The 72,089-nt window shown below is 42.6% G+C and overlaps 2 protein-coding genes across 2 annotated transcripts; both read left to right on the top strand.

The window, feature by feature from the left end:
• Nucleotides 1–29,956: 29,956 nt before the first annotated feature.
• On the top strand, nt 29,957–31,321 carry gsx2 (GS homeobox 2). Its single transcript, XM_062396008.1, has 2 exons — nt 29,957–30,357; nt 30,572–31,321. The coding sequence occupies exons 1-2, from the start codon at nt 29,982–29,984 to the stop codon at nt 30,910–30,912; spliced, it is 717 nt and encodes a 238-aa protein (XP_062251992.1). The 5' UTR covers nt 29,957–29,981; the 3' UTR covers nt 30,913–31,321.
• Nucleotides 31,322–35,812: 4,491 nt separating this feature from the next.
• On the top strand, nt 35,813–53,373 carry pdgfra (platelet-derived growth factor receptor, alpha polypeptide). The gene is made up of 29 exons (XM_062395672.1): nt 35,813–35,972; nt 38,182–38,257; nt 38,349–38,639; nt 39,105–39,365; nt 39,856–39,995; nt 40,879–41,041; nt 41,489–41,681; nt 42,363–42,478; nt 42,560–42,856; nt 42,945–43,211; nt 43,363–43,493; nt 43,628–43,796; nt 43,928–44,117; nt 44,279–44,394; nt 44,523–44,649; nt 44,875–45,071; nt 45,607–45,701; nt 46,053–46,185; nt 46,512–46,616; nt 46,807–46,917; nt 47,330–47,483; nt 48,161–48,312; nt 48,645–48,760; nt 49,306–49,428; nt 49,521–49,632; nt 49,981–50,080; nt 50,294–50,399; nt 51,152–51,387; nt 51,482–53,373. The coding sequence occupies exons 2-29, from the start codon at nt 38,200–38,202 to the stop codon at nt 51,627–51,629; spliced, it is 4,407 nt and encodes a 1,468-aa protein (XP_062251656.1). The 5' UTR covers nt 35,813–35,972; nt 38,182–38,199; the 3' UTR covers nt 51,630–53,373.
• The last annotated feature ends 18,716 nt before the right edge of the window (nt 53,374–72,089 follow it).

The raw sequence follows: 72,089 nt of genomic DNA, 5'->3' as shown, positions 1-72,089 counted from the left end.
CCAGCACTAATTATACTTTATAAACAGGCTACGTCATTTGTAGTCTTTCTGGATAAATAGACAAAAGATTTTTGCTAAGAAGCATTTTTCTTTTTTTTCTCTGTATAAACCCACGTTTTTGACAGTTTGAACAAATAACCAACAGGTGACTAAGATGCCCCAAAAGTTTCTTTTTCAATCACTTTCTTCTCCCCTTTTCACCAAATTATTTGTGTTCTGTCTATTCCTTGCTGGTGTTTTTGAACCCAAAGCCCGATCCTCTGAGCTTTCCATTAGACTAATATTTGTCTTTCCACCTCCTCCCTCTCTGCGAACATCTGGACTGGAGCTTTGCAGCAACACAAAGTTCCCCTGGCGAGCCTTGGTATCTTTTGATGCTTGCATACATGACCATCAACAGTTTACCATGACCATAAACATACCCGTCTGGCCACCAGCACACTGCCGCGCAGCTGACTGGTGACTTTTGTCAATGAGGATTATTTATCAAAGGAAGGGTTGGCCTTTGTAAGCAGTCCTCATGTTGTGGTAGAGCAGTGGTCCATGTATTTATAGTGGAACGTTTCACAGGTTGAAACAAAGTTAAATAATCTGAAGCCAAAATTCTGGGATAAACTCTTTTATCCATTTGAGCGGTGAAAGGTCTGATCACATTCACTCACTCTAATTATCAGGTCATTGAGTGGCTCCACTGAACGGCTCTGTTGAAAGTGCATCTTTAAAAGTTTTTTTTGTTGCTGATGGAAGCTTTATCCCTTCATTTTGAGGATGTCCTGCAGGGGGTTGATGTGTCTGTATCCCTCGGGAATAATTGGATTGGTCTGAGCGCTGCGGAGGAAATGAAAAACACACCAAGCCTTTAGTTTGTAGCATCTCTTTCGTGCCATCCTGCTTCTATGGCTGAGTTGATAAGAGAAATGAAGAGGCAGAGCAGAGCGAACGTGAGCTGCTTGCAAACGGGGCTTGAAAGAACTTGTGTGTGTGTGTGTGTGTGTGTGTGTGTGTGATAGTCCATGCATATCTGCCTGAATGTCTGTGCCACCTTGTGTATTTCCACATGTCACAGAGTCAAACAGACCTCGGTTTGGTCCAATTTCTTCCGTGTGATGGAAGTCATTACAGCTCTGGCTCACCGCCTCTGATTGAAGTCCTTCAGTCACAATGGACCTGCATGACTTTGGTCAGCTCAGTGATCAGGGATTCAGGAAGGAAGATGTGTCCAATCAGGCGCATTCCAGCTCCACTCAGCAGGTCATGAGACCGGGAATGTTATGAGCGGCTCCATGTATGAATGCTGATGTCAATCACATCCAGTAAACTATACCGTGTGCATGCACATATACACGCTGAGGCGATCCAAATATTCAGACACTGCTGACCTGAATATCCTGGGGGGGGGGGGGGGGGGGGGGGTTGCAATCTCATGCATCTCCAAGCTTAAACTTCTGCAGGAGATCAACGGATTACAATTCGACCAGAACAGTCACATGTACTTAAAAGGCTATTATAGGTATAATATTTATAAATTAATAAGACTGCTCAAACTTTTCAATAGAGTTAAAAAATTGTTATAGTGTTAATTGTGAGATAAAAACATGTTCTGGTGCATTGGTTAAAGGGTCAGTTTGTAGATTTAGGTGAAAGGGCTCTATTGGCAGAAATTGAATATAAAATAATGCTAGTGAATCATTACAGCCCTAATAGAGAATCACTACAGCCCTAATACATGTACCTAAATGTTGATTGGGTCTGACAGAGAACACACACTCTCATGGCGGAGGTAACTATTAAACTGATGAGCTTCATTCATTTATAGGATATGGAAGTTTAGACATTGCAACACCAGAAATAAACATGACACATCACTATGTTTAATTTGTTAAATACGTCTAAACTTTGAATCCCTGTTGTCCAGCACTGTTACAGAGTGATGCTTTTTTTACCTCAACATTTAATTTGACTTCAATATTAAAGACACCTACTGCAGAGATCACGCAACCCTGACAACAGGCATGTCTCAGTTATTTCCTTGAGTTCAGTCAATGGGACGATAAACTTTTCATTTATTTAAGTTTAAGTAAGTCTTAATCACTTGGGAGCCTGCCTGAGCTGAACTTGTGTTACATGTTGTACAATGTCAACAGGCATGAAGTGTGATGCTGGAAAAAGCTGTTTGTCTCCATAGATGGCAGTGTTGCACATATTTCCTGCAGCTCTCTCTCTCTCTGTCTCTCTCTCTCTCTCTCTCTCTCTCTCTCTCTCTCTCTATCTCTCTCTCTCTCTCTCTCTCTCTCTCTGCCGTGTGTATATGAGTGTCCTTATTCAATCCCCTGATAATCAAGATAAATCCCTTGTAATGGAAAAATTCCATGTATTCCTGGAATGGCAGCAGTCTATCTTACCATATATAACTCACTTTTCCATAAATATACAAATGCAGGATGCTCATACAAATAAATCACTTCGCCTGATTAGATTTCTGTCCGTGCAAACTGAGTTAGTTGAGAGCTCTGACACAAACACAGCAGAAATACGGGATCATTTGTACGTGTGTTTTAGGAGACGACTGATGGAAACCGCAGATTCCTCCTCATCTGCTTCATGAGGCTGACAGGAAAACAAGCCAGCTCTTTGAGCAAGAATAAACCGAGTCCTGCATTCATTTGCATTCATGTTTCCAGTAAATATATTCCTCTGTGATGCACAGACAGAGAGATCAGTGTGAAGAAGTAGGCTATGTTCAAGAGTGGCCACAAACAGAGAGGGGGGGGGTTCAGGAAGATACGCCATATGGGATAAAGGAGCAGATTAGGACCGAATTGGCAACGGAAACAGTAAATTTAGCAGATATTGATAAGGGAGCTGGGGTTAGATGTGAGGAGTGCTGCCAGGAAGGACGTTGACATATTCCATGGTGTTGTGAAGGGAGAGGAGGAAAGAGAGGAATGAGTCTATGTTGAAAGAAGGAGACGGATGTGACCCAGTGGTTAGTCAGGTCCCCTGTGGGGTCGTCGGGGGCCAGCCGCGTCTCTTGCTTTCGTTCTCGGTCTCTCTCTCTCTCTCTGTCAGGCCTCTTGCACTCTCGTCCTCTGCTCCCCTTCCACATCTGTTTAGCATCATGACCACTGGAGCCCCCGCCATGACACCCCTCGCAAAAATGCCTATAAGACCAGGTCTTCTCCGGAGGCTGAGGGGAATCAACAGTCCGACGAGAATAAGCGAGTGCAACTGTTTTGATGCAGCGGTGTGTTGCATTTAAAGCCGCTCTATTCCTGTGGTTTCACACTGCATTCATCTTCATTTGTCCTCACTGGGATTTCTCTATTGCTCAATACTGATCACATTCCTGCACGTCAGCGGTCCCCTCAGCTCCAACCTCAAACTGCTACATCGTGTTTGACTAAATGCTTTGGCATTTACATAGGAAGGGAATCTGTTGTGCTAATGAAAAACACTGCCAGTCAGGTATGCATCACTGTCAGTTTGTTTTGATAACGGCTGGTCAATTAAGCGTGTTGGTTTGTTTCTGGTCTCCTTTGCTGGCTGTCGACATTATGCAAGAGTCATGTCTACTTTGAAGCTTTTACACAGACCACACAGTGTTTGTAGGTATACATGCATATGTATGTGTTCAATGTTTACTCACTATGTCAGTTTGGTCACACATACCACCTCCTACCATTTTCCTCCTGTGGCTAAAGGATTACAAATGAGCAAACGCCTCTGTAAAAGGCTGCATGACTGATTTTCGCGCTGGTCAGTGAGCGGATGAGCACACCATTCATTCTCTCTTGTCAGGGGGACGACCTCTGTGTCCACCAGCCCACCCCATTCTGGCTCTTGGGAAAACAGCGAGGTAGACCAGGGGTCTGGGCTTCGTGTTCTGGTCAACAGCTCAGAGATGCTGTAAAAATCAGGGGGCGACAGGGCTTTTGGATTGTGGGGCGCTGACAACTGTAAAATGTATTATTGAGATCATATGAGGCATACGTGTGCCATGTGTGTGTGCCGAGATGCCTGATGCGTTATGGTTCAAGTCGAGGTGCATACTGTGTCAGCTTATGCAATGTGAAGAATGGATGTGTAGAGTGTGTTAGATTAGGGTTTTTGTCCGTGCAGCTGCAGTGTAAGTGTGTGTGTGTGTGTGTGTGTGTGCGTGTGTCTGCACACTTTGTTTGAGTTCTGGCTGCGGGGGGCCACATGGGAGAGGGCGGGAGTTCCTGAGCACCAGGCCTTCAACAGTAAAACATTTCAGAGGCTGTCCATCAAAAAAAACTAATGACTTCAGCAGACAGAGCCTGGATTTGGGGCTTTTTCCCACCACCAACACCAACAGTCGTAAAACACTGCATGTTTGGAATGCAGAACATGAATCCTGCGGACGCGAGCGGCAACATGGAGCTCACACACAAAAAACAGAAATCACTGCGGCTAACACAACAAAGTGCTCAGAGCTATTTTAATATAAGAATCGTTCGTATTTTGAGCAGTAGACTGTGGTATTTGTTTGCATGTACCCACATTATATAAGTTGTGTCAGGATGAATCCGGCAGATGGTCAGGGTACTGAATGATTCATAGAGTGTTTACAGGAGGTCATACCAACAGACCAGTGCCCCTGACCTTTAACCCCTAACCTAGAGAGGCTAAAGAACCGGTTTGTTTACCAAATCGGGAGACAGAGAACGAGGCATGGACTGAGCATCAGCGACACCAAATTGATCGAAGATGATGTTAATGAGTTTGGGTGAAAAGAAGAGGCTGAAAAATAAGAGAAAGAAACTTAAAATTTAGAGAGTGAAAACAAGAGGATCACAAAGATTAGGTTTCTATGAATTAAGAGCGGCTGAGCGCAGGCAGGAAATGCAATGTTTGGGAATCATGTCAGCCCTTCAACAAACCATGTCAAATTCCCCAGCATGTGTCCATTAAAGTCCCTTATCCACCTCCACCCTGTGTCCCTGTGTGCAGGGTGGAGGTGGAGTCATGTTACTGCGCTGACCTCCCACACGGCACCAGCACACAGAAGAGCTGGTGCCGCGGATGTGTTTCACTGTAAGAGATGTTACATGTTAATCCCTGGATCTTCACCTACAAAGCTTGAGGTTATATTTTAGAATCTGAAAAACTCTACTGACAGAAAAGGTCTCACGCTTCTCTAGCGAAGTCATCAGCAGCCGGAGAGGAGGACTTCTGTGAGAGTGATGGTTTTAATCTCACAGCAGCGAGTGACAGGTCCGGCCGATCAAATTCCCACAGTGCTCCCTGTTATTTGTACCTGGTCCCCGTCCACTGGAATAGGTCACCTAGCCAACACAGCTGCACTGTGTTACTATAGAAACCAGGGAGCCTGAAGTTGGATCTGTGACATGATGTGCTGTCAAGTCTGAAATGAATACAGTGTTATGTAGAGTTTGACTCATTAGAAACCAGTCGTGGGAGAAGCTGTCGAGAGAACCAGTGCCACAATGTAAAAGTACTTAATGACAAGTCTTAGTCCTTCATTTAAAATATTCAGGAAAAGGACCACAGTAGGCTATTATAATCTAAATGTACTTTCAAGTATTAAAACTAAAGGGGCGTTTGCTCTGTGAATGATCATTTAATAGATTGATAATTCTGGTGAATCAGCGTGTAATTAGCTGAAGTGCCACTTATGCAATAAAGTTCAGTAACTAACCAGCAGGGTCATCGCAAAGGTTATGAGATGATTTATACTGAAGTACTGTCCACACTCAAGAGGCGAAAAGAGACACAGCCACAAAAGTTTGAAGTTTAAAAGCTAATTTGTTACAAACCAAATCAAAAGAGTTCCGGTCCAAACAAGATTTGTTCCAATACTCAGAGACAGACAGAGAGTTCAGGGTGTCTGAGTGAGGCAAACCAACTGAGAAGTAGCAGGTAAATCAGTTTATTAGGTAGATGACATGTAGGTAGAGAATGAACCTTTCCAACAGAACAGAGCTCTAACAAAGTGACCACATTGTATGTTATGATCAGGAAGCAACAGAATACCAGCTTGAGTGTGAATGGTCATAACAGTCAGAAACAAGTAAAGACAAAGTTCTGGCACACACTTATATTCTTATTGATAGTTTCTGCTTATAGAGAATTTACATAGTTCGTGACAACTTATTTAATACAAGCGTCTCAAGAGTTGAGAGATAAAATGTCTCATCAGGAACTAATTTACAACAATTTACAACCCTAAAACAATTGAAGGCACAGGGTATTATATTTTACAAATTAATAACATAACGTGTATCTAAACATTTAGCCTGTCAAATAATGTGTTAACAAGCAGTCACATTAATGCAGTGGAGTAGAAAGTAAAATATTTTTCTGTAATAATTCAGTAAAGTGTTGAAAGAGGTAGAAAATGGCAAAGTGGAATACAGCAAAACTCCAGTTGGATGTTACCACAAGGTTTTATACAGTGAGCTGAATATGTGGAATTTTTTTATTGTTTTAAAAATATTATGATCCATAAACCTGCTCATGTCAAATAATCCATAAATGTCTTTATGAAAGTGTCACTGTTCACGGTTTCTGGCTCATAACTGTATATTGGTATAAGGTTTGAATCCTTCATTAGACCTGTCAAAACTTGAAAACGGTAAAAAAAAACACTTACCTTTGCTTGAACATAATGTTATAATTCATATTGAGTCTAGGACGATGTTTCTAAATTATCATTAACATGGGAAAAACTATTACTTACTTTATTCTATCTTTATTTTTTACTTTAAGCAACATAACAACATCCTCAATCAAATCCTGGCTCTAATACCCTTCCTCTCATTTGCCTCGTGGGCATGTCAAATGTTTTGTTTCCAGAAGAACTCGGGTTGTTTTGCTAACAAAAACCTCACTATTAAATCAGAGTGAGAAAAAGCATTACTGTGCTGACTCGCAGATCGGCCTGATAGTGTCACAATGGTTGTTTTCTCAGCGGGACTCTGTGAATGAAGGGCCCCCAAGGTACACCCCAGGTTAAAAAAAGACATCGCATTGTCATTGGACTGGTAGATGAAATTCTATTGGTTCCCAAAAAACACAATTTACCGACTCAGTGACCTCACTCCTCACTGAATCAACCAAAGTGCAGCAGCCCGAATTTGTCAGCTGTAAACAAGTGAGGGGGACATGCCATGCTAAACTCTGTTACAACACAACTATACTATGATCCAAGGCTAAATGCGTGATAACTGCTCTTCTCGGGCCACAGGCAACAGTTTGGGAGGAACACATCGTTTTTAGATCCAGCAAATGAAGATGCCTCTTGTTCCTGTGTTTCCACATGAAGGAGATAGAGGGCAGTGTTTGCCTTTTCATGTGGAGCAGAGTATCATGGGAGCAAAGATGAGCTCCTAACAGATAAACAGGGATACGGATGAGTGATCTTTACAGCATCAGATGAATAAAAAGTTCATATTAAAAAAATTCCAGAAATTGCACCTGCTTTCACAAAGAAGAGCCGGAAAAAGGAGAAACTAAAAACTATGATATGGTCCAAACCTACCCCTCTTCTCCTCTCCCTCCTGCCCACTGCTGGGTGGTGTATCTAATTATCCTCTTACTGTGAGTTGTATTGCTACAGTACTTTGTTGATCCTGAGAATGATTACTTAGCATAATGACCGCTCTCGTACTTTTGTCTCTTTTGAAGAGACACATCTCGAACGTCTTAAGAACGGTCTCGAGTGCATCTGCCTCTCGAGGAGTTAAGAGTGTTGTGGTCTTTGAATGCTGCCTCATTTGCCCTGAGACTGTGTGTGTGTGTGTGTGTGTGTGTGTGGTCCAGGTATTACTCATGTTGTAGGGACCTAAAACACAGACACATTAAATTCCCATAACGTAAATCATTGAACTTTAAGGGGACGACAAGTTAAAGTAAGGTTTGGGCTCAATTCAGATTCAGGTCAAGGTTATGTTAAGTTAGGGAAAGGGTTTGGGCTCAGCAAGTAGTTACGATTGATGTAGTTAGTCTCCAGGAAACGAATGCAAGTCAATGTATTGTCCTGAAGTCATGAAGATGTGTGTGTGTGTGTGTGTGTGTGTTTGAGAGAGTGTGAGTGCTTTAATAACAGAAGTCATCCCCCCCCCACACACACACAAACACAGACAGAATGCTGATTGGTGAGACTGTCACTGTCAACATGTTCTGTATCTTGTGTGGCTCTGATCTTACAACACTGCTGTTTGTCATTTTTCTCTGACATTATGTGTTGCTCAAACATGGACAATTAAAACCGTATGTCATATATTTGTAATGGATGAGTTTACACTATTGTTGTTCTGTTCTAAATCCATCTTCTGACTTCAATGAAGTGTAACGATAGTTCAGTCAACGCACAATGACTTTCACCTCAACGTGACCTTAACTGACATCCAAATCCTCTCACTGCATCCCTATGAACAGATTAGCAATCGAATCCCCCTCTGTGTGTCATCCTGCCTCTTTCTCTGACAAGACAAATGTGTGACCGTGACGGCCGTTGACATAATAGGGATTATGTCAGTGTGTGTGTGTGTGTGTGTGTGTGGTGTTTGTGCGCACTCCTGCTTTCCTGCTGTAGGTGGATAAGCTTGCGTCTTGATTGGATATCCAGCCTTTTGATGTGTCAGCCAGACGTCCAGAGGAGCTCCGCTGTGTGATTTATGAAGGTGCTGGCACACACTTACACACTTTAAAGCACATACAGTATACACACACACTGATTGCCTCCCCACACAGAGGCACAGCAGTAGACAGGACACAGGCCCGGCCCTGCGTTGCCGAATGGCGCAGACTAAACAGTAAACAGACACATCACAGGGCAGCGTTTACAGAGTGGCTCTGATGATTTGCCCGAGACTCACAGAAAACAGCTGAAACAAACAAAATCTCACATTTTCCACATGCAACATGATCACAATCCTTCATATTCTTCAAGAAACATGGAAAATCCCCTGCGAAATGTTTTCTCAATGTTATTTATGAGCCTTGTGTGTTTGGATTGTATCTGCAATTACACAGAAATGTGTTATACAAGAGTGAAATCGTAAAACGAGTGGCGCACAGACAGAACCTCACAGTATTCTGCGTATCTGTGGGATTCTTGGGTCGCAGTCTTTGTCATGGAGTCTGTGTAATAGTAGGATCTGGCTTTATAATGGGACCCCTCTCTACGGGCCCTGGCCCACTGCCAGCAACCCCAAATGCCTCTCACTGGCTGTTGGTTTAGCCGTTGATCCCTGGAAGTGGCAGTGGAAGATCATGGCTGTATCTGTGCTCTTATAAATCACAGGATATCGTTGGGTTTCACTGTGGTTGATCTCTTCTTTTTTTTTTAACGTCTCCATAATTGGCTCCGTCGCCCTAACAAAGCTGAGATGCTTTTTCTACCCATGCTTAAAATAGTCCTCTGTCTTCAGCAGAGCCTGTAAACCAGCAGGCCGCGACATAGATCTACATCTTCAATGTTTCTTTAGCCTCTTTAATGTTCGTTATAGTCTCAGTCTCACAGCAGATACAACGGCGGCTCCCTAAACAAAGTCCCCGCTAGTGTCCCTCTTATCCATTCATGTGCTAACCTCCTCCACACAGTCTCAGGCAGACAGACAGGCGGGCACAGACACAGAGGAGCTGAGATTATAGCTGCCGGGCCTCATGCTCTCTAATCAGAAGCAGAAGTAAAGACGTCTGCTGCATCTTGAAGGAACGCTGTATGTCACACTGGCTGGTACATAAATCACGGGAAAGGATTTTTGGTCATAGATTGTTTTATAGACTTTATTTCGGGGTTGTACACGTTGACATGCAACATGTAGACAGATCCTATTCTTGAGATAAATTAGTTCTCACGGCCAAACTCTCTGAGGCATGTGTGGTAGAAGAGTCTCATGTAACCACTGAAAGGATTATACCAAGGTCAGGTTTGACCTCTGACCTTTGACTCTTTAACAGTAATTGCCCTGCCTACACCATCTATTTCATAGAGCTAAGACTTGGGCTTCATCCATACGACTATGTTTAGTTAGAAAAGTGCCTTTTCTGACCAAATCGTCCACGCCTGATAACTAATATCATGAAACCACTAGTGCACACTGGGCATGCACGTGCGAGTGCCATTGCTCGAATAATAGCTTGTCTCTACACATATTAACAGTTGTGTCATTGTAAATTGTTTAACTGCACAAAAGCTGTAAGCATATGCAACAAAACGCTTGTAATTGATTATATATGTTGTGTTCTACACACACAGGATATTCAGAGGGCTATACATTGTGACAGAAAATACCCAATCAGCAAGAGGTTGAGTGTCTATGTTCCCGTTTCCAAACATCTCTGTTTCTGAACATCCAAAAATAATTATAATTAAAGCTACAGCAAGACAACAGCTGAATTGACAGATTTACTGATATCTGAGCACCAATTGCACAAGCATGTTAGGGCTCTGAACACTGCTTCTTTTAATTTTAACCACGTGTGTGTTTAAGTGTTTATTTTCTTTCTTGCTGTAAAAAAGCAAACGTGCTTTTACCTCACAGACAAACTTCCAAAGAGGAAGCGATCCTGTGAATGTCGATGACATGACGGAGATAAGCAGCTGAAACACCTTTGAATATCAGTCACTCACATACAGTGAAAAACAAAAAAACATAAACGTAGAAGTTCAACTTGGGCCATTGACTGAAGATACGCGGCCCCGCCCCCACTGCCTCGTACAGAGTTTGTGTTTATTCAATCTCTATTGATTGTAAAATCCTTAATTGAACATATCTCACCAAATATGAAGCCGCACTTCCGCAGGTAATTTACATGTAATATGTGTGAAGTCCATAAGATCAACGGTTACGGACATGTGAGTCCCACTTACAGAGAGGCATTTGTGGTATTAGGTAGATTAGTTAATAACAGAATTGTAAGTACACCTAATGGTTCTACTGGGCTACTCAGGGATACATTAATAGGGACCTAATTAGTAAGGGAAGGCAGTCAGAGTTTTATTATAAATTGGTGGGGATGTCAATTTCATTTAAGAATCATCTATACATTATCATTTTGTCATGACCAGAGACAACAGGTTGGACCGTCACAGGGTATGGGACAGCAGGTATGAATGTGTGTCTGTGTGTGTTTGTGTATACGTGTTTTATTCTGTTTGGAATAAATAAAAAGTATAACGAAAAACACAAACACCCAATCTGAGACTTCCTTGCTTTAAAATAAGTATATGTATATATTTGTGTCAATATATTTTAGAAAGAATTATAAATCCATTGTTCTGCACTCTGTGTCCTCAAGACCTAAATTTCCTGGGAAAAAAACATTTAATAGATCTCAAACGAACATTCAGAAATGTTGTTGAATGTCCCCAGATGAAACAGGAGCTATCCTCCCATCTCCTCTCATCAGGCCCACAGCTTATCCTGCTTGCAGAGCTGTTTCGCTGTGTGGGGGCGGCAGATACGCCACCCAAGGCCCCCCCCCTGCTGTAATGAAAAGTGTTATGAATGTATGTGTCTTAATTCTCTTCTAGTAATGTCTGTGGGTGGCAAAATTAGGGTGGGCTGTGCCGGGGCCACTTAAATAGAAAACCGTGTCCAGTTTAACCGAGCTGCTCTAAGCCGATTTTTTAAGGTCACATTGGCACCAATGGGGGATTAGTTTGGTTCAGATCAATGTCTGATTGGGATCTTTCTCTCCACCATTGCCTCCCTCTGTCCTGTGAGAATGCAGCCAAAGTCTTGCGATTTGTACTTGGGGAGAAGAAAGCCTCTCCCCTCCCATGGAGGACAAAGACACACATTAGCTCAGTTTTGCTGTTTTTTTCTCCACCAGCGGTAAAGCTCGCAGCCTAAAGGATCAAACGTATGAAGACATGACCAGTGATGGCACCCCACTGCAGCTGCTCAAGCTACTGTTGCAAACACGACATGTCAAACGTGTGTGTGTGTGTTTGTGTGTGTGTGTGTGTATGTGTGAGTGTGTCTGTGTGTGTTCTGAGGACAAACAGGTGGCGTCAACAGCAAGTGTTCTCATATGTTGCCAGTAAACATTTTTCGTTTGGAAAGTTTGTCTCCTGAACAAGTGGCGTCCACATTAGTGGAATGTTTTTCATGTTTTCCACAGGACTTCAACTAATATCTATTCATCTATTATCTAACAGATAGATTCATACGGATAAGGAGGGGACTCCTGACATTTGAGAAAGGGGGTTCTGCCAAAAAAAAAGGAAAAAAAAGGTTAATTAATTATAGACAATTATAATAGACTTTTACATTTATTTACTTTAGGGTGATTATTTACAATTAGCTCCACTTATAACACAGTTATATAGATTTTACAGAATGTACTATCACAAAGATATAATGTAAGGGTTTTAGCTGATGGTAAAAATACAGCCAGAGGTGAATAGAATAAACAAAGTGTTCTTTATGAAAATAAAACTTCAAGAAGAAATACAAATCCCATGAGTAAGAGCATTAATTATACAGGAAACTATTCAGATTCATACTAATTTCAATGCATAATCACAAGTATTGTATTGGCACTGTGATTTGGCCGCAAAATCAGTAAATTGAATAAGCCTGGACATATATTTTCTATAGCTTCTATTTCATGCTTTTTCCTTTACTTTATTGTCTTAATTTATGCTTCTGAAGGCTTCCTCCACACAAAATGTAATTGTACCTACATCGACAATAAAGAGCACTTACCTATCTAACCTAATCCTATATTCAAGATAAAGTCAGAATATAGAAGAACCTCTTTCAAGTTTGTTAACGAAAGAACAGATCTTTGAAAGAATACAAAATAGATGAATAACAAATGAAAAGTATCATCTATCCAAGTGAATCAGAGTAATGTGTCTCTTTTCATTAAATATACTCAAGTGAGAATATAAATATTTTCTGCTTCTTTTTAACAACTTAAAAAAGTACAATTTACTCACAAATGAACTGACACAACAGTTTTCTTTGTTTGGGTTTTCTTACTTATAATTGCTTCCACAATTGTTTGAGCTGAAGCACAGGTAAAGAATACTGAATAGGTTCCTCTCTGTTTCTAAAGGATTGAAGTAGGTTGTATGTTGGTAATGAGGATTCCGAGCTCCCAGGAAAGGTCGTGCTTGGGGGAAAAAAAGGAAAGATGGAACATGTTGAAACTCATAATGTGTGATTGGAGCTGAGCAACCATCACTATGTTTTTCTCAAAGGTCTCTGAACCCACATTTGTTCAGAAGAAAGGTTACATATCATCCGGGCACATAAAGCAAGGAGAGATAATTGCTGGTGTACGTGAGGAGTGAAATGCTTCTTTGTTCATCTGTATCTCTGGTCACAGCTCAGCGTGTCATTATCCAATCAAAGAGGAGACCAGCTATACAAATACGCCAGACCATAATGACAGCAGAGCAGCACAGTAATCTGCAATTCCATCCCACATCATTATTATTATTTAAATTAAAAATGTACAAATCATAAATGTGTCAGGTGATTTGTCTTTGCCTTCTCCCTGTTCACACAATATATGATTTATACCGGCACATCAGGCCGGGCATAAATAAGTTCACAGAGAGAAGTTCCCAGCAACGACTAAATAAACACAGGAGGACGTGCAAACACAGACACTGAGTAAATTCTATAAGACAACAACAATGTTCTTCTTGACATCGCAATCATCCTCAAATGATGGTTTCATCAAAACAACATTACCAGTCGTCACTTGAAACTCTGTGAATCTCTGTTGTCGAAGTTGTATTATTGTTATCGGCTGATGCCCCAGACTCAAGAGACTTCCTACGAGTGTCCTAAAGAGTCTTGAGCATACTTCCACTTCAATAATGGACTCTCCTCCCCTTTAGTCAAAGGCCATTGAGAGCCTCAGCTACTGGGAGTGTTTGTCTCCCGGTAGTTGCGGTGAGGGTTAGTTAAATTAGGGTCACAGGTCAGAGGTCAACCTCAGGCCTGATGAAGAATGGGTTTAATTCTCACCAAGCCAGGGAACTCAGGCAGGCACCTGTGACATTAGTCTTATGAAGGCCAAAGAATACACGACAAACACTTTCTTCTCAGGTTTTTTTCTGCTGAATGCAAAGCTAACAGTCAGCCTTTTGTTCTGATACTTTTATCTACCTGATAGCTGATTACCTGGTGACTTTGGCAGGCAGTAAGTAGGGGATTTGTGTCGGGGATGAGGGGGGACACAGTCCTCTTAAAACCAAAAGAACCAAAAATTCAGATTAGCTACGCCTCTCAGCCAACCCCCCCCTCCTTTGAGTATTCCCTAACTCAAAGGAGTCTTAGTTTATTGTGGCTGGGTTTCTGTGGAGGTCTTTCAGTTGTTTCGTCTTTACCTGCTCGCTCTGATTGAATCAATTGATCAATTCCCCTCTTGTTAGTGATTACTTTCAAAAATCTAAAAAAACAACAATGTAGTCAAAGTGTAGAAAGTGGAAAGTAAATAAATTGAATCAATTTCAGTGAAGTGCAGACACATACAACATTTAAAAGTACATTAAAGAAGTAAATATACTTTATTACTTTCACTACTTTGTGGGGAAGTTAGAAAACAAACCCAAATGAGTCATGTCCATTATCTCAAGTCACTTAGCTGAGACAGCAAAGCTAATTCTGGCAATTTAGTCGGATACATCCATAAGATGTAGTCGACATTTTTCTCACAGAAATTGGTGAGAAGGAAACATTTGGTTTACAGTCACCTCAGTGCTTCTGTGTTTTATCTGTGCTCCTGTTCTGTGCAGCTGCTGTAGTCAATTCACTGTTCTGTCCAGTCTGGCCACTGACCCCTGCTAATTGGTCATTGCTCAGTTGCTCAGTGGTCCATCGTGTGGTCCTTGTGGTCCACTGAATTGGCTTCAAACACCACCACCTGATGAATCTAAGACTTACCTTCACTCCTTTCGTGGGTCTTGTCTCCAAAAAAAAAGGCTGCACATTGTTTTATCTTTGGTACCAGTTGTTGTGTCATCATTTTGCTCACAATGGGCTGGAGTTAAAGATGCTTTAAAGCCTTGTCGAGCTGAAATAAAACTGCAGAGTCACTATAAGCGACTCCTTTGCAAATACAAGTCATTTGGTCCATTCATAATATTGCTTATATTTCCACTGGTTTACATTTGTTTTCATTTACATAAACTCTAGCAGAGATTTTAATATCAGAACTTTGTATGACAGGTCCTTTTTCAAATATGTTAAAAAGAAAAAAGACCAACAGGACAGATATAGATGGGATGTGATTGGGGTTAAATGTTGTAGTTTCCTGCAGTAACTGGGCCCGTAATGTTGCACTGAGCCTGAGCAAATGAAACAGCTGCGAGAGGTCAGAGCTTTTCCTAGAAATGCTCTGCTAGAGGCACATCTCAGATTGACTAAATATGTCAAACCCCAGTATATGCCCATTGAACCAAACAATTACAGTCTATGTCTAAATCCAACTTCCACCTGGAATGTTCCATCAGTATTAGTTCTCTATTTCTGTGATGCTGTGAGTACAGATGCTCAACCAGAGCTGTTTTTGCTACTATGACCACACTGCTTAAAGAGGTGAGAGCATAAGATCCAACAACTTTGTGTTAAGCTGGAGGCAGTTAAAAGTCCCATACTGTAAAAAGCAAGATGTATTATTTGATTAAAGAGCAGGTCCAGGTTTTGTGTAAATACTGTCAGTCAATGGAGAAATGCACACAGTCCATATTCAGAAACTGAGCATTAAAATGAGCTGTCAGGACTTTCTTAACTTTGTGCTGCACAGTTTCCACAAGTCAAACAGTGTTTTCTGTGAATCTACAATATTTAATGTGATATAGAGCATATTCAATGCGAAAGTATGATAGAAGATAAATGACTTCAAGGCGACTGAGAAGCCTAGTGTATCTAACCACTGAGGTTGTTTGACGACCTGTCAGAGTCTTGGTGCTTATACACAGTTGAAGCTGTGGTGTTGATGGATGAGTGCAGTACAGGTGGACAGGTGGCCACGCCCCCACCGGCTGGACACAGTGACAAAACCGGGGGCGAACAAGGCACAGGAGGAGAAAACACTCAGCAGCAGATCTAATCCTGACATCCAGGACAAATCACGAAAGCGTTTTCTGATCTGAGAACATAAATCATGAAGAGTTTTATCATTATCAAAAATGGAAATGATTTATAGGGTTTAATATGGGGCGTGGATATAAGCATCATTCAACTTTTTATTAAAAAATTTAAAAGAAATTGAATCCTTTTCTTGATTGATCAAAAATCAAATGAACCATGCCCCTTAACCCAGATTTGTACTGAACCTTGTGTATGGCAAATTTTTTCACACCTAATTTACTGTGCATGCTGCTCGACACCTTTCTTCTCACTGAGGGAAAACTGTGTTTGTTTTACTCATGGCTGAGTTTTTAGCTATGAATAGAAAAGACTGACAGTGCACCTGTGGGCTGCCAATGAAGGACTGACCCTGATAAAGAGGCGGTGGGAGGGGGGGGGGGGGGGGGGGGCTGCCCAAGAGGTTCCTCAGCTCCGCAAACCACTTCAGCTCTCACTTGAGTGCCTCTCTTTGGGCCTTCACCCACACGCACCCCCACCTTACCGCTTCAGATTGAAATTCCTCCACTCTGCAATACCCTGCGCTCCCCTCCTCCCCCAGCGCTCGGCACACACCAAGGGGCATTCAAGACGCATTAATGGGAAACAGTGAAAAAAAACTAAAAAAAAAGAAAAAACATCTCCTTAGCAACATAATCTAGACGGCCTGACGAGCGGAGTGAAAAGAAAAGGAAAAAGAGAGGGGTGGCGGTGCCGTTTAGAGAGGGAAGAAGAATTGGACACAAAGGCAGGGTGCAGAGAAAGCAACAAAATTGAAAATTAACACAGAAGAAACTGTTCCTTTTTTTCATGGCAGCACAATCAGCTACATTAAGCCAGAGCCAGGCCCCGCCTCCTCGTCAGGGCCCTCCCTCGCCTCTGTGGGCGGAGGCTCCATCATGATTCTGCCCCGTTTCAGAGAACTGTGGAAGGTAGTAACAACAAAAAAAGAAAGATCAAGGTTTTCTATAAAGTTTCAGATGCAGAGTAGTGAACTTATTGCAATTGAAACTGTTTAAGATTGAATTAAATTTCTCCAAAAGATGCACAATTTTCGTTTCCTCCTTTGCATTTCGCCCTCGGCCCTGAAGGGGATGTTTGCAGCAGCCTCTGTTTGTTTGTTAATTTCTTGGTTAGCTGCTCTACACAAAAACTAGTGGACAGATTATTACCGAACTTGGTGGAAGGATGCTGCGGGTCACAAAAGAAGAATTAGGGGGCGGATGCAGTAGGTTCTCCTTTTCACCTTCTTTAACATTGAGAGATACAGTGTGTTTATATGCATTTTCACAGATTTCCCAGTAATAATTTATGGATCTTGATGAATAGAATAAAAAAATCATATTAATCCATCAGTGTGTGCAATTTGGTACAGCTTGATTAATCTAACGAGGACTGTTGTGCCTTAGAGGAGGTAACATTATTTTTTACAGCTATTCCATGAAGTGGCTCCTGCATCAAGCCTTCTTACAACTACTACAAAATAAAGCTTGTTGCCTGTGAAGCCTCCTGTAGATGCCGTGTGTTTGCAGACCTTATCTGCTTGTCCACAAACACTTGTTGGGGATTAAGGTTGTCTTGTCTGGCCTTTAGACAAACACTCCGTCTGGCTCAATGAACTCAGGCTCTGTGTCTACAGCAGGACAATGCAAAAGTCCCAGAGAGAGGCCGACAGTCTCAAGTGAAAAAACTCTCTCTCGTGCTCATTCAACGAGGAAGCACATATACCACTGAGTTTACCTGGCAGAAATATCACATCGTGTTAATATGTGTATATTGGAGAGCAATTAGCATGGAGCAGGAACTCTGGCCACCAGCAGCCCTGTAAATGACCTCTGACCCCTGCTACATGATCAGCCCATTGAGAGGAGGGCCTGCTTTAATTAGGAGGTCATTAAGAGCCAACCTTAACACACCATGGGAGCACATAAAGCCAGCGCTCACTCCCACCTGCAGTCACGAGATCTGCAGTCCACTTCTCATTCAAAACACTGACAGCTCCAGAAAACTACTCACAGTACGCCTGCTGCTTTTAGAAGTACTGGATTCAAGTTCATCTTAGGCATGCGATCACCGGAGTTTAATTAGTCTGTGATGTATTCAAAACAACATGGCTGACTTTATCAGAAGTAAATCTATTTTTCAGTCCAAAGATCTAAATGGGACATTTCAGCAAAATTGGAAAAGTAAACAGTAGTGAACAGTTTCCTGCCTTCTCTATGTTTCCTCACTACGGGGACTGTGATTGGCTGAAAGGTAAGAAGAAAGGGTTAGGGTTAGGGTTAGTCATTGGATGAGAAATCAAGGAAATGAATTTTTTCAAAAACAGCTATTGAATGTTGGTGAGTCTAAAGCGGTGAAACGTCGACGTCAGATTGAGCATAAAGGTGGAGAAAATAGATGACAAGGGAAAGAGAGATTCCAGGGACCTTTTATTCAGGCCTCTGATTTCACACTTGCACAAAGAGCTTTGGGGACGTTTCATCCTTTTCACATTTCTTCTGCATTTACTCAGTGTTATTCTGCAGTGCAGTGTCTCCTATATGGGAGAGGGAGCGCTGCCCGGTGAGGAGTCAGCTCCATTCACAGCTTTATAAATCACCTCAGCATGTGCAGACCGTGGCCAATCGGCCAATTACGCCCCCCTGACACACCGGGCCTGATAAAGAAGGCCCAGGACAATGGGATCACAGGCCAGATAAACGACCCTTTAATGAAGTCGCCCACAAAACAGGCCAAAACCGCGCGCCCCACTTACGTATTCCATCATGCCGTTGCCCTCACATTTCCTCTTGCTCAGCCGCCACGGCAGGCACAGCTGGGGAGAGGGAGATGCAGAGAAAGAGAGGCAGAGTGGGAGAAAAAGGAGAGAAAAATGACTCTGCGCTCTGACACTGCTAAGCCCCCCACCCAAGGCCCCTTTCAGACTTTTGGCCGAACAAAAGCATCTGTTGCCATACTGTGCCGCTCAGACCCCCCTTCACACACACATACTCCAGTCGGGTAAGGAGCCTCGCAGGAGCTAAAAAAGGCAGCACTGGGCCGTATGCAGCTGAGGCTGCTCACCTTGTGGCACAAGCTATTGTGCGCCCCATTCCAGGAGCTTCTCCATCCATCTTTGTGTCTCAGGGACAAATAGAGAAAGAGGGAGAGAGACAGAGACCGAGAGAGAGAGAGAAACTTTGTGAGTAAGAGGGAGAGAGAGAGGGGCACAGGACTGCAGCTGCAGGATGAATAGGAGTGGGAATGAAGGGATGAGGTGGGAGCGAGAAACAGAGAGCGAGAGAGAGAGAGAGAGAGAGAGAGAGAGAGAGAGAGAGAGAGAGAGAGAGAGAGAGAGAGAGAGAGAGAGAGAGAGAAGGGGGTAGCTGCAGGGTGGTCCCACCCCTCCATCCGTCCACCTCCACAGTTGTTTGGCTTCGCTCAGGATTAAGAACACAAACATCTTAGTCGTCGAGATATGAGCTGCAAGATCAGACTGTAGAAAAACACAGAGCACAGAGAGGGCGAGATGTGTAAATAATCTATGACGCAGAGATATCCTCAGTTATTAATCCCATGACAACCCTTCAATTCCTCTTTCCCTGCACATAATCATACAGCACACTGTGTGATCTCTATCAGCTTTTTGAAGAGCTCTCCGATGCAGCTACGTGTTGTTTATCCTCCGTGAAATATTCAAACCACTGAGTGTTCAGAGCCACTCCACCAAGTGGAAATGTTCTGGATGTCATGTGCATCCTTTCACAAACATTTCGCCCTAGTTCTGTGTTTTGTTTGGTGTCTTTGGAGATTTGGGGAAAAGTTGTAAGAAATAATATATTGTGTGAATCTGAACAGTATTTGGCTGCACAGCTTGTGTCTGTAATGACCGACCTGCTTGAGGCTGCTGCTTTTTCCAGTCGGAACATGAATGTGCTGGGAAAAAAATAAAAGCAAAGGCTGCACCTTACAAACAAAAGAAAAAAAAATGATGCAATGTTAATTCAACATTCAGAGCTACAGTTAAGTATTACAGCCACTCATACAGTCAAGAAAAGTTTGAAAGGAATTCAGATTTTGTGGTATTTCATTTGCTATGGATGCAGATCTTTAACTGCAGAATGTTTGATTGGGTCTAATGATGAGAGGAGTGACTTCTGACTCCTGGACGCTAATGAAATAATGAAAATGTTATTTTTGGTGCATGGAGCTCATAGTTGCCTGCTTCATGTCCTTATCATTGTTTAATGTGTTTATTACCTTTTTTATATTTGTATTTTAAAGACATTTTTCAGGATCTTTAAAAAAAAAAACTAAAGATTCTGTCTCTTTACCTTGGTCAACTTATACAAACTATATATCTAAATCTATATATATTTATATGGATACTATTCTTAGTTGCCAGTGTATTGGCTACACTTTGATCATATATATATATATATATATATATATATAATCTCAGTTTCAACAAATATTGAGCATAATAAGATATAAAATAAAATATAATATTGAAGCACTGTGGATTTTTAGACTGATACTGATTGTTTTAGATGTGAACATGCCCAGACATTCAAGAAGGGACTTTACCTAGTAAATATTAGTGTATTTTGCATTCGTACTTTTCACTTTCACTCAATAAACATCTTCTGTGTTTTTCTAAATTAACACAATTATTATATGTGAAGTCAGGTTCTTGTACGAAAAATACACAAATGTCTCCCAATGTCTCAAACCCAAACCAAAATAAAACTGGGTCAAACGAAACACGTTTGCTTCAACATTCAGAGGAGAGGGTGAAAAAAGAACACTTGGGATTTAGAACAAAAGAAAAATACAAGAGCTGTTTTTTTTCTCAGAATTCTGACATAATCTCATGGTTACAGAAAAACAGAGCAGAAGTAGTTTTTTTCTCAAGTGGATATATTATCTCTCCTCAGAATGTTGTACTTCTAATGCTAAAAAGTTGAAAACAAGGAAATATATGGTTGTCATGAAACTGAAAAAAAAAATCACTACATCCAGCATATTAGGGCTGTTTTTGAACTAGTTCAGGGCATTAGTTGCCTCCTTTGAAAAAAAAAATAGACCCCATAAAAAGAGAGTTATAGAGGTGTGGTGGGATAATAAGCTGGTGGTTTGCAGAGCTGCAGGTGCAGAGAGGGTGTCACCAAGTTCAAATCCTTCCTCCCATCCCCCCCCCACTCACAGCGGTCGCCTCCCGGAGCAGAGCTGTGGTGTCCAGCGCTCGTCCGCTCTGTTATTGGACAACGGAGGCCGAACCTACAGCTTCCTCACCTAGACCCACTCCTTTGTACTTTGTATATGTAACCTTGCTCCTGAGGAGAACTTACTATGGATTACATGTTAAATAGAACCTCTTATTGCAAGATACTTCTTTCGGGATAAAGCACCTTTGTCTTAAATCCTCTCCCATATAATGAGGCTTAAAGTTTTTTGTTAGAAAGATCCTCCATTGGGGTTTGTGTGTTTTTCTGATTTATATGTAGATCAGGTCCCATCCACAGATGCTCCTACAGTGCTCATCACTGTAGAGATATCTTTTCTCCATCCACACAAACATTTCTCACCCACACTTAAAACAAATTTACTCTCTCGAGCATTGTCGTGCTTTCAGAATGAGACTTTTAAGAGTGTATTTAGCATTCAGGTTTGGTCATTCATTCCCCCTGTCCCGGCCAAGAAATCTTTGTGTGGCTGCTCCTCTTCAAACCGTGGAGGCGCAGGAGGGGCGGGGGGATCGATTTGATTCTAATCGGACCATGAAAAGAACATGATCTAACTACTTTCAGACCGGAGTATATTTAGGCGCACTCCTCTTTACACTCTCCCGCTCTCCGTCCCCCCCACTTTAGTGAGGGCACAATGAAGCTGGCCAATTTAAAAAGCTTTGAATGTGTCTTCAATGACTTTGTGAATGCAGGGGAGAGAGATCTGGAGAGGAAAAGAGGGAGAGAGGGAGTGAAAAAGTGGGGAAAAAAGGGGGAAACGGGAAAAAAAAAGGGCCAGGGAGCAGGCATAAAAATTCCAAGAGTTGTTTAAGCGTGGGTGGGTTCATTTGCATGACAGCGCCATGTGAATAAGAGTGACCTCTTGGACCGCCCCAGTGCTAGGCCGAGCTGCAGCCTGACGTGCAGGCTTTGACCCAGCTCATTGACTCTGAATGGATACTCTGTCAAAGGGAGGGACCTTCAAGCTCTCAGCCGGACAGGCATCTGCAGACCTCCTGTTTGACACCCAGCTACCTCTATTTCTATCCCTACTGCGAACACAGAGAGGCGTGCACACACATACAAACACACACACACAGACACAGCTACACACACATACATGGACACATTTACCAAACCATTAGGCAGATCTCCAAAACTCTCTTATCGCCGACCCCCAGGCCTGCATGAAGAATCACACCGGCAGAAGAATAAATATCCATAGAAACAGATACATTTACAAAGACTTATTCATTACACACACACACACACACACTCACACACACACACACACACACACACACGCACACACACAGAGTCATGACAGGTGCAGTAAAGCTCTTGCACGTGCAGCCCCATCAACACGCTTCACTTGATAGGTCTATGATTTACTGCAGCAGGCAGGTGAGAGGACATAGAGTGGACCAGGGGGGCGGCAGAGCGATGTAGTCTGCATACAAATCTCACTAGCTGCCCCGAGCTCCCCCTCGACCCCATACAAAGTTGTGACTCTGTGCAAACACAAAGCTCAGACAGCTCACAAACACTCTCTCCATTTATCTGGCTGGCACAGAGCTGGGACGATGCAGACAGGAGCTCTTGGCCCTGACCTCCACCGTCTCGATGCGCTGAAAAGGAAGCCTACTGCACTTGGAAATGCAAACAGTGTGAAGGAAAACACTCATCAAGTTTCTATGAAATTCATTTACTTCCAGGGAAAAAGAGACAAGTATGCTGCAGATAATGATACAGTGAGTCCTTTAACAGAACTCCGAGGGTTACATACAAAGTACACAACTCTAAATCACAACCTTGGTTCTTCTCAAAGCAACGACACCCTAAACCAGCACCTTTACATACAAGTTTTATTCCAAGTAAAAATCTAACTCATCAGCATGTATTTCTAATCACAACGATCATGATTTTATGGATTCAGCACCACAGCACAGCTGCTTGTGACTTCAGTGCATACTAGTTAAAAAGCCTGTGTGGCTGTTAAACTGCTGTGCAGGTGGCTGAGGCTGTGAGCAAGGTCACACTGTAGAAATCTGGTCCTGGTAAATAATTGAGGATTGATTTCCTATTATTTGATGTCATCATCATCTTTTAAACCTATATTGTGAAATAATGTTTTGCTTTGTCCTGTTAATTCATCTTCACTAAATGATTTACATTGTAAACCTGAAGGTACAGTTACAGGTCCTCATGTAAAGTAGTTGAAATGTAATAACATGTTTATTTTCTGAAATCCCAACATTGTTCTAAATATCTACTGAAGCATGTTGAAGCCATAGTTTATTTTAAATATGCACATTAAATAGAAAATAAAATTAAACTACAGCAAAAAAAAATATTCAGAATATACAAAAAAATGCTTGTTGTTCACCTCTTGCAAACTATTTTTTAATTACCTAGCTCGACTTCTGCTTGAACCATTTTGGATCTTTTTTTCCAATCTACAGTTAAACTGCACTGATAACATGATGTAATAGATGATATTAGAATTTAATTAAATTGCTATTGTATTAGAAACAATATATCAAGCAGATGCTTCTTTTTAGATTTGATTTATATTAATTTATCTAATATTTCATTTGATTTCATATATTTACAGATTGATCATTAATTTACATATTTTCTCTTCTTGAAAGAGAAAACTGAAATCTGCAAACATGCAGCTGCCCATTCATTCTGAAACAGTTTGAAGTGAAGGATTCTGATCTAATCATTGTAACAGTTGATGATTATCAACTGATGATCAATTTTAAAGATTTAATATAACTGATGTTCTGTGAGTCAATTTGGCAGTACTACTCGGCGTCACACGATTTTATTTTGCATGTTCAACAAAAATAAGACGAAAATTCCAAAATATTTGAAATACTTTGAAAGCGGGCTGTCATTACCAAAACCTGTAAATATCAGAAAACGCCGAGCAGACCTCTGGGCTCATGTTCCTGTGGAGGGCGCCTGATGATGACTCACAGAGCTGCAGCTGCCGCCCACCAGAGTCCAGCCAGTTCATGTGATGCCCCAAACTACCCACCACACAATTAGCTGCCTGTTGTGTAACAAGCTCTGCAGGGCTTCAAACACTCCTGCAGTTTCTCTCTCTACTGTCAAACCTTGTGAAGCCCTCGATAAATTCAAACTGGATGTTAAACATTCAAAAAACAGATGTAATAATATTGCCCTTGTGTAAAGTTGTCTTGCCTCTGCTAGTCTGAATTATTGACACTATTGACCGTATACAGGTCTGAGAAAGATTGGACAACACTTGTGGCTTTTACAGACAGATACATATTTTTCTATAAAATCACATCTAAAAAAAAATTAGATCATGCATTATCTTATGTAAATCCCTTAATTGTGATCAGAACCTTCAATTTCCTTTAGTTTCAAATGATTCCATCTGATATGATCTTGACTTTAACAGGATCTTTGACACGGTAGCACATTTTCACTGCATGTTTTCTAAAGCTTAAGTCCGAACTTGATATCTTAGATTCATACAAAGTGTAGTTTTCCTTTGTGTAAATACAGTTAATGACTGTCTCTGGCGTCCTACTGCCTGTTGACATACAGTATATAATGATTATGTTACTATAGATATAGATATAGTAGATAATGCTCTGTAAGGAACCAAAAAAGGAGTCATATGCCCTGACAAGAGAGGACTGTGTAAAATATCAGGATTTCAGTAATATTGGCCTTAGTTTGCAGAACAGAGGAATGATTATAAATGAAAAATGAAATGCCAGCAGCTGCAACAATGATGGATGAAAATCAGATCGATGTGTTCTTCATTGTCCAAATGAGCAGAACGAGGCTCAGAGTGCAGCTTGGTTTGACACAGTCCCCACCTTCTTTCAAACTTCTCCACATCTTCCAATGTTCGCATAATAGACGGGAAAATGTGGACATCATCTCAATTAAGAAGTGAACTCGCCTATTTGTGTGAAAAAGCCTCTGGGAGAAGCTGGGACGTGGCCGGAGCTGCCTGAGAGAGACACTAACAGGCTGCAATGAAAATCAACATAATGACAGAGACGACTCAGGCTGACACTTTTCTGAATCAAAATTGAATCTCTGGACAGAACAGAAAAATAATTCGGATATATGCTCCGTTTTAAAAATGAAGTCCCTCTTTATTCAGTGTGCATCTAAATCCTTGATTTGTCCTCTGCCGCTAAATTCAGCTAGAATTCAAGAGCAGCACTGAACACGAGGCTGATTCGACCTGTGAAGATGCAGGTTCTTTGATTGAAAAACATTTCATTTGAAGGAAGTGACTATCAGGCAAGTTGAAAATTCCAAACCCAACGAGAAGAAGAGTGATATAGGTGCAAGGTGCAAGGAACATGTCCATGAAACGTTTTTTGGTGTGTTTGCTTCTTCACAGTCTGGTAAACAGAGGACAGAGAGATCGTGGCCCACGTCTATTCACGGCCCCGGTTGGCGACAAAAGACACGGCCCGGACACACATTCCAGTCTGCTTCCGCTCCAGCACACAATCTCAATCCAAGGGATCCCCCCCCCCCCCCCTTTCAGAAAGGAAAGAAAAAGAGGCTACAATATCACCTCTTTTAGATTGAGGGAGAGAGCAGTCAGGGTAACCAGGGTGGAGGGACTCCTGTCATTCACTCTTTGAAACATTTCCTGATTTCAGTTTTCACACGAAGTCCGGAGCTGTGTGTTGTGAGCACAGGAGGCCGGAGAACCTCTCAGGAACCTCTCTGAAACCTTTGGGGTTGCCATCCAAAACCCCAGCTGTTTTTAATCCGAGTAGGAACTTTCGAAATTTCCTGTTTCCTCTGAGCTGCGTGGTTTCCAGACAGAGCCTAAAGGCATCAGGGTGAACCCAGATAATTTTGCTAAAAGGCCACTCATCAATGGAGATAAAACAGCATCTTGAACTCTCTGGAAACCAGTGAGGAGAACAGTAATGAGTCCTTACAGCTGATCACTCCTGCAGCGTGGCCATGCACTACAAAGTGACCAACAATGGAGCTGCTCCCTATTACAATAAGGCCTGCAATTCAGGACTATTTGGGAACTCAAGCAAGAAAAGATTGAAATAAGGACTGTTCTGTTGCTGCCTCTGTAATGGCATCTGCTTAGTCTGTTGGAAACAACCGAGGAGGCAGAGGGACCAATCAGGGCCGGGACAATGAGCTCCGATAAAGACATTTCTCTGGGAAGTTAACCGTGATCAGCGTCACTATCAGTCGGTGTTTATCTCATTTTCGAGACTCGTTAATTGTGTGCGCCACAGAATGCAGACACATACACACATGCTGCGTTGAGTGTGGACATGCAGACGCACTCATTGGCGCAGGGGCACACTTCAGTCTGGAGTGTCTGGTCTGAGCGGCTCTGTGAGACCGAGAAGCGTCTCCCTAATTAGAGGGAGCCTGGTGCAGGACATCTCTATAGGCCATCAACAGGGCCCTCGCTGGCTTTGTTCAGCAGCCTCCTCTTACACTGAGCCTGTCACTTTACTTTTCTATGGCACTGAGGGCCGTGCTCCTTCACAGTGTTGTCTGTTCCCAAATCACAGAAACAGATATATTCAGGGATCTACAGTAGGTGCAACACACCGCGTCTCTTTCGCTGAAAGAGGAGTCGTGCTAAAACGCAACGTGGTTTATTGATCATAACCGTTGAATTGGAAAAAGCTGCCCAAACTCCTGGTGAGACACGAAAGAGGGCTGCTTCCCTTTGTTTTTGTGGCTAAGTTGTCACGCTGCTTTAAGATGTAATTATTTCCAACTCATTTTTGCATAGAAACCTAATTATTCACTGAGATATAAATTAGATTCCACATTCATGGGGACCATGGAACCCCCTAAACTCCTGCAGGATACCATTCACTGGCAAAAGCCTCTTTCTCTCCCTGGCTCCCCTTTTTCTCTGCAAACCCATGAGATGGAGAGTAGCCACTGCAGCTGCTATTCACATCAAGCAGATAATTGTTAATGAAAAGTCATTGCGTGGCATTATGTTGTTCACAGCATCATTGTTCATTTTCCCCCCATCGCCATTGAGATCTATATGGAGGACCAGAGTGTTTCCTTTGAGTTTTGGTATTCAGGATCTGTTGCCTGGTAACTAATAAAGGGGCAAATCATCCACTGTATTGGCCAAGATGGGCCGCAGACTGGGCCCAGCACAACAATGCAAGGTTTGTAAAAAGGCGTTGATACAAGTTAATGACGCTTGTTCAACAAAACATTAATGGACTTCTTCACGGTATAATATGGCATGGGATGCGCTGTGAATGAGAGGGGGAAACTTCAGCAGTGCACTTTAACAAGTGTGTGTGTGTTTTACTACTGGGAGGAGCTGGGGTGCACGCACACACACACACACACACACACAGACACACACACACACAAACACACACGCATGCAAGCGTGCACACGCACGCACACACACACTACATTTTGCTTTCCTCTGAAGAGAATAATCTTCTATTGACCAATCTCTGCCGATATTGAACCTTTTTTTAAATCCCTATATGAATATAATTTTCATGTTATTGAATAGACCAATGATTAATTGCCACTCAACATGATTTGAAAAGGGTTTGAACAGTCGAGGGTAACTGCTGCACTATAAAGTGGAGAAAGAAGAAGAGGCATGTGAGAGGAGCAGGGGCCCTGGAGGGATTTTAACATTTCTCAGATTATTTTATGTAAACATATATAGATACACACACTCACACACATACATTCAAACACAAAAACACACACACACACACACACACATTTGAACGTTTTAAATGGGAGTGATAATGCACCAGGCTCCATTTGTTGCACCGGCTTCTTAAGCGAAGCGGACCAAAAAACTGCAGCCCTGTCACCTCGAGCAGAATAAATGGAATCAAAAGGATTTTTTCCCTTAAATGGACTAATTTTCTCCTTGAATTATGAAAGTAATGGCTAGGTAACAGCCTGTGCTCAGTACCCGACCGCTTAATGCTTCCTAAATCCTTCCACGTGGCTCCACTAGTCCCGGCAATTAGGCCTCATTATAGCCTCATAAAGGATCTCATTTGTGGGATTACTTAATAGACAATGAATTTTTATCGTGCAGAATTATGGAAAAATAATGTTGGAGCTCGCATGGTGTGATGAGGGCGCGCGCCACGCATCATTCCGCTTGGTTAGCTGTCTCTCTCTCTCTCTCTCTCTCTCTCTCTCTCTCTCTCTCTCTCTCTCTCTCTCTCTCTCTCTCTCTGTCTGTCTCTCTCTCTGTACCATAACAGATCTCTGTGCGTAAAACGCTGAATTCACGTTGTTATAGCAATTACTGTCTGCGTGACAGACATGTTTGTTTCTACCTTTATCATGGTTGGATTTTAAAGACCTTCTAATTCCTCCAGAGACGCAGTTGATCTTCAATTAGTCCAGTAAGAGAGTTACTGGCTTTGGTTTCACTCGTGTATAAGTTCAAGGTTCATAAAGGTTTTATTTTTTTATTTTTAAGAGTAAACGAGTCAAAAGACCTGGATTCACAGCAGGCCAGTTGCGCTTGTGTTTGTGCGCTTACATGTGATTCCTCTGAGGTCAGAGGAGAAACTAACACATGTTGTGTTGGACCTGAACCGTCTGCGCCATAAACCCACTGCCGGCTCGCCTCTGTCTCAACGTCCGAGGCGTTACTTGGCAGATGAAAGCAGCAGCTAAACCTGCCGGTGACCCGACCGGGGATCAAACTCGCTAATTATCGTCACAAGATGAGGGATTAACGCATTTCTGAAATAGCTGCCTGTTTACCCCCGCACAGACCCGCCATTATAAACACTTTCTAATTGAATCCTAATCGCCATCGAATAACCGCGGCCCAGACTCGTCATCAGTTCATAATTCTTTAATTGCTGGAAGTGAAACCCGGACCAACCGGATTCACATCTGATCAGAGGCTGCGCAGCAATTAGTGCTCACAGTCGCGTGCACAATTCCTCAAATCGCATTTGCAAGAAGTAAATCGAGCGTTTAATAAAAGGTCTGAAAAAAATACATCATATAGCTTTGATTTACATGCCAGACTTATATGCAATCGTTTGAAGGAATAACCCAATTCAGTTGGAAACTTGGAAAAGAGCAAACAAGTCCAACAGTTTGTGTCTATTTCAGTTTCCACTGCGGCTCCACTACGAGATTCTCTTATGAGAAGTATTGAATGCATGTCAAATAAATAGTCACATGGGGATCATAATAGCAGCGATTTGCAAATCACATTTTTGCATAATTTCAGATGGACGTAAAAACACTTGCTATAATTAAATTTCCGAACTAACATGTGAAAAACAAGATAAATTAAGTGCATGAACTTCTTAAAGCGTTCTCATAGATGAGATGAGTGAATAGATACTGGAATAAAAACAGTGGCTGTTTTTATTTTTCTAGAGTCCAAGACTTTTTCCAAATTCGGGGATAAAAAGAGTAAAAATGTGCACGCTGTGATTGGAGGCCCGTGGAGACGTCACGTGGTTTGGGTCGCTGACAGTATAAACCCTTACCGCCGGGTGCGCACGTGGGTGACGCTGCAGGGCCAACCCTCCTCGGGGTCCCTTTTGTTGAACCATCAAACATAAGCACCTTTGGAGATCCCGAGGGGCTCAGATGAGAAAGTGCTATCATCCCGCGCACGAATCGGTCACTTCTCAGCTGCGCAGTCATGTCGAGGTCTTTTTACGTCGATTCTTTAATCATCAAGGATACGGTGCGACCGGGACCTGCTGAGCACCCGGGACAGGACTTCTACATCCCCATCAGCATGCACTCACCGGGCGTCATGACGGTCACGGCTCCGGTGTGTCCATCCAGGAAGAACGGCACTTTCTGTGTTTGTCCGATGTGCGTCACGTCCCACATCCACTCGTCCCGCAGCGGCATTCCCATGCTGAAGAGTCATTTCCCAGGAGCGGAGGCGCAATACTGTCACAGGATAGCGCATCAGCAGTCGCAGGCACTCGCGCACCCGGGACACACACCTGTCTGCACGCCCACATTCAGCGTCACAGACCCAAGAAGATACCACTGTCTTTCTATTGGTAAGCACCTGTTGGCTGCACTCTCGGCACCTGTTTGATTGCTCTGTACATTTCATCCTGCACTTTAAGGATATCACAGGAGTGCCACCGCTCGGCTTTTACGCACAGTGATTTTACGCACGACGCTCTCTGTCATTTGCATCTTTGAATGGGTTTAGACTTCCAGTGATGATAGGAAATTTCATGTCTGACGTATGTTTGTCTCTCCCCACAGGCGCCTCTGAGAGCAGCCACATACAGAATGGCAAGAGGATGCGCACGGCGTTCACCAGCACGCAACTCCTGGAGCTTGAACGGGAGTTTTCCACGAACATGTATCTTTCGAGACTCAGAAGAATCGAAATCGCCACGTATTTGAACCTGTCCGAGAAACAGGTGAAAATCTGGTTTCAGAACCGCAGGGTGAAGCACAAGAAGGAGGGCAAAGCCACTCAGAGGAGCGCGCACAGCGGTTGCAAGTGCACAAGCGGCCACACAGACTATTCGAGGTCAGAGGACGAGGAGTCCCTGTCTCCTGCCTCTGCCACGGAAGAGAAAGAGGTGTCAACCATCTGAGTGAACTCGACTCCCCAACTCCCCACTGCCGGCACTTGCTCTGGCCGCTACACGCATGGGTTATTGTGGCATCACGCAACATCTGAGCCGAAATAAATCTCCTGCATGACGTCTGACAAGAGTTAAAAATGACACTTCACGTTCATCCCGCTGTTCAAATGAAAGTTAGTTATGTGAATTTATGTTTTTGAAATATTTGGAAACCTGCTGTACAGACTGATCCCCGCAGGGTTCTCACCATGTATCCCAGTCTAGTCAAATGTCCCCAGTGAAAGTTTTCAATTACCGTCCGATATCCCATAATACTCTCAGTGAGGTTGTAAAGACAGCCCGAGAAAAAGTCTAATCCTAACCTGTGTGGAACCTGTACGCAACTATTTGTACACTATGTATATCTGTATTTATTGTAATAAACATGACGAGTTGACCTAAATTTGGTTTTGACTATGATCAATGATGTGTTGAGTTGCAACAGTAAGGAGCCAAATACTGAAAACGTTTTACAACTGAAAAAAAGAAAGAAAATGAATATATAAATAAGGAAATAACAGCAAAATAATGGAATAAATAGTAAAAAAAATAACAAGTTGAGACAACTGTGCCTCAATTTAAACTAATCCAGATAAATACACTCCCTTAATGTTTGAATTTCCAAAAGCTGACAAAGACTTATTTACATTCCATTTCACTTTATATATTTTAAAGGATGCAGTGATCTTATAGTTGGAGTAATTAGAGGGAAATAGTATTCTTGGGGAAAAATGTTAAATACAATATTTTCCAAACCAGAGACTTCCATATGTAATTTCACCTACTATATTAGCAGCATTGATTACATTTTTTTAAGAAAACCTTGTTGGATGGATTTTTTCAATAAAATATTTATATAATTTGAAAACTATTATCAGTATTACTGCGATGATTATTGAGCTGACATCACTACACTCTTTTTTTAAACCATAAGGTATCGGAGCTCCATTGACATGCTACAAGCTGTGTAATTCCAAATGGATGGAGTGAGTTTAAATATAAAAGTGTAGCTGTAATTTCTTCTTAGATCTGGCCACAAAAGGGTACCCGATAACGCCCCCGGGGAGCAGCCAATAGTCCATTAATGGTCGCTTTTGAAAAGATTTTTTTCTTGTCCAAAGCGAGTTTAATTGCGTTTTCGGTCTCACGTCAGTTGATTATGCTGCCATTGCTCGAAAGCTCAGAACAAGGATATATAGAAGTGGGCAAAGGCTTTGACAGGTTAGATTGTCCTGCCTTGGGACTCGCATTTAGCCCGAGACCCCCGACGGCTGTGCGCTCACAGAGCTTTGAGAGACAGCTACAGGGTTCCTCCGAGGGAGCGAGGACGATTTAGTCACTGTTTCATTAGGCACTATTTGAACCTTTCAACTTATGGTGAATTAAAGGGGGCATGCTCAATTGGAGAAAGACTCTAAGGAGGGATTACGTAGGAGGGGCCACTGGAAATTAGGTGACGCCTAATTTAACTCGTTTCTGTCAGAGTTTGGGATACATTCCTAATTGAGAGGGGAAGCAGGTGAAGTCTCGGTCCCACACAGGCCCATTCAGAGCGCGAATAAATGATCCCCTTTCACATCCCGCTGGTGATCATATATTATTGGGGGAAAGCCATCTAATGAATATATATTGAAGTTCCTATTAATCGAATTAGAGTTCCCTCGCAGGTGTGAGAGACAAACGCAGCATTTAAAGCGATTAATAACAGAACAAACCGCAGTTTTGAGAAGGACCCCCACCCTGATCCCCCTCAGACTTTTAGGTCATGTTGAGAGTAGATGTGTTTGTTCAGGTAGATTGCCTATCTCTTCCAAAACCATTACCCCCATTAAAGTATATTATCACATTGCTTAACCCCCGAAAAGCTATAAAAAACAACAAAAATGCAAAAGGCACAGAGAGGGTTGTAAATATGAGAAGAACAGCAATGGATCTACGAATGCAGAGAAGAAAAAGAAGAGCACTCCAACGACGTCAGGCCTCGGCCACTATTGAAAACGAGGCAATTACGCATGACAAAAGACAATTAATAAGAGGGCTTTTCAGCCGGCTGCAGCTGCTGTCTCATGCGGAGAGATAGAGAGTAGGAGAAGCTGAAGTGCCCGTGTGGAAAAGAGGGGAGCAGCGCTGTCTTCTCCTGAGCAGACGCGCACTTATGAATCAGCGGTGCGATATTCATCCTCCACACATGTGCCCTATAGGGTCTCATCTATATCTGAGTGTGGGGAGTCGTGGAGGAGGAAGGTGGCGTCGTTGTGTACAGTTACAGGAGCATCTTAAACTGATGATGACCTCCTATTATTTAAACACTGGTTTCTCTAAGGGGACAATGTCTCTCCCTCTCTCTCTCCCGCCCTCTCTGTGTGCGTGAGTAAGGGAAAGGGGGACATTTCAGGAAATACAAAGTCAAGTGGGTTAATCTATCTGTGCATTAACAGGGTCAGGAACATTCACACACAGAAGGAGTCAGGGCCACAGGAACTCAAGAGACTTGGTGTATTTGTGTTATTATTGAAAATCAATTAACATTTGTTTTGCTTTGATGAGCCAAGTAATCGCCTCAGGCAGTAAAATGTCTTAGATATTACAGCGGTGAATTGATTTGTGGAAGCTTAAAATATGTTGTTAAAATGTTAGTATTTTACAATTGTTTTTGTTCTACTTAAAAAAAGTATGTTGTTCGGCAAAATAAAATGACCGCCTCAAAGATAGATAGATAAATAGATAGATAGATAGACGGACAGTGGGTCTTGGCAGTGGGGAGATTTCAGCACGCTGGACAGCTCCCCCCGCCTGAAGGCCACCGGCAATGTGAAGTCATCTTCAAACACTTCTCACGTCACACGACACACAACACGTGACATGTCTCTACATCAGCGGCGTAGATGGTCTCAGTCATAGAGGAAGGACCTGAGCTTACTGACAACGTCTGGAAAGCACAAACTTGATCACAAACAGCCAACAGTCAGTTCATTAATCCATAAAGTATTACTTCATATTTGTGCATATAGTAAATAACGTGTCCGGTTTTACACGTTATGCTTGTCAGGGTGTTGTCACTTTCAGGATTTAGGCCACTAGTGTCTTATGGGCACATGGAGGAGGGATGGAATATGTCGAAATGATATGCTACACTCGTGTGTTTGTGTTTCCAAGGAAACGTATAACAATTCCAATTGGTTATGTTTCATTTCCATTGATGCTATAGCCTTTATTCTTGTTTTATAACGGTTTCCATTTTTTTCACAGCCCCCTGGTGGACAGTTGAAACCGTGACAGGAAAGGTTCAGCCGAAAGAAGATCGCTGGCAGAGGCAGCCTCCATTGACCAGAGGATCTGCAAACATCCTCCATGTGCTATTCATTTCATAAGGCCGCTGCAAAGATATTCACATCATCCTGCGCCGTCTGGAGCCCAGTTGTGTGCATCTGTATTCTATAGGTAAACTATCTCAGAGGAGCTTCAGCCTCTTATATTTTCACTTAAACACATTTTGGACTCAAGAACGAATTACATTTAGATGCCATGGAAAACGGGAGTGTTGACGGAGAAAAGTTTAATTAATTACTTATCACTTTTTTTTAAATTACTTTTTAATTAGCATGTCAAGTTTTGGTGAAATTGAATGACTCCTTTATAGGATTTATATGTTAAGTTTATTAAACACTACACCTACAGAAGCCAATGACACACACACACAAAACAAAATTACGATAGCTTTGCTTTGTCAGGACCTGTATCTACATTTTATAGGTAAATACAAGAAAATCCCATAACATGGAGAAGCTCAACCCGCTCTGAGGTATAAACTTGGTCTTACGGGGTTGAGACCCTTTGTTTGGAGAACAAGGAAACTGTTCTTTTCGGCAACATGTGGAAGTAATTGCACCAAGCTACTGCACAGAGCTGAGAGAGGAGGGGAGGGGGGAGGGGGTCGGTGTGCATCAGGCCCCCGGGGCTCTGCTCCTTCCATGAGGAGACACCGGTCTGATGCCCCTCTTCAGTGCGCAGAGGTAGTTGATTTGTAGGCACCCATTATTCTCCTGATGCCCGCCAGGAGGGCCCCGGGGTAAACGGGGGCTGATGGGGTGCAGCAGGAGCCGCTGAGCAGCTGACGCATGTGCGCGACGAAACAGGGATCGTTTTCTTTCTATGTGACAGCAAATAAAAAGCTCTGTCCTGATGGTGTGTGTGTATGTGTGAGAGAGAGAGAGAGAGAGCGAAAGAGAGAGACAGACAGACAGAGAAAGAGGGAGACAGACAGAGAGAGAGATAGAGAGACAGACAGAGAGAGAGAGATGTGGCTTGCGTTATGATGGTGTTGGAGCGCCCTCTATGAGCTCGTCGCACCACTGTCCACACTTTGCTCCACAGTTTTGTGAATGATGCACAAGAAGTCCGTCCATTCACAACTGAACTGCATCTTGTAGGGAAACAAAGAACATGCTTTGTTATAATCTGACTGAGGGGAATCGCCAACAGTTTCATCCACAAAGCAGCAGAATCTGTGAGGACTTGTGTGAGTAAAACACCGTCAGATTAAACTCAAGTCCCTCAAAGTTTATCCACTTTAATTTCGTCCAAAAAACTTCTCCAATCCGGATAAAACCTATCTGAGATTACCCTTTACCCGCTCGTGCCCGCTCGCGTTTTCATCTGCACGTTCACCCCAAAACGGACTCTTACTTTGAAAAGGGGTTCGGCGCTAGAAGGGAGGGGGGGGGGGTCATTTCCTGAGAGTTATTTACTTGGAGCCAGATGATTACTTTTTTTTCCTGAGGGAGGGGGGCGGAGGAGATGAGGAGGGTGGACTGTAACATAGAATCAGTTACAGGTCGCTGTAGCCGGAGCGCAGTTGCGAGGGCGGTCGTGGATGTGGACAGAGGGTCCGAGGCGCATATGCTCTCACAGCGCAGGATCTCTGAGGATTACAGCCGCCGCTGAAAGGACCCTCACTGCGCCTTTCGGAGCCTCCAATTCACTGTGGATATACTGACACGAGAGGAATATAAAGAGGGGATTACTTCAAGGTAATTGAAAAGGTTGTGTTGGAATCCAAAAGGATGACTGAAACAATTTTCCGTCAGTCGTTTTTTTTTTTTTTTTTTATCGGGGGGGGGGGCTTTGTATAAACGCGGGGAATCTGATGAGATTGTTTCCAATATGGTCTAATGGGAGCTATATTGCAGCCCTAATTAGTTGAATCAATTATCAGAGTATCCTCCACCCTTTTAATTTTACATACAGGTCTGGAAAAGTTTGCTCAAAAGTTGCATTCACCAAAATAGTTGTGGCCCCCTGTGAGTTGTATGCAGCTTTACCAAGAGGGCGATGCATGACTTCTTTCTTTTAGATAAGATTTCCGTCCCCCGTGCACCATATGGTGTCCCCGCTGGACGCCGAGCGGAGACGCGTCCCATGGCTCTGCTGGAATAAAAGCGCTGATTTTTGGCCTCACAGCTGGAGGTGTCACCTCCGGGACTGAAGGCACCATTGTGGGGCGCTCTCTATGGTGATTTAATGGGAAACACATTTGAAAATTGTGCATCTCATTGTTTTCTCGTCTGTCCGTGGAATGCGAGGAATTAAAATTGAGAATCGGCACTGGAATGAGGCTCTCCGCGCTGCAGATGAGTGGATTCAAGTGGTGGGGGAAGAAGAGTTCTCTGGAGCCACGACGCATTCTTCATTAACCACCTAACCCCCTGCTGGGCCACCAAGGGATTTTGCGCAGGAGTACAATTTTTTATTTCCCTCAAATATTTTTGAAGAAAAGAGCTTCACAACTTGTTTGTATTGCGTTGATGCGCATTGCTCAATGATGCTTTACAGAAAGATCCCCCCCCCCCCCCCCCCCCACAACAATTCCCCTTGAAATCAACCCTCTGACCACCCGTGGAGGGCACACAAGTCTTATCAGCTGCTGCTCAGATGTCTGCGGTCCAGCAGTGCCATGCATCGTGCCGATTTTGTTGAGAGGCTTGACGGGAGAGCGGGGGAATAGAAGAAGAGGAGGTCGTGCAACGGCTCGAACTGTCGCCGGCTCAGATAGGTTCATGCGCAGCGGCTGGAGGATCTTCTCCAAGTCAAAGAAACAGAAAAAAAAACAAAAAATTTGAAATGATTTCAGTGTGCACAAACACGTCAAAATGGATTAGGCATTCTGTCAGCTGATTCCCACGCAAATGTATAGTTTTGTGTGGAGTGGATCCTCTAATTATAGAGTTATACCAGACCCGGGTTGACCACGGATACTCCTGCGCGTCTTGAGCGCAGTCAGAGCGGACAGCCACGGGACGCTGCGAGGGCCACGCTCTGTTGTTTTGGGGAGAAACTGCAGATACAGACTCTCCACACAGAGAAAATAAACCACGAAAGTTACAGATTTAACAAGAAGTCATCTCACTGAAGTGATCCGTGCAATGGGGCTGGCTTGTGAGGTGACTGAAGAAAGAAAATAGGAGCAAACATGGTTGGTTTTGTGTGATTGATCCGGCCCCAGACCAGAGGGATCTGTCCTCTGCAGAAACTATGTGACAAAGTTAAACACATACGTATCTGATGTGTGAGATGGGTTATGAGGAGTCTGCACTAAACTTGAGAATGTCTTAATTAGGCTCCTTTCGTGGTGTGGTTGACCCAGGAACAAAAAGATGAAAAAACGGACTGTTATATTGCCTTTTATCGAATGTCCCAAATTTTACAAGTCAAGGACGTAAAAGTGATTTTTTTTTAAACTTCTAAAAAGTGAGCGGGCAAACTTCAGATGAGATCCGAGAAGGTTCGATTCCCTCATAAAGTGGACTGTGTCGCCCTCTACCGACAGTCTTCGTGCTCAGCTGGCGCGCAGCAGCCAGAGTAGTGGATCCTGTCTTCTCCATCCTGTTAAAAAAAGCTCAATGGAGTCTTCTGACGCAGGGGAATCAGTGGTTTTGTTGTCGTGACCCTCATCATAGTGAAAAACAGTTAATGTAATCCTCTGACAGATTTCAGACCGGTGCCCTGTCAGCACTTACAAGATGTGGGAGACCACAAGCCATTAGGAGTTGAAGTTAAATTCTCCAGATCCCTCCATAAGACTGTGGGATTATTTGCCTGAGCCAGTGAAACTACACATATGTTGGGGCTTGACAGGACATTTACTGATTAACTTATTTAACAGTAATATTGTCAGAGGTGACAGTGATAAAGTATTTATCTTATTTTATTATTAAATATCAAAAATGTCTGTCATTATAGGCCAGATCCTCCATAATCATGGACGGGGTGAAGGCGTACGTCGTCTGTTGGGGGGCTTTGGTGCTTCTTGTTGCAGGTAAGTTTAATACTAAGGCATGTCAAATTCCGTTTCTCATATCCTTATACTTTTTACAGCATCCTCTAATGTTTTCAAACTTCTCCTCCAGTCACCTGTGGACTGTCGCCACCAACCATCGTGTCCAATGAGGAGGAGTTCATCCTGCACCCTAACTCTGTGTTCAACATCAGCTGCACAGGCAAAAGAAACGTTGTCTGGGCCGAACCCCTGCCGGCAAACACTTTTATTTATCCAGGATACTACACGGCCACGCTCCTCATTTACAACGCCACAGTAGAAAACACCGGCTACTACATGTGTGTGTATGAAAGCCCCGAGGGTGAAATGGAGGGGGGGCCAGACGAAGACAATGAGGCAGGAATATATGTCTTTGTGCCAGGTGAATATATTTTCTTTATATGTTCTCATTGGATATTTAAAGAGAAATGCTTGCTCAAAGGCTTGAAATACTTTTTGCACATCTGCAGTGTGGCCACATATTTTGAATATATACCAAATACCACATAATCATGGTCAGATATATACCTTGGCAATATCAAATACAGTGCATTGTCTAAAACATGTGAGGCAGAGTAAAGCTCTAGCACCAAAACATGTAAGTGTATTGGATTGAGAAAGGGTGTTTTACAACTCATGTCGATTTTCATTTGTAAGAAGACTAGTGCATTGTTTCTTGTTCAAAAAGTTACACAATGTGCTTTTTTAATCTGCCGATTTACCTCAGAATAAAATATGTTGTAGGTTTGACCTTAAGTATAAAAATAAGAATACAAAGGATGGCAGTATTTTCCAACCCAGTCCAATTACCCACTCTAACTAAATGTTCTCGCCTTGCACAACCTAGATCTCCAGGCCCCATTTGTTCCAGAGACCCCAGAAAACGTGGAAGTCGCCATGGACCCGACAGGAGTCCCCATCCCCTGCCGTGTGTCCGACCCGTACACAGACGTCATCCTCAGGAGCGTGCCCAGTGGAGAGGAGATGCTCGCCTACTACGACAACAAGATGGGCTTCTTCGGGAACCTCTCTCCTGGACAGTACCAGTGTGAAACCACAGTGAATGGCCAAACAGTCAGAAGTGTAGTTTACACTGTGAGAGTTGATGGTGAGTCCCGATGAGCACTGTCTTGTATTCCATGGGTGTGAGAAGACAACTGATTCTTTATGGATTCTTCTCTGTATGTACTGTAATAATGTGTATTGTCTCTAACGAAATCAAAAATGTACAATAAGAAACAGTCAAGTTACAAGTGATCGGATGACATTTCAAACTCTGCCCAGCTGGAAGCACTCCCCCAGTCTGTTTACCATGAGAAGGCTGCAGGGTGATCTCACTCTGTGAGAGGCATGACATTACATCATTAGCACAGTGGGAGATGACTTAACACGCCTGTTTTCACTTTATGTGTGAGTGTGTGTGTGTGTGTGTGTGTGTGTGTGTGTGTGTGTGTGTGTGTGTGAGTGAATGAGTGAGTAATGACGACCTACTGAGTCACCTCTCCATGATAAATGAGCTCATGCGAATCAAGCTGTCACTGTCTTGGGACCAGTGGGTTGACGGTGCTGATAACTGCTCTCTCGTGGTCTCTCTGCAGCCCCTGCAGACATGGAGGATTTCACAGTGGAAGTCACAGCCAGCGAGGAGAGCGTGAGGGCCGGGCAGCCTTTCAACATCACCTGCATCGCTCCCCCTGGGCTGGGCTTTCAGCAGCAGTGGCTCCATCCCAAAAAACAGGCAAGAATGCAACCCCTTTCCTCCCCGTGTGTTTTTGAGAATTTCAATGCAGTCTCCTCTGCGGGTTCACCCTCCCGTCCTATGTCTGTCTGTCCTGCGCTATTTCCTCCAAGGCCTTGTCATGTTTCCATGTCATTTCCTACTCAGCAGCACTGAGCCTTAAATTAGTGAATAATGGTTTTGGAGCGAAACCAAGCAGCGGCAAGTGGAATATAGCTCTGAGAATGGCCCTCAGTGGTTATAAAGTATGTGTTAGGAAAGCAGTAACTGAATGTTGGGTCTTCATTATGATGACAGTCAGCCAAACGGCCCCTGCTGCAGTTAACCCCTTGTGAAGAGCGCTGACGTGGAAGCTAAAGTTCAGCACAAATGGCTTCAGGGAAGGAGGCATTTCAGAAGAGAACACTAAATCCTTTGACCCCGGTGACCTTTAGACATGCAGGACAGATGTTGTCAGCCCAGTTAAACATCTAATGCTTTTGAAGTGTTAGTGACAAGGATCTGAAAGAGTTTCAGGCGCAATTCATGTTTGTTTACGTCTGTTCTTGAGATTCTTAATCTAAAGAACACGTTGTCTGTTTCTCTGCGTGGAATTCCTCTAAACCCTTTTCCAGAGACAGTGAGGGTAGGAACGCAGGACTCCCGACTCCTGGTTTTGTTCTTAGCTGCAATTACAGGTTTTTAAAAGGCCCTGTGATCCTGATTTATCTGCTGCGGCCTCACAAGTGTTTAAACCATCTTCCTTCGGCTGCACGTCACGCTTGCCTCTGACACATAAAAAATACAGTGAAATTTTTTTAAATATCCTGTTATCAACCCTTTCTTTTCTCCCTGTCGTGGTGAGTAGGATCTTTAATCGTTACTTTAACCTCTGTGCTCACAGGCTGTTGGCGCAGTTCAGATGAAACAGACGTCACCTGACCAGCTCATCTACATCCTCAGTGTCCCGCAAGCCACTGCTCAGGACAGCGGCAGCTACGAGTGCTCCATCACTCACGAAAACAGCGGGGAGGTCAGGGTGAGCAGCGTGGCCGTCACTGTCTTCGGTGAGTCTTTCCCCAGGACACATTTTCCTTGAGTTTTCAGCAGAAGTGTAAAGATTTGAAAGAACTCATATCAGTGAGTTACCTTCACTTAACATTAGAGTCACATTTAATCACTTTTATTATTCAGGGTTCCACATCAGCCGGGTGGGGAAGTCATTTTCACCGACCGACTGTAAAGCTTCATCTCTGCTTTCAACATCAGCCACTGTGTTTTATGGGATGGCTTCAACAGATGTGTGTGTGTGTGTGTGTGTGTGTGTGTGTGTGTGTGTGTGTGTGTGCGTGTGTGTTCAGGCCTTAGTTTCACCTCAACCATCCCTGTCACTATTCATCTCCCCTCTTGTCCGGCTCCTCTACCCCCTCTGATTCTACCCACTGAATCTCTTAACCCGTTTTCATCTACAACCACCAGCAGCTCACTCTCTTTTTCTCATTCTCTTTCTTCAGAGGACAATTCTTTCGTGGCTCTGGACCACAGCGGCATTCTGGTGACGGAGTTCGTCAGCCTCTTGGAGGAGACAGAGTATACTATTCTCATCAATGCCTACCCTTCCCCCAAAGTGATTTGGTTGAAAGACGGCAAAGAATTACCAGTGAACTACTATGTCCTCACCAAAACAAGCCACATCGAAGGGAATCGGTGAGAAGATTGATTTTGATTCGTTTAATTGATTGATTTTTGGATGAGATCTTTCAAGTCTGATAATAGTTAAAAATGTTAAAAGTAAATATTTTTTTTTATATACTTTTTTGCTGAGGATTAGATGAGAAGATTAAAAACCCTCTAATGTCTGTATGCCAACATGAAGCAGAAGACAGGAGGAAGTTAATTTAACCTGGCTTTGTCCGACGTAACAAAATCCACCAGCCAATAACCTCTAAACCTCAATAATTAACATTTTATACGTTGTTTGTTTAATCCATTCCGAAACAGAAGTAGGAAAATTACATTTTTCCTACAGTTTACAGGAAGTTATTTGGCATACTACTCTGGCCTGTAACTGTCTGTCATATGACCCACTATGAAACTGCAACATATGCATTTTATATTTTCATATCAAATGAATGACATTTCAGGTCTTTAAGCTAAGCTAACCGGCTGCCAACTGTAGATTCACATTTAGTGCACAGACGCAACATATACATATTGTCATATTTGTTGTTAATATTGTTAGTAAGTGAATAGTTTATTTTAAAGAAAGAAAAAAAAAAAGACAGGACCGGGGGACTTCAGGAGCAAATCTAGTTTTGAATACGATTATTTTCCAAAATGTCAATATTTATTTAAATAAAAACATATCTGGTATTTCTTTTCACACAGGTATCAAAGCATTCTGACATTACGACAGCCTCTGGAGAAAGACAACGGCAACTATACCATCACAGTGCTGAGTGGCTCCCGCACTGCACATTTCTCCTTTAACCTCAAAGTGAAAGGTAAGATAGACCGATAGATAAAAAGACAAATAGATGAATAGTGGGATCTTGGACTGAGCCTTGTACATGTGAATCTTTCAGCTCCCACTGCGATGATGTTCCCTCCATCCTCCGCCCCTGTGCTGCTGCCACAGATCGATGAGATGGTGGTGCCCCTCCACACTCCTTTCACCTTGACCTGCCGCGGAGAGGCAAAGCTGGCCTGGGAGACGCCACTCTACGTGCAGGAGCTGTCGCAGGAGGACAACAGCGGCCTGTTTGTCTCCACCATCACTGTGGATGGTGCCACTGCAGTGCACACGGGCTACTATACGTGTTACTACAGCAGAAACTCCACTGAGGACATGGACGACAGCAGCATCTATATCTATGTCCCAGGTATGTAGAAGACAGCAGATTTGGGTTTGTGTGTTTTTATAACTTGACCTTGTTATCTAGTCTGAGAGATGTATTTTATTTTGCTCAGATCCAGACGTTCCCTTTGTGCCATCACCGCTGCCCTTTGGTAACCACGTCCTGTCCGAGCACGAGGAGATGGAGATCCAGTGCCGAGTGTCTGATCCCACTGCTAACGTGACCCTGGTTAATGTTGACACCCAGCAGCCTGTGTCTAGTGTATATGACAGCAAGAGGGGCGCTTTGGGGGTATTCACTGCTGGAACCTACGTTTGTAAGGCCCTCATAAACGGAGAGGAACACTCCAGCGAGGAATACATCGTCCACGGCTGGACAGGTGTGTGTTCTCTTGAATGTGTAAATGTGTCAGTAGATGTCTGCAACATCGCTCAAAAGTAGACACGTTACAAATCTGATCTGTCCTCCCTGTGTTTTCTTCATTTGATTTCTACCCTGACATCCATATTAACCTTGATGTCATATCTCAGGTGGTCCCGAGCTACATGTCGAGCTGACAGCCAAGCGGACTGCTCTGCTGGTGGGAGAAACCATCGCAGTCACCTGTCTGGCCCGGGGATCTGAAATTCTGGAAGACCACTGGAAATACCCTGGCAAACTGGTGAGGGCACAAGTCTTCCTCTAGAGCACAAAAAGATGAACTCAAACTGATGCTTTAGTTTTAATCCCTCTGATAAATCAGAGTTTCTGTTCACTGGAAACTCAAAGTACCTGTTATCCCTTGTCCCTTGACAGACTAATCGTGCTTCAAAAACCGTGCATGAAAACAAGAGGGATCAGGAGATCCTTTACACCCTGACGATCCTGCAGGCCACGACCAAAGACAGCGGCAACTATTCTTGCTCCATCACTGATATTATTAGTAATGAGAGCCAGACAAAGCAACTCGCTATAAGAGTTTTTGGTATGAAAGCTCTGTTTTTCAATCTTACAATAAAAAGCTTTAGGCATCATTCAACAAATTCTTATTTTTCCATCTAGCACTGAACGATTTCTTATTCTCTGTTGGCCTCTGTTCTTTCCCTTCTCTAACAGGAAGTGAGTTTATGTCCATCAGTCCACAGTTTGGAGAATATGAGTCAGCAGAGTTGGATGAGGTCCGCGAGTTCAGGGCCGAAATCGACTCCTTCCCCACTGCTCAGGTCACGTGGCTCAAAGACGGAGTCCCGCTCAGCGACGTGACGGCGGAGATCTCCACCAGCCTGCGGCAGCTCAGCGAGACCAGGTGAGGCTCTCGTTCAGCGTCCACACTAATGACAGCAGAGCTAATGACAAGCTGAAAGTTACATTCCCTCGCGTCGCTGGGCCTGTCATTATGGTTTAGAGCGAGGTGAACTTGTACGTCTTTGTGGTTATTGAAGTCTCTGCTTTTATTGTTCTGTGCAGCTACATGAGTGTTCTCACCCTGATCCGTGCCAAAGAGGAGGACAGCGGGAACTACACAATGCGCGTGGAGAATGGAAACCAAAGTCGGGACGCTAGCTTGATCCTGGAGGTCAAAGGTCAGGAAACCGCAAGTCCTTCATGACTTTTATTTCCCTGGCTATTGATCTCACAACCTTTAATTCACAGTCACAGTCATTTTTGTCCTCTTTTATTTACACACACACTCTGTTGGACTATGTTACAGTGCCTGCAGTCATTGTGGAGATGATGGACATCCACCACGGCTCAGCCACAGGCCAGTCTGTGGTGTGTATTACTCGAGGGCAGCCCACTCCTGTGGTGGAGTGGTTCATCTGCAAGAACATCAAACAGTAAGTTCAGTCACCTTCAGTGCATCATTGACACCTTCTATAATTCTCAGTCTACATACATGTGGTGTCTACATACTTTATAATGATATACTTAAATACCTTAAACCCCTCGATTCTATCAAACTGTATTTGTAGATCTTCGAAAAGTTAAAGTAATATTCACCTTGTCATCCGATTTTTTGTTTTAAATCGATCATTCATCTCTTCTCCTCTGTTCCCATGCAGTTGTGCCAATGACTCGTCCTCCTGGGTGCCGCTCTCCACCAACTCCACCAAGATCACGGTGGAGTCCCACATGGACGAGGACAACAACCTGGAGAGCCAGGTCATGTTTGGTCACCTGGAGAACACGCTGGCAGTGCGCTGCCTGGCCAAGAACGAAATGGCCGCCGTCAGCAGGGAGGTCAAGCTGGTGTCCAACGGTGAGAATGACCACACACAATTACCACTTTTTCCTGTCACGTCACTGTCCTTTTTTTAAACCCAGCTTTGAAATGACATTTGATGTTGTTGTTTACCACCTTGTTTCTTCTATTTCCTTCTGCTTGTGACACTCGGGGTGCGACGGGTTGTGTTAGTCAGTGTTGAAGCAGCTGTCAGATGAGTGTGTGGGGAGACAGCTGATAGGGGCTCTGAGGAAGGGACACTCAGACACTTAAGTCAGCTAAGCCAGAGACTGTTGGGCCATTTGTTCCCTTCTAGATCAGCTTTACACCCCCTTCCCCTAATGCTCTCTTCACCTGTCCCAGTGCCTGGTCTCATCCCCCTCCCCTGCTCTGTCTCTCCAGCACACGTTTTGGGTTTAGTAATCTGGACACCCCAGGGATTTTATCGCCTTTCTTATGCAACACGTCAAAGTATTTTAACAAAGGCAATTCATTGGTCATTCCAGTAGACACATGTGATTAATGTGCGCTTCATCTAACATGTGTGACCCCTGGCTCTCCTCCTGAACAGGCCCTCACCCTGAGCTGACTGTGGCTGCTGCTGTGCTGGTGCTCCTGGTCATTGTCATCATCTCACTCATTGTCTTGGTCATTATTTGGAAACAGGTACTGCTGCCATCCTTCAGCATATATTCTCACCTCACGTGTGCTCACCCATTTACTCACCCATTGCCTCTGTTTCAGCATTCATGTTAAAGTTTAAAAGAGCAAATTAGCCTCACAAAATCAATCCTACATGTCATGTTAGACTCAGTATGAGATATTCGACCTAACATGTGATTTTAACACTTTGTTCTATTTATATGTCTTCTAAGTTAAGAAATAAAACTAAATTTCTTGGTGGATTTTGCAAGTTACAGTTAGAACTACTGAGTATGGTCTGGAAAGCCAAAGCGGACCCCCATAAGCCAGTGCAAGGTTAATTAACCTGCTCTTCATATGGCCTCTGTCTTCCAGAAACCTCGATATGAGATCCGCTGGAGGGTCATAGAGTCTGTGAGCCCAGATGGCCACGAGTACATCTACGTGGATCCCATGCAGCTTCCCTACGACTCCAGATGGGAGTTTCCCCGCGACAGACTCGTGCTCGGTGAGCTGACTGTCATTCCTCAGTGTGTTAACTCTGCAGTGTGGTGCACTCTGCAGCCTCCCCTGCAGTGATGTTCAAGTCAGCACGTCTCCCTCCGTCTTTGAAGCAGGGCTGTGATAAACTAATCTGGCTCGGGCAGTAGGGGGTATGCTGGGTTTGAGATTGTTTTGACCCAGCGATCAAAGGTACATTGAGCCATTGATGGAGTCACAGATTGGGAAGGAGAGGCATCCAAAGTGCAGACCTGAGTGTGCATACCTGTGTCTTTGCAGGTTCTTTGTGTTTCCGCCTTGATAACTGATCGTGTATCTTCTTATCTTTTTCAGGTCGTATCCTGGGTTCTGGAGCCTTTGGGAAGGTAGTGGAGGGCACCGCCTACGGACTCAGCCGCTCCCAACCCGTCATGAAGGTGGCAGTGAAGATGCTGAAACGTGAGTTTAACGGATAATACCTAACAAGACATGTAAATGATTCACCTGACATGTGTGTTTAGTTAGATAAAGGTTAGATAAAGGTTAGATAAATTCAGATGGAGGAAGAGGTTTAGCCTGAATGTATTGTTTGGCGCGTTTGCGGTTATATGTGTGATGATGAAGTCATGGTCACTGTTTCTTCTTCCAGCCACTGCACGCTCCAGTGAGAAACAAGCCCTGATGTCTGAACTGAAGATTATGACTCATCTCGGTCCTCATCTCAACATTGTTAACCTCCTGGGAGCATGCACCAAGTCAGGTGAATAGTAAACACACACACACACACACACACGCAAAGTGGGGACCAAAAGATGCATACTCCTTCACATAGGTAAATACTGTACGGCATAATAACAGCTCACTTCAACCAGAGTTGTTTTCCCTTTGCAATTCAGTCACCACTTTACAAAGACACAATACCGCCCACATCCAAGCTGCCAAAGACAAACACACACACGCTGATTTGGATTTGGCAGTGGAAGACATTTAGAGCTCCACCAAAAAAAGATTGACAGCCTCGTCCCAGCTCTCGGTGGGTGTGGTATTTTAATAGCCTTTTTATGGGGAAGTGGAGGCTTGCCCTCTTGACTGTGCTTTTAGCCTTTACGAGTCCCTGATAAGATTAGCCTACAGACTGACGCCGATGCACAACTTTGCTGTGTTGTTCCCAGGCCCCATCAACATCATCACAGAGTACTGCTTCTACGGGGACCTGGTCAACTACCTGCACAAGAACCGAGAGAGCTTCATTGCCCTGAACCCAGAGAAAAGTAAAAAAGAGCTGGACATCTTCGGGATCAACCCTGCAGACGAGAGCAGCAGGAGGTAATGCATATATATACAGTTCATGGCTTGTTATACATTTACAGTTCAAATGCCCTATTATTATCCAGAATTAGACACACGGTTGGAAAATGTTATGGAGGGGACAAAAAGATACAACTTTAAATACATCTCTCTCCACCGGTACACTTCCCTTGCTTCACTCCTCCAGACCACAACGATTTGTGCAGTTGTCTCACACTAACACACACTCTCCCCTTACCCTCGCCGTATCGCCATTTTCTCCACACTTATGGAGATCGTCTGGCGTCTTCACCAAATCAAATTGCAGTCTGAAGTGGTTTCAGCTTACAACCTAATTGTATTATACTGGAGATTCCTGTTAATTCTGTCCGCCCAGATGTTCATGGTGAAACAACCCCCCACCAAGGCTCATCTGGGTTGATGGATGACTCACACTGACCACACCTCAAAATGACCATAACATGATTTATTCCTGGCTACTGTGTTGGCCTCAACCACGTCTTCATCTCAACCTCAGCCATAGGGAGCGGGATGATTTAAGGACACACTTAAGCACATTGACAATCACTCTACACACAATAGAGGACTAAATACAAACATGCATTATCAGCATGGGTGTGTATATGGTGCAGTATCCCCATGACTTGTCCTCGCCTCATCCTTTAAAAGCCTTCCTCTCCGCTGTGTTTTTCCAGCTATGTGATCCTGTCCTTTGAGAGCAAAGTAGACTACATGGACATGAAGCAAGGGGACAACACTCAGTACGTGCCCATGCTGGAGATGGGCAATGCCCCCAAATACTCAGACATCCAGTCCTCCAACTACGACCACCCTCCCTCGCAGAAAGGTAGGCACTGCAGCTCTTCTCTCTCCTCTCTCCTCCCTCGCTGAGTTACTGCTGTGTCCTCAACATGGCTTCAGTGTTGTGTTTGAGTCAGTGTCGGTTTAGGGGATACACCCTTGTCAGAATTTAGGACTGGCACAGCCCTGTAATTACATTGAGAGGATAATTGCAGCACATGCATAATAATGCCCAGTTTCTCCCTGCCATTAGTAATAGCCAGGTCTGAGCAACCAGTGCTATATTTACCATTCATAATGAACATACATGTAATGCTTATGTACCACCTCATGGTGTTTTCTGTGCGTGTGTGTGTGTGTGTGTGTTATACAAACCAGAGGGTGACATGGACAACCTGTTGTCGGAAGAAATGAACGAGGGCCTCACCACCACCGACCTGCTCAGCTTCACCTTCCAGGTGGCCAAAGGCATGGAGTTCCTGGCCTCCAAAAATGTACGTTTGTATGAAATATCACGTCTTTATTTTCTTTATCCAGCAAAGGTTTTGTTTCGCTTTGGTGTGCATATTACATGCAGACTCACACCCCCCTGCTTCTCACTGCACTGATGGTCTGTTTCCTATATGGTGAAAGCTGTGCTGGCCAAAGTGGGGGCCAGTGGTTGTGTGATAAGCGGTTCTGTCAGGTTTGCTGAGCCCACTGAGGAGAGAGGCCAGGGACTGAATATAGTAGCAGCACAGCCAGGGCTAGAATTACCAGGCAGGCACACACTGCAGCCCAAAGCCATCCATTCGGCTTCATAGTTATTATCCTTAAATATCCAGTGGTCAAAGCCGTCTTTCCAACTGGCATGTTTACACAAAGACCACGCTTTATAAAGCAATATGAAACGGTATTAAAAATGAACTCTGGAATGAAATACACAGAAATAGACGCAGTCAGTAGCTGTGGGCGCAGGATGTTGGAAATGGATGCAACAATTGTGCATTAAATACCACTCCCTGCTAATCAGTTTTGCTTACTTGCTCTTTTTGTGCAGTGTGTGCATCGCGACCTCGCAGCCAGGAATGTCCTCCTCTCTCAGGGCAAGATCGTGAAGATCTGTGACTTCGGACTGGCCAGAGACATCATGCATGACAACAACTATGTCTCCAAAGGAAGCGTAAGTCACCATTCCTACATTAATCCATACGTAAGGTGTAGTTTCACAGCATTTGCAAGTACGATTTATAAATGTCCTCTCTGTCCCCACAGACTTTTCTGCCTGTGAAGTGGATGGCACCAGAGAGTATTTTTGACAACCTCTACACGTCCCTCAGTGATGTTTGGTCCTACGGCATCCTCCTCTGGGAGATATTCTCCTTAGGTGAGCACTCAGTGGAGCACATACCTTAAATATAAGGGCCATATAGATATTTTAAATTATTATTTTCCATCAAGATCCATGAATTATTCCTTGGGAAAATGGTGGAAAAGTTGAAAAACATTCTATATCGCAATGCTAAAGAACACTTCCCGGATCCAATCCCCTGATCCAGATCTACACCAAGGTGCAATGGGTTCTTTCCTGACCTCTACCACATCCTTCCACCAAGTTTCGTGGAAATCTGTCATGTGGTTTTTGGATTATCTTGCTTACCAATTAACAAACCTAACCGCCTTGGTTAAAGAAAAATGGTAAACTCATCTTGTGCGCTTATGTTTTGGTCTGCAGGTGGCACCCCTTACCCGGGGATGGTCGTGGATTCCAGCTTCTACAACAAGATCAAGAGTGGATACAGGATGGCCAAGCCTGAACATGCGCCTGATGACGTGTAAGTGGTCCCTCACGTGAAGACTTCACTGCTTGCTGTTGTCTGACAGAAAGCTTCCCTCACATCCCGTCAGTCCAGGAATGCTGTAAACTCAGAACAGTTTGTTTCTGAGCTGTTGATATACAGTGGCTGACATGAGTCATGGTCAAAATTACAAGGTGCAGGTCCTGTTGTGCTGCTCTCGATAGTTATGTTTTACTTTTGCTTTTGCAGGTATGAAATGATGATGAAGTGCTGGAACAGCGAGCCAGAGAAGAGGCCTACTTTCCTGGGTCTGAGTGACACTGTAGCATCTTTGCTGCCCTCCAGCTACAAGCGGGTGAGTCTCCCTGTGACCTCGGACACTTTCAGGCCACTTTTGGATGGAGAACACCTGATCTCTAACTTACCACCTCGCATTCTTGACCTCTGCGCAAACCTCTCTTTTTGTTCTAGCATTTTTCTGGCTGAAAATATATCCTGCCTTGGTTGCCATGTTGCCCAGCTAAGCAGATCATCATTATGATTACATTCATTTTAATTTTAACTCACTCTGAAAGTAGCACGCTGCTCATTTGAACCCCCCCTCCACTTCCCCTGAGGGTGCATTAGGAGTGTTTCTGCTGCGGGCTCTCTGCGCTCCTGTAAAAACACAGACCTACCAGTGATTAGAGTGCGATTGCGGCAGCTGGGTTTCAGAGTGGCTGGCCCGAGTCTGGGTAATGACGCAGGTCCAGTTCTCGCTTCCACCACCCAACCTAAATTACCCCATTAAACTCCACGCCACACATGGCACATCAAAACAGCGTTACCTCTGCCTCCTCATCACGGCTTTAATGGTCGGGGGGAGGCAAAGTAGCAACCGGCTCTTGATTTAGCACCTCTGGCTTGGATGGGATGGGATGTGTGGTTTGTTTTTGTGTGGATCGCACTATCGCCTGGAAGCACAACTTGTGTTCACACTCAAAAATCACACTATCTCTTGTGGCTCTACGAAGCTGTATCCCCTTTGCACACTGTATTGTATCGTCCGTGCTTCTGTGCTGCGAGACTCATGTGGTTTTGTTGCTATTGTGTGTCTGTGTTGTGCAGCATTATGAGAGGGTAAACCAGGAGTTCCTGAAGAGTGACCATCCCGCCGTGACTCGGGTGTGCGTGGAGAACGACGACGCCTACATCGGCATCACCTACAAGAACCAGGGCAAGCTGAAGGACCGGGAAAGTGGCTTCGACGAGCAGCGGCTGAGCTCCGACAGCGGCTACATTATTCCTCTCCCCGACCTGGAGCCTTTATCTGATGACGAATATGGAAAGAGGAACAGACACAGGTGAATTGAGCGAAAACATTTACTTCTACCAAATTAGGGTGTCTATATATCACCAGAGATGGCTCTAACTAGTGGTTTTCATGCCCCCTTGCAGCTCTCAGACCTCCGAGGAGAGCGCCATTGAGACCGGCTCCAGCACTTCCACTTATGCTAAGCGGGAGGGCGAGACCCTGGAGGACATCACGATGCTGGACGAGATGTGTCTGGACTGTAGTGACCTGGTAGAGGACAGCTTTCTGTGACAACTGACCCATCTGCCGAGCAGGGAGAAGCAAGTGGAAGGGGTGTCCGGACCTAAGGTACTAGAGAAAGACTTGTACCTCAGCCAAGACTCTGTCATCTACCGTCGGGCCCCCGTCACTCCTCCTCCTTGAACAAACCCAAATCACTCCCTGGATGCGTCTGTGGGGATCGTTTGTACGATCTTTACTTCTCCCTGGACATTGCCCCCTGTTGGGCTGGAGGAGTGAGAGAAGATTGAGGAAATCGTGACATCAAGGACTCTAAAGCGCCACAGCCACTGAGGCTGTGAGATTGACATATTGAGATGAAGCAAATAAAAGAGATTGTCTTTTTCATTTGCAGGGCTTGAGTCTATCGGGCATTCTCCTAACAGCAACATAAGCAAGAAGGGACAAATCAAATACGTTGGTCGGCACCTCTAAATGAGCAAACACCACAGGTTATCATTATATGATATATATAAATATATATATATATATTTAACCACTACAGATGCACTATTTAAACTAGATGAGTCCAAAACGAGCAACAGCAATGGCGGGTAAACTCAACCCAACCTCACCTGCCACTAGAGAAGCACCTGATGCTGGTACAATCAGTAGCAATACTTGGATTTAAAAGCACAAAATCTGGACTACGTGCATTTGTTGTTTGTGACCATATCATGTTTTCAGTGGTTAAATACTTTTATTTTTTTACATCATTTTTATGTATACATGTATCATTTGTGAATACTGAGTAGATATTGACCATAGCTGTTGGACTGGTTATGAAAAAAGAAGCCTTTGAGTTGCATGGATCTTTGCGGCGTCTCACCTGTTTGTCCAAATCCAACCGAACGTTCTCAAGCCCCGTCCCTGACACACAGGCTTTGAGAAACTAAGTGTGATTGTATTGTAAATATCTCCAGAGTTGTTTTATAAGAGAGAATTATTGGGATAGTGCTAAAGTATTTTATATAAGCGCATTTTAAGCTTCTGAACCGTTATCCGCCCTTTAGATGAATACATTTCAACAAAGGAAATGCAATAACGTTTCCTAATTTAAAGACATTTACCATCATGGAGAACACAGAGTCATATGACAAAATCTGTGCATTAGAACATTTAGAAAGAAATATTCCCATTTCCTCATGTGTGTAACATATGTCAGCAGTTTAGACAATACAAATATGAAAAGCATAAAATAAAACCAAAAAAATGATTTTATCCTACAGCTGTGTTTTTCCAGCAGGTCCTGTGGTCCAGTCTCATGTGTTATCTAATGTCTATTAGCAGGTTCTAGTTATACTAAGACACTAGATGAACTAGAGTTCCATGTTGATCTGATCATACATCAGTTATGTGTAGACTCTTTGTAATCGTCTGTATCTTCCAGCTACTGTACCAGCTATGCCACTGCCACCCTGTCGACTGTGATATAATCTGCAATTGTTGCTGCACTTTTTCTCTGTTTTGTTTTTGTTTGCTCCATCTTGTTTTGGAAGCTGCAGACAAGTTAGCCGGGCTGGTGAAAACAAAAAAAGTCTGGGCTTTGGCTTCAGATGTTTAAAGTAGCGTGGATGTGAATGTTTGTGCTGCAGGTGATTGATTTGTGCTTTTTGTTGATTTTGTTGACGGTACAGCATCTGTAATTACAGCTAATCACACCTTGTATGATTCAGTACTATGTCTCATTATTTTACATCGTGTACATTCAGATGATTTATATTTCAATAAATGATTTATAATGTAAAAACAGAAACACATCCTCTCAGTGTCTATGACCTATTACACATGCAAACAGACTAATGAAGGATTTACAAGGAGCATATGGAACATGGGGCAATGACCAAATAAAATGTTGTATTCTTCATTTCTGCTCATAAGGATATAACATTTAAAAGACTAATCAGAAAAAGTATGCATTCAAGAATAACAGTATTCATTTTAGATATTTTGCTAAATAACATATTGGTAGACAAAATCGATATGAATGACACAAGGGCAGAAAAATAAATGTCCCAGTTTATGTGACACAAAAACAGCTAGTGAAATTTGGTAAAAGTACTAATACAACAATATAAAGAAATGAAAGCCTTGCATTTAAAATACATGCATATGCACAGGAGCATCATCTCGAATATGTAGTAGCAAAGCAAAAATACTCAATCTGCAGGAAATTAAATTAATATATTAATGTATGGGACATTCTCGGATTAGTGATATTGATGTTGAAACAGCATTTTAATGTTGGAGCTGCTTTGTATTCACTTCAGTTTGGTGCTTACCACCTTCCAAAGGGACACAAGATTAGTCTGAGGAGGGATGAATGATGATTTCTGAGGAAAGAAAGGAAAAAGAACTTTACACAAACATCAAATTTTGACACATTGGAAACTTCAAAATGTTGTATATGAATCACCACTTAAATAGCAATATAGTACCTTAAAATTCTACTGTGAAGTACATGACTGCAAATTACATAATGTTTTTTTTATTTAATAAAGTGAGATGCAGAAATCAGTTTACAACTATCTTCATTCTGCTATCCAACTGTCACAAATGCAATATGAATGACTTCCAGCAGAGGGCCACATTCTCACCTCAAGGCTGCAACTCAGTTTATCAACATACAGTCAGACGTATATTAACAGTTATGAAGACAAATGAAGTAGTTGCCTTTATTCCTCAGTGTCATTTGCTCAAGTGGTTGAAGTTTCACAAAAGGAAAATTAAAGCAAACTCTAGTCTAGTTGCTGATCGTCAGTGAGAGCAACCTGCTGTTACCATCAATCTCCACCTGAGGGAGCTAGTAACTAGATGATACTTTGTGCCTTCAGGGTGGGAGCTCGCAGGAAGGTCAAAGTGATGTAAAGGTGCATCGGATGATTTCAGCTCCTTGTGTTCTTATTTTCACCCTCTTTAGTTTGTAGCCCTGGCCATTACAGCCTCTTTAGGTTTGTGTCCATACAGAAGGAAGCATGGTACAAGAGCGGTGCAGCACTAGATATACTCCTGCAACTCATTTAAAACCACAAAAAACATCTTTCCAGTGTTTTAATAGAAAAATAAGATCTTTGTTCTCTGGATCATTAAACAACACCGTAAATCATGTTAATAGGACAAGTACTTGTTTGAGAATGTATTTTATTGCTCTTACCGTCTTTATTTTGCAACTTTAAGCACATCTGCACAGTTACACAACGTTTTACCAAAACAACTTTTCTCTCATTTGTCGTAAAAATTAAGTCTGGTTTTACTTTTTTTTTCTCCTGTTTGCTCAAACTGTTGAACCCTAAAGGCAGACCTGTGCAATTACCAAGTAGGATTAAAATCCGCTCCAAACCACAGCTGAAACTTTCAGGTTTGTAGATGAGCACATACTGGATGGACTAGTAGTAATACTCAGGAGAGTTGTGCTTGAGGCAATTGGTAAACATCTCTGTGTGCTTAGGATTAACAGTTGCATGCAGGTTTCGTTGCAGTAGAAAGTGTATTAAGTAGGGTCATGGTTTTCTTTTCATGATAAACATTTCCACCTGGGCCAAAAAAGGGAAAAGTGCCCTCCCATCTGGGGCTCAGCGAAGTAACTGAGTGACTCTTTGAAAGTTCGATGTGTGCTGCACTCTGTCAGCAGGGGAATCTTAATGGAAAATAATATTTAATTAAAGCCCACTACTTGTAAAAATGTCTGAATGTATGTTCTCAGTTGAGCAGAAACAACTGTGCCCAGAAGGTCTCCATGGGAGGTTTTCAGTAAAATGAAGTGTCTCTTAATGTGTGCAGGCTCCAGGAAAAGATCCCCTCATAATGATAACCACTGTACCATTAACTGGAGTTCTGCTTAAAACGTGGCCGGCATGCAAACTACTGTGGTGAACATGGAAATTCAACATAACTGCAAGTTCGGCTGAACTGGTGCTTCCATGGAAATGTATTTAATATATCGACACTGAATCTGTTTCCTTCTTTAAAGCCACCAATTTAATGTAACACGTCGCAAGCTGTTCAGCAAAATGTGAAAATATTGATTTAATGATTTTCTGGAAATGGAAATTGTGGCAAGATTAGTAAGAAACGAGACCTAAAGATCCATAGGTCGAGGATGAAATGCAAGGAGCGAATGCAAGCAGACCCACTGTGCACAGGTCTAGCATCACCAGAGAAACACCCCACCGAGTCCAGAGACTCCATGTGGCGCAAACAGTTCGGCTTCAGTCAGAAATTCCAAGTGTAGAAGGATCAGGTGGCTTCGAGCTCGCAAAACAAGTGGCAGAAGTTTGACATCTGGAGGCAGATGCGTCCTGAAGGGGCTGGAGAGGCTAGTGGGATGGGCCAGGATGTCCTTCAGGCCAAATAAATCAATATGCTTTGTGTTGAAGAAAGGCAGAGTGGTTTATACGTTTTGTTTCTCTGTCTGAGAAACACCAGCCCCCACCCTCTCAGGGAAACTGGTGAAAATTCTGGGGTAGATCATTGACAGTAGCCTCAGGGATACAGCATCCATTAAAAGCACCTGCGAGAAGCTGGAGGGGTAGCTGAAGGATGTCAACAAGACTGGTCTTCCAGGAAAAATTCAAGGTGTGGATTTACCAGCACAGGCATCTGCCAAGGATCCTTTGCCCTCTGCTCCTCTATGAATTCCCTATTTCCACCATCTCAGACGTGGATAGGAGAGTCATCTGCTACCTGAAGAGATGGCTCGGGCTACCGAGGATCTTGAGCAGCATCTCCCTCTGTGGAAGCACATGCAAATTGAACTGTCAAACCTGCACTGCTGGGGCTTGGTTGATGCACCAGCTTAATCCCTGTGCCATGGAACACATCCGTAGGCCGTAAGGGCAAGGCCTTTGTGCGGAGAAGGGGAAATATTAGAGCCTCATCGGCGACTGCCACAGACATGGCTGGAAGGCAAGGTGCTGACCTGTGGAGGTAGGCTGCAGAGCCTACACTGCACTCTGCATCATAGGATAAAGAAAGAGGAAGGCTGCAGAGAAAGCCTCCAGGTGGCTCTGGATAAAGATAGCGGATCCGTGGGAGAGGGTACAAGTGCTAGGGTACAGGTTGAGGCCTGATCAAGGTCAGCTGGGTGGACTGACCAGAAACACACAAGGTTTTCAAGAACATCCCTGAGGATGTACCCTAGTCTAGCATCATTGAGATATGTTTATATGCTAAATGTATTTCTGAATTGCATATTTGTCATTTAAATTTTCCAGTTTGAACCAAAATGGCAGTTAGGTGAAGGATGCAATGTAGGAAGACAAAACACTGATTGTTTAGTCCAATACACACACAAACACACACACACACACACACACACACACATAGATAGAGAGTGAGACACTTGCAGTTAATGCTAAACAAATCAACCTAATAACCCAACCTAACAAATGTGCTAATGTGGAGATAAGAATCTTGCTGAAGGGAGAGGAGGGTGAGACAAAGACACACATTATTGACTGGTTCAACACTTGTTTGTTTGATTTGGTGTGCTGATGATACACTTCATACTGTTTTCCCTCTTTTCTCAGGCTAATTTGCCGGGTCCCTCACAGTTAGTGCCTTGCAGTGTTTTGATCCCCATCAGAGTTGAAAGGCGTCTGCTCCAATCGACCTGGAGCACAGCAAACCAGTCAGCTCACAGAATAACCTCCGAGAAGGATCTGGTTGACTCTTCCTATCTGTGAGAACAACTCATTTCTTTTAGGTGCGAATGCAGCGCGGAATCGCTTGTGTCATAGACCAGACACAGGCCTGAAACCATGGAGCAACCACACACTATGTTTTGACAATCAAGCCGACACAATTTTCCCTCAGAACAATAAGTAAAGATTTTAACAGTATGGAAAGAATCAGCGAGCCCCGGATGGATCGAGTCATGAAAAGCAGTGGGTTGGGATTTGATTGTATCATGTCTTACTTTGCCAGAGTGAGAGGGAATCTGATTTCGATATATTTGGCTGCACGAGTGAGTGTGAGACAATTAGATTTGCAATCTCTTTGGTTTGTTTGATATGTAACATCAGTCTCCTTCGTGAAACTCGATGCCTCGTTGTGGTCTCCATCCTGCGCTCCTCTGGGAGAGCAGGTCCAGGAGCGGTCCAGGATTTGGCCAGACCTGCTGCAAAACAGATTTGTCTCCCGGCCGCTGTCTGTCCCAGAGGCCGGTGTCCTATTTCAAGCTTTTTCTTCTGAGGGGCCCACATGCGCTTCCCAAGCTATTCGTTTAACAGGGGGCCTCAAATGGAGATTAAAACACCATCGCTGTAAGAGATACTGCCATCGATTTGTCACACTGGGATGGGGAAATAAACAGCGATCATGTTATATAAACAGGACTTTCAAAGTGACTTCCTAAAAAAGACACATTCACCATTCAGTATATGCTGTAGAAATACCAAAACCCCATAGCTTTTGCAGCGGGTGATGTCGTCACATAGGCCTCGTTGTTGGGAACCTTCTGCAAGCCAGGAAAACATGCTAACTCATGACTGTGAAGACCGTTTGCTTTCAGGAATCATGTGAGACTGCTCCAGGCTGGGACAGCACAGGACCCCACACAGTAATATTCAGACTCCTTTTATTTGTGTATTCTTTCATGTTACTAAGCCGATGTTTGTTTGGTCCGACCCGCTCCTTGACTGCACAATGCAAAAACAAACAATTTTAGATTAAATAACGAGGATTTTTTTGAACAAGTCTTTTCATGTGGGTTTTTTTCAAGCGATCAGACAGCGAATACCTTCATTTATTAGAAGTCTGAGGGTTCACGAAAGTTTAAGAAACATTCAAATCTGTGTATTTGTTCTGGTACACAGTTTTATATTACCTCATATAACAATATTTGAATGTTTATTGATGTGATTAGAAGAATTTCTTGTATTTCAAGGTTACTTGGTTGCATTTACCAACGTAGAAATAAATAGTTTGTCCTCTATTACCCAGCAACTATCAACCTACTACAATGTAGCATGAACATGTTTGCATGAAAAATATACTTGTTATTTTCAAGCTACATAGTGGAGAAATGTTAAAAGTGTCAGTGTTTCTTAGGAGGTAGAACGGGTCGCCCACTAACCAGAACGTTTGTGGGTCGACCCCGATGTCCTCCAGTCCAACATTCTTGTGCAAAATACAGAAATGACTTGAACTGTATCTCGCTTTGAGTGCTCGATATGACCAGAACCATTCACCAGTTACCAGTTCAACATCACATATTCTAGATATTTTTTTTGAGATTTCTGTGTATTTTCCAACTTAAACATCCATGAGCAAAATGTATCACTTTACATTGGCTGAAATAGCTTGGCCCATTAAAGCCACTCCATATAATACTGTACATTTCAACATGATGTAAATTATCCATGAGGGGGAAGTTTGGTCTGAAAGAAAGTCTTTGACAGTTCAGCTTTGACAAGCACCACTTGGTCTTGGACTATAGAGGTGACTGTTGAGGATACAGGACACCCAGCGATTCAGTTCCACCGCTGCCTACACGGCTCTCGTCACATAGTATAATTAAACATTAATGCACCCGGACTGCCTCACATTACAGTGTTTCTCAGTTCCGAGTAGAACTCCACCCTGCTGGTGCAAAACTGAAATTAATCTTCAGTGCAATCAAAAGCCAACTTTGACCTCTTCTGCCCCTAATTCAAATGTATGAAACCAGCAGACTGTGGCTGACCACTGACTCTAAACTTCTGCAAAGCAACAACAGCCATTCCATCTGCATCACAACCTCCAACCTCCCACCCCAGCCCCTCTCCTTTCAAAACACACACACACACACAGGCATCTTGGAAATATTTTGGACAGTGTGATAATTGTTTTCATTTCATTTCGTTTTTTCCTCCTCCCTTATCACTCTACTTTATAGCTCACAGTCTGGATCACTGTGTCTGTTGTTGTTCTCTGGGGGATTTGACCTGGTTACGATAATGTGTACTGTAAGCAATTGTGCGAGCAGCTTTATTTTTTAAATTGAGAGGGTTTGTTTTTGCATAAAACTGTTGATGTCTTACAGTATCTCCTGCGTAGATATCTGTGTTTGCTCTGGTGTATCTTCTTGCCTGTGTGGATACTTGTGAACTTGCGTGCTACTGAGTCAGTGTAGTAGTCATGTGCTTTCTGACTTGTGGCCTCGGCCTGGGGATGACTCCCTTCCATTCATGTGATCAGCGACAGTGGGCTGTGTTGGTACTCTGGAGGAGCCCCAGGCTTTAGTGAGAATGATACACTCTTTTCATATGCCAGACAGACAGACAGAAATAAACTCTCTGAAGACAGCAAAGTGCATCTGTCTCCCAGTTTCAGCTAATGGCCATGATGTGCCCTCCACGGGTTGTGAAGCAAACTTTCAAATTGTCAGCCGCACTAACGAAGCTTATTGCCTTGTTTGCTGTAAACCTCCGTAAACTTATATCGGTGAAGATGGTTTAAACCCTGCACTAATGTGGCAGCACCAATAAAGCTGCAGCTTTAGTTATTCAGCACAGGCATCAGCCACAGTGAGTCCTGATCTCTAACATAAGAAGAAAATAGTGCCAACACTTGAGTTAACATGGAGCCAGTGGTGGTGAATTGATAGTGACACTTTGTTATGAAATGTGTCAAATGTTTTGCAAATGTTACGTAGAGGTGAAAAGAGGAACTTGCTTCCTGACTTAAACAAAATATTTGCTCATCACCCAAGGACTCTCACACACTCCCCTCAGGTTACTGTGCTCGTGGGTGTTTTTTTCAGTTTGCTGCAAGTTTGCTTTAAGGATATATGTGACCGCCAAACACACTGTAACTTAGAAGACACATGCAAATACACTAATATCTGTGGGAGTGTTCTGTTCGACTTGCAGTACTCCTGTTCATGTATATATATATAAAGAAGACTTCTTTCTTTTGCATTACAGATTGTGTTCTATGTTCTTATTCAATCATAGAATTTAATTATTAGCATTATTTAGTAGTCATATATTAAATAACTACATGTATTACAAGCATGCTATAAGTCTCTCAGAATGGCTTAGACATTAAAACTGTGTACAACACTTCTTTCAAATGCCTTCATTATGAACTTGAACCCTTTTACTACACTAAAGCTAAAAGGTGTTGAATCATTGATCTCCCAAAAATGTGATTATTTGTTCACTGTTACAGTACAGCCCACTGCAAGGTTTAATCCGTACAAAATAAGCAGAACATAACAGACTACATAACGTTCTACTAATAAAATGTATAAAAGACAGTATCAAGTATACGTTTTTAAATATAAAAAAAATAAAAATAGAACATGTACTTCTTAAAACAACAACTTGTAGCTGTTAGTCATAGCCTGAGTGGAAAACCACTGTGAATAATTAATCCAGATAGTGTGGATACGATTTCTTAAGTCTCTGTGATCTGTGAGTGTGCACGTTGAACTATATCAAAATACAGGCGGGGGGTACTTGTTCTTTTAATAAGAAAAAGAAAAAAGGTGTGATGCATGTACATGTGTGGGTGTGTAAATTGGTTTAGTCATAGTATTATTTATAATTGCTTACATCATCCAATTGAGCTCTGATGAATGTGGACATTTTCAGCTCATATTCCTCCATTTACAAACCCTCTTAAAGGGATGGTTTACCCAAAAAAGAAAATTCACTCATCATATACTCCCCACTATGACGATGGAGGGGTGAGTGATGTGTTTGAGTCCACAAAACACTTTTGCACTCTCAAGGGGTAACTGTTTTTTTTGTTTTATAGTATTCCAGCAGTAGTTTCATACACAATATGACACACACACAGTTAAAGGGACCCTGGTCAGCACATGCTTTAAATTTCCTTCAACTGGATTAGCATTTATGAGGTCATAAAGCCTTCCTAATACAGTTCTGATCATGAACAGATGAGGTAATATGATGGACTCTGCTGTCTTTAATATCTCCACTGTGAATGATGGATTATAAAGGCCAGTAGAAAATCAAGATTTTTCTGTGACAAAATCCTCTGATGTGTCTGGAGGAGATATGATTCAGTTCCAGTGGAGACAAGATTTAGCACAATTCAAGCGTAACCTTATCATTTTAAGATGTTGTCTTAAATTGTTTTTTCAGCACAAAATGTAATGGCTCTGAAGAGATTACTCAAGTATACTTCAACACCTAGGTTGTTACACTGTGTGTTCATTGTTTATATCAATGTTTGCATAAGCAGACATGGGAAAGGTGAAGGAGAGCTGCTGGTGCTTATTCTCAGAGGGTTTTTCTTTTTCACAAGACAATTTGTAACAAAAACAAAAGGCAACAGAGGCAATAACAGAGTTTCCCAAATGTGATTTATATCCAAGCCAACTTTCTCGAGTAAAATATCAACCCGGTCTCGGATGAGTAAAGCCAGCAATCATAAAAATGTTTCTTCTCGCAAAGCGGCAATTTCCAGTCATATCTCCATTGTAAATGTGTCTGAACTCAAGCAAGAAACAGTCGGCCTCTCTGGGAATCTGGAGTTTTAATGTCTACAGGGGGACACATAACTGACAGCTGGGACTGCTCATTGTAAAATTGAGTGCAGACAATATATAAGTATAGCTGTGTCCAACCTTCTACTTCCTCTCTTGTGACTCTCAGGGGTTCATATCAGTTTGTTAGCATCATGCTGATAGGTTTATGGCTCAACAAACAAAGCATTCTATTTGAAAGAGATGGTAACAAGTTCATGCGATATGTAGAAAATTGAAGGAAGTGCAAAGCAGCCGATTTATTGCTTGAGCCCAGCAAGTGTGGATATCAGATACCTGCTGCCTTCATAGGGCTGTAAAGTGAATATAGAAAACAGAACAGTAAATTTAAACAGCTTTAGCAGGCAGGAGGCAAAATCCCTAATTATTTGCACCAAGAATTGCTTATAGACACACATATATATATATATATGAAGAAAGGGGATATAAAATACACGTCATAATCTACGTAGCGTCTGGATCCTGCTGCTCGGGAGTCTGAAATACCTGAACAAAATAATCTTTATCAAATTTCCTGCAAATCCATCCACTAGTTTCACTTGGACTGGATCAAGGTCTCGAGCCACGATCCTCACATGGCTGAAAGGAAGGGTTGAACCGAAGCCTCACTCTATCCAGCAATTGTCATGGAGATTAAAGTCAATTTCCAGCATGAAAGACTCATTATAAATACATTATAAGCTAAGATACTGGTGACAATTTCTTTCCTGGATTCTTTGCAAAGCTGTAAATTACATTTCCATTACACTTTTCCTTTGGGTTAAACAATAATATGAAGTAACACCAAGTTCATGTTGAAAGTGATAAAAAATACCCAAGTGTAATATAAACAGAGCTTTTGTGTTTTGTGAGTGACATGCTGCCATTCACAGTTAGCATACTTTTAGCATAGCAGAGCTCACCAGTTAACTCAAATGGCGATGGTCGCTAAGTCCCGAAAAGAGCCACACACACACAGTTAAATTCCAGACTAAAATACTCTGGCTAGATTTGATGTACTAAACACTGAAGCCTTGGACTTAGTTCCTGCCCGACCCTCCGGGCAGACCTGTACTTTGCCGGTGTGTGTCAGGGTCAGCCAGATGACTGTGTTTGGCAAGACAATTTGTGACCATTGGCAACATCAGGGAGGTGAGTGATTGAGCAACTGGGACAGCAAAAGTAAAATATATGAGCAGGAGTAGTTCAACTTTGAATGTTGTTGATCAAGAGTGCAGATGAGAGGCATCAAGTCAAGTGCATGGATAATGGCTGCACTGTGACAGTGGTGTGAGGAAATGATGTTCAAAATATACATTACCTGGGCAGTAACAGGAACAAAGCTGTCAAGAAGCTCATCCCTTTGATTTCCTCACAGCTCCTACTCCAGGCTGTGGTTATCATTCCTCAACTGTGAGTAAGTCAAGTGCAGTCCACATAACAGTCACTTATGATGTATCTCATAAAACAACACAGCTGATACAATGGGAAACCTAAAACATCACAAAAGTAATATAGCAATCGGTAGTTCTACTGTTTAAAGGTTAAAAGCTGAAAAGATCCACAGAGAGGCCGAACAAAACACCACTAACACTAAATAAAGATTTAGCAACTTAATAAATAATTGTTCTGTTGAAGGATTCTTTCATTCAGTTTTATGGCACCATTAAACAAACAGTCACCAAATCATAACATATATCTCCACTTTCTCCATGTGCTTACTCATACTTGGAATGGTTGGGGATCTCTCTATGACATTGAAAGGTCTGGACTGTAAGTTCCTTAAGATAATGTTGCTATTTCTGGCCGCTGTATTGTATTTAATTGGAGAGCCCCAAGATTTGTCTTGATCTCTGACTCTAAATAAGACTACTAGAATGCACTGAAGACATTTTCCCGGGACAGAATGTGAGGAAATGTCCTTTGCTCCGGGCAATTTCAGCAAAATGTCTGAATGAGCCGATCTGAGAAGTCAAGATGAAAAAGAGGTGATATAAATATAGAAAATTAAGATTTCGACTGAGAAAGACAACATTATTCGAGAGCTTTTGACAATAAGGGCTGACGCCTGTTTCGATGCACTGTAAAAAATAATATATGATTTCCCCAGCAGAATTTATATGTTAGGTTGTGTCTCCAGCGTGCTATACGCAGGCATCACCCTTGCTTGGATGTCCTCATTGTTATGTGTCTGACCTAGACAATCTCCTGCTGTGTTCGTATAAATGTGAAAGGCCCAATTTCCAGGACAATTTCAAGAGTTCGAAAACGTCTTTAGTCTCTCCGTTATCCAGAACTTCTTTGGTTTTGTGATGATTATAATTAGAGTATCGTTCATGGACTACAAGATTCACAGATTCTTCTGGGTGGTTTCTGGCTTTGATCCTTTCTGAATCTTTCAAGAGTCCATTATTTCTTGCGGGAAATTCATTTGTGGAGTGTTTTTAAAGTCAACATTGTCTTTGATTTATACTCCCAAATGTCTTCACAATTGTTTCTTCAACATTTTGTGCACTAGATTTGTTTAACTTCCTGCTTTGTTTTTTCAATTTGTGTGTGTCAGATAGTTCTCTGACTGCCACTGTGTCTTTTGGCTAAGCAGGATGTGTCTTTGACACAACACAACACTTCCATGCTTTATCTGTGCCCCCATGTCAAACTGAGGGCACTACAGCGGTCCAAGTGTACGCAAAGTGACCTCCAGCTCAGCTTCCCTGTGGTTGGCCTGTACAACTCTGTGGTAACATTTGGGAATGATGAAAAACAACTCTAAACCCAATCTTAACCTTAACCCCTGCACAGTATGTCCAATTTTATTTGACCCCCCTGCCTGTTAGGGAGTCTGTGCAACCCCCCTAACCACGGATTGGGTACCACATTGTAATTTCTTCCCTCTCAGACTGACCTTTTGACAGCTACTCACTACTCAAAAGCAAAGGAAAGTAAACCAATGCTTCTTCACCCCAAATGTCCTCTTTTTAAACTCCAGTCTTGGCCACTGGCCCCTCCATGCCAAACTTATTTTTGTGATGACCCAGAGGACATTTTTAGCATACCACTTTTAATTAAACCCAGACCCCCAAAATATGACAGAATTCAAGCATGAAAAAACGAATCCATTATTTCATATTTTATTAAGTTGGTTTCCTTTCTATTTTGGTACTTTTTGTATTTTAGATTTTGTGCTAAAAGTAAGTTAATTGTATTATGAATTATAGTCTTGAGATCGCCAAGTAAGAACAAATAAACTTTTGAGCTCCTATCTGTTATTGCATCAAGATATGGCAAGCTTGTAATTTAAGATTATTTCAAAATTCATGTCTCATACCATGCTATTGCATTGGCTGTTGAGTTATTGTGTTTTAACTCCATGAATCTGTGACTTGCCCAAAACGTGTTAAAAAATCCTATTATGGACCATGTCCTGTTCTTTGGCCTTCTGCTGTTTTCAATGAGACATTTGTGTGTCTGATCTATAGCAGAACCGCCTGCCCAAACTCGCTCCCCTTTAATCACCTCTACTACACCCAACCTGTTTCGGAGCGGCTTCAGTGCTGATCCCACAGTCCCTGGCTGCTCTTTAATCATCCCACAGACCCCTAGCTGAACAAATCCACAATCTCTGGTCAAAGGGGCTAAAGTAAAGCAAAGCATAAGTAGGTAAAAGACAGATTGCAAGTATTCTACTGAGCTTCTAATTCTCCAATCACAGGTACAGACCCATCTAGCATGCCGTAGCTCCTCCACTCCTTTAGAGGCCCGATCTAGACTTAGCTATTCCAAATAAATTTAGGTAAATTTCTTAGCCTCCTTTAAGGATTTAATAAAGGTTGGTTTTAATCAGAATGTGATTGAAAACAATATTTTTGAGCGATGTGAGTCAGGGCTCTAGGAACAGTACAGCAACAGCTCTTCTAGGAGGGACATATGACTTCCTCTTTGCTGCAGATGCCTCACAATTGTACTGGATCACTTGACATGCTGGGTCTGAATATCTGGGTCCAACCTTGATTGACGTTCATTACAAACTGAAACTGGGAACACTGCTTCCATTTGCAGTTATCAGCAAGAAATATTTCTTATGGCATTCCGCAGGGCTCTGGTTTAGGTCCGCTCATTTTCAATCTGTCTTTTCACTACTACCCAGATGACCTACCTACTCCTCAAATACCCAAAATCTGGATTGACTCAGTGATATTAAACAGTGGTTGGCTCAAAATTGTCTTGAGAACAACAGACTCCCCAACACAATATCACTGCCACTGCACAGAACCAGCTTTCCACCCACATGCAAAGAAACCGTGTGCTATATCTGATGGTAATTTAAGATTTAAGAGGCAGGTTCAGCTTCTCCAACTGAGAATCCTCTCAATGTCCAACCTTCATCTTCAGGTTTACTATTATAACTCTCAAGCTACCATCTACTGTTAACAATTAGTTACTAACACACTGTTGATATCCATGCATCCTAGTGGCTCCCTGCTATTTTCAGAATAAAACTCCAAAATCCTTTTAATAATTTATATATTTGTCCTACATAAATGTGATAAGCGACCCTGACACATGATAATCAGAGGGAACTACAAGAGCCCACACCAGGACTGAATAAAACTTGAGTGTCCATTAAATAACTTTAACTAAAATCAGGTCAACGTGTCAAAAGTTATAATGCCATATAAAAAATATGGCATTAGTCGGCTTCTACTAAATCACAACATGAGGTGCCTTTATTTGCAGAATATGAATCCTAGCTACTTTTTAATGCCCATCAATGTTCAATTTAATATTATTGATACAAATAGAAATGCAGTGTCAGGGAGTAAGTGTGAAGGGAGAGATGGAAGAGATTAGCAGAGAGTGAGGAGGAGAATGATACAGAAAGGAGAGAGACAGAGAGGAGAGAGACATACCATACAGATGTTAAATAAACCTGCTCTACTTGTTAAGGCCAGGCTTCGGACACAGAGGCAGAGACAGAGGCTGAGGCAGAAGTCAAGTTAAATATAATTTATTGGAGATCCAATAACACGGGCAGGCAGGCAGGCAGGTAGGTAGGTAGGTAGACAGGCAGGCGGGTAGGGAGGCAGGCAGGCAGGCAGGAAGGCAGGGGCTGGAGTCGGGGCAAGTCCAGCTGCTGGTCCTGGGCAGGGAGACAGAGGAAGTCAGACAGGGAACGAACAGGACTTTACGGAATCTTAAATATTGGCTGCGACAACTGACTGTAACTTAGTCTATAGTCCGGCGCAGACTGAGAGCAGGAGTGGAGCTTAAATAGGCAGCTGGTTAATCAAGACCCCAACTCCAGCACACCAGGACCTCTTCTGCAATCAGTGACGCCACCTGCACACACAAACGAGAGAGAGAGAAAGAGAGAGAGAGAGAAAGAGAGAAACTAGAAGGCCGGTGAGGCAGGGGCCATGACACTACTTCTGGATCTCAGTTCAAATTTTGCTCTGGCTAAGGCCCTAAGCCTAGGAACACAATATCTTTTTTGACTTGTCTACCTTCAGCTACAGGTCCGTTTAAATATAAAATTGTAATCTAAAATGCAGTGGACTGAGTTGTATGTTAACCCCACTCTTAAAAGTCTTGTTAAAACCTATTAAGGAGTCACCGTTTTATGATCCATGTGCTTTATCAGAATGGTCCCTTCCTCTCCCTCAATGTTATGTTTATAGTTTTCTCAACTGCAGCTAAACACTGTGTACTCTGTACTACATATTCAAATAAACAAAACTAGAAATAGTTTTTACCCCACACAAAGCCTGAACACATAGACACACTTCCGCATTTATACAGCAATTAAAAGCCAAAAACATTGCGAAGTGCCAAATGTGGGGATAGGCACGAATCAAGGGGGCAAACTACAAGACCTTTATTGTGAGGAAGCTGCAGGCATGTGATGTACATGGGAATGTTGAGTTAGCCCGAGGTCTCACAGCTTGTCAACAGTTGGTTTAAATCAATATATTTGTATCTTTAGTATCACTTTGCAAAATTGCAAGAGAAACATCAGCCTTTCAGAAACACACAAACATGTGCATCTGCTTTCTCTTAATAGGAAATAGAGTTTGATTTTACCATTGCGATGCTAAACAGCCAACTTTCAGTCACCCCCTGGTGAGAACACTAATTCTTTGTTTAAATTCGAAGTATCGCAAAGTAAAAGTGCAGTCTCATCCTTTTGATTTGTAACTTTTCTATCGTTAGAAAACAGAAAAACTGTTTCCTACTCGTTTTCACGATTTTAGAGTGATGCAACTGTGTTAAAAAAAAAGCAATGGAAAGAAATTTAAATTATACATTTGTGTCCACTCCCCTGTCAACACTTCAGTTGAATTGTACACTGCACACAATCCAGTAATTAAAGACCTCTAGGTGAGGAAAGAAAATCGGCTTGTTTCCAGCGCTGGCTGTGGGGAAAAGACACACAGCTGCTAGAATGTAATTCATCGGCCATGATTGTGAAAGGGTTTTATGGAAAATGGTTGTGAGACTGAAGATAAATTAAGTCCTAATCCACTTAGGACTGGTCATCACACTAACACTATACCTTACTCCTCCTGATTATATATGATGTCTCGATAATCCCACATACTTTAGTTCCAAAACAAACCTGCATCCAAAAAAACATATGTCTTCAGACACATCAAGTTGTGATAGTTGAGACCAAATATGGCTCAGTGAAAAAACTGTGTGTTTTCCCTTTGGAAAACACACAGAATCAAATTCCAATTTTTATTATAATATTATAATGTGTTATTTTCCATTTTAAGACGCATTTGAACAAAGTCAATGATTTGATATGAAGCTTTGACATCGGTGTAGTGGTAGCATTTATTTAGTTTGTTTCAATTTCTTTTCTTTCAAGGTGACATGGGCCCACGAACATGAAACAAAGAGCAGTTGTTCTAGTATCAGCTTTGCTGGTACTGAGTGGAGGGTTCCCACGGATTTGTTGACAAAGTCACATTTACAAGTTATAACAAGCCTAGGATCCCAAACAAAAGCCCTCTCCCCGCATCATCTCTTCATCTACAGTACATATCGCCATAAGTCGCTTGGTTTTAGGCTATTTGCATCATTCCTTAAGATTAGTCAGTGGAAGAAAAAACAACTAAAGTCCACATTTAGATGTTTATTTCACTATATATTGTTGTTTTGCTCCTGCAGATTTCTATTATAATACATATCATTAAAGTGCCCATATCTTGGTCATTTATTTATATTTTATATTTTCGGGGTCTACAAGAAAACCTGGAAGAACCGCTGTGCATGGTAACAGTGGCGCTGGTTCTACTTTGAGCCAAACTCTTCTATAACAGGTGTGTTACATGTTACCTGGAGCAGACTCGGCTGCAAATGCAGCAACTTGTGTGGGTGAGAAGGACTTTTTTACATTGCAGAACTTTATTTGCACAAAAACGATATATGACTCACTGAGGAGAAGGGAAAATCTTAAAAAGTATATTGTGGCTTCAGTCATACATGTATTCACTAAACTAGTCATTCAACAATGGGTATTTTCATTGCAAGCAATTTGCTCTCAAAATTTATGATAAATACAGATATCTAAAATACCCCATTAAAAACCTTTGACTCTACTGTGTTGGCAAAATCAAACACGACACTGGTTTTATCCAATGTTGACATTTCTGTTCAGGACATTTCTACAAGTTGGCAAACATTTGAATTACACTATGTGTCATTTTCATAATTAAACATATGATTTCATATGTATGTTTTATGTGAGTCCTCGCCGAACAAAAATGAACTGTCTGCATGGGAGTTATCAAGTTCATCAAGTGTGATTTTTAGATCTACTGGTTTTAGGTTGTACTCTTTCTGTCCGTAATATTTGCCTGAAGCACGAATGTGGTCGGTTGGCAAACAGATCTATCAAAAAGACAGTGTCTGTGGACTTGGAGTCTGTTGCTCATGAATACGCAGGGGCAGACACACCTCGCACTCTCTGTCACACACACACACACACACACACACACACACATAGTGTCAGTCACAGTAAAAACATTGCTTTGGTCGTTTGTAGAAGCAGAGTGATGCTTACTCTTCCTCTGAGCATAGAACAGGCGAAACCCTTATACAATTGTGTATTTGACAGCAGAAAAGATGATATGCTACTAGTTATAGCAGTAATCAGAGTATATCAGGAAAATGTGCACCACATAATAATTATGATATATCTTTTGTCTGTCTTCTATTAAAAGTTTAGTCGTTAATTCAAAGAATAACATTACATTGTCATCACTACTCTCAGTGCCAACGAAAACAACTGGTGAGTTATTAGATTTATGTTTCCCATTGGAGCTTGCAGAAACGCTTTTCTCAATAAGTCCTGTTGAAAAAGACATCAATAAAAAATACTGAAAGAAGCTGCGACATAATGTGCTCAGGGGATGTGACAAAGCACTGTTGTGTTGATCAGACAAAAATCATTTTCTGTGATCCAGAATCACATTCTTGTAAATGGAAAAATCGATGTGTGATAATTGATGGGTCTTTTACAGGAGTTAATGCTTCGAGGAAGTTAAATTAGAGATTTGGTTTCAGTGCGTGAGCCACTTGAGCCTTTAAGAGTGGTCTGCCGTGCTCATGTTATGAAAAATGATTCTGGAGGATTGGAAATGACAGAATGCAAGAAGGTTTTACTACATATTTCCAGAATGGCATTTTTTCACAAATGTGCTGCTTGCAGAAGAAATAGTGTGTGATTCTGGACACAGTGCTGCACTCAGGGTCCTCCATTGATCTCTCCCCATCAGCAGAGAGTATGTGCCACTGGACAGTGTTCACCAGTTAAGCCATTTGATTGCTCAATATTACCAACTCTCCTAAGATAAACCATATCAGATGGCAGAAAATAATATATTTATTCACCAGTGATTGTGTAGTTTAGTCACTTTTATTACTAAACACACACTTGCAAAAACAAAATAAGCAGGTTTATATTTATGGCCTCAGGTTCAAAGGTGCCGCAGCAAAGCTGTTTGTTGATATTTGTTCAAAATGTTGGTCACATTAGTTTCATATTTGTGTTTGGATCATGTGTTTTATTTGGCGGTTGGTTTCGGCCACAGCCACAGTAATTTGCATGCAGTGGACATAAAGGAGAATTGTGAAAGATGTGTGTGTGTTAACGGCACCACCGTTAAATAGTTAGCATCAAATTAAATTGAAGACAGTGAGTGCGTAGATGAATGAAGGATATTGTAGCCCTTTTATGTGAATTATATGATCAATAAAAAAGATTTTAAAAAATTTGAATTTTATTGTGTGAACCCTTCCAGGCTTCTTTGGAATGTGTTTAAATGGTTTTAAGGTGAACCCAAACAATTTTACACATAACGGCCAGTTTACTTGTCATGGACATGTCAACTTAGCCTGTGAAAATTTGTTATATATTCTTTTTCCACTGGATTTAGCTTTTTGATGTTTGAAAAATTCAGGGGCTATGACACCATCATGGACATCTCCTCGAATATCTGATAGAAAATGTGGGGGAACAAGTGATAAAGGTGGGGCATACATGGCCTCCGCAGGTAGGCAGGGTTTGCATACATGCAGTCTGATGACAAACTAGCCTCCGGGGTCAACAGCCAGTATTTTAGGGCTTCTGGTGTAAACATTGGACATCCTGGACACTGTTTGCAGTCCGACTAGTTCCTTTTATCACAGGAGCCGAATGTTTCTCCACAAAACACACAAAAACAGATACATTTTGTTGGTGTTTCAGATCCACATGATATCTCAGATAATCTCTATCACCACATATCTACATATGAATGCAGATTACTCAAAAGCTGTTGATGCATGTTGATCAATGTCTTCAGCTTCTGTCTCTCTCCACATGGACTATTTACCTGCAGGCAACCAAAGCATGCTCGAATGTGATTGGTCAAGCTAAAAACTGAAACCAGAAGACTTCAACTACCAAAATCTGCATTTCCTCGCCCACAGATCATAGATATTGGCAC

Source organism: Platichthys flesus, chromosome 9 (assembly GCF_949316205.1).
Source record: "Platichthys flesus chromosome 9, fPlaFle2.1, whole genome shotgun sequence".
NCBI classification, from domain to species: Eukaryota; Metazoa; Chordata; class Actinopteri; order Pleuronectiformes; family Pleuronectidae; genus Platichthys; species Platichthys flesus.
The sequence above is the reverse complement of the archived record's forward strand: the minus strand, read 5'-3'. Positions and strand labels throughout refer to the sequence as shown.

Bases quoted from the DNA above. Each gene is read 5' to 3' on its own strand.
- gsx2 (XM_062396008.1), top strand. From the start codon at position 29,982: ATGTCGAGGTCTTTTTACGTCGATTCTTTAATCATCAAGGATACGGTG. The intron at 30,358-30,571 runs GTAAGCACCTGT...CTCTCCCCACAG, and splicing joins ATACCACTGTCTTTCTATTG to GCGCCTCTGAGAGCAGCCAC.
- pdgfra (XM_062395672.1), top strand. From the start codon at position 38,200: ATGGACGGGGTGAAGGCGTACGTCGTCTGTTGGGGGGCTTTGGTGCTT. The intron at 49,633-49,980 runs GTGAGCACTCAG...TTTGGTCTGCAG, and splicing joins CTGGGAGATATTCTCCTTAG to GTGGCACCCCTTACCCGGGG. The intron at 51,388-51,481 runs GTGAATTGAGCG...GCCCCCTTGCAG, and splicing joins GGAAAGAGGAACAGACACAG to CTCTCAGACCTCCGAGGAGA.